This window comes from Alnus glutinosa, chromosome 7 (assembly GCF_958979055.1).
Source record: "Alnus glutinosa chromosome 7, dhAlnGlut1.1, whole genome shotgun sequence".
Lineage (NCBI taxonomy): Eukaryota > Viridiplantae > Streptophyta > Magnoliopsida > Fagales > Betulaceae > Alnus > Alnus glutinosa.
The window spans coordinates 12,359,316-12,431,404 of NC_084892.1; the positions used below are offsets into that span (position 1 = coordinate 12,359,316).

A 72,089-nucleotide genomic window follows, 5' to 3' on the forward strand; every position below is an offset into this window, starting at 1 on the left:
AGATGGAATGCCATGTCAGCCGGACGGATGCAAGGGATTCATACTTCTCTGTCTAGAAATTCGCACAGAATCTTCTTGAAGCACATAACTAAAATGTAGACTCTGAATATAAACAGCATCCCTACTAAATCATCAACATTACATAAAAGTGATTTTGTCCAACAGAATGTAGCCAATCACAAACTAACAACCTTGTATAAAATTTTGAACAATGAAAATGCATAATAAACCCATAAGTGTACTAAGCTTTCATACTTCTTTTTATGTTTGTCTTTTGTAATTTAAACACAATTTTCAAGTAACCAACCTTCAATTTACTTAGCTGGAAGCATATATTTCCACGTTCTTCACTTTGCACGTTATTTGTTAAACTGTATTTCACACTTATAGTATCCTTTGCTTTCAGGTTCAATTGAAGGCTTCTTAAAGCATTGTACAAGCCCAAACTTGTTACATAATGCAGTCTTTGTCGTCTCTTACTTCAAATAATATATATATATTTTTTTTTTTGCAAAATAATATAAATCATGGATGCTTTACTACATGATTTCATATTGTTGTACATACATTTAAATTTCAACTTATGTTGGTTGGACCATTTCTAATCCAAAAATATGTCATTTGAGGGTGATTTGTTGATTTTATTTTATGTTTTGAATATTTTATTTATTGTTCGTACAGGAACAATAACTCGCTCAACAGACCATTTCGTCATCAACAAAGAACCCAAGTTCTCACTTGATTCAGTCATTACCACAGAAAATCAACCTAAGTAACTACTCGACCAAAATCCCACATTAGCATTCACCCAAGCTGTAACACCCATTTTTGGTAGTTAATCAAAATAGTGCTTAACAACCCATAAAGCACCAACAATTTGAACCTAGACAACCTCCACCCAAAACAAACACCCATTGGACCATCATAAATGTAACAGTAGTTAGGAAATTTATCCTATTTCCCAAGACCAGTGAGATGCGAAAAATAAAAAGATAGCAAAATTAAATCAATCACACACAATACCAATATTTAAGTTGTTCCCTCAATGTGACGTACATCCATTGTCGAAGACGATCGGGAGAAAAATCTCTATCAAAGATGGTTACATGAAGAAATTCACTCAAAGCCCAAAGCCTCAATACACTCTGAAGTCACTCTCACACAGTAAAAGAAAATAAACAAAAGAAACTCTCTTTTCTAAATTACGTACCGCACACCAAGTTTAGAAACCCTTATTTCTTTTGCTATGTGAGACCACAAACGTGTGCTTGCTTTTTTTCAAAGGCTAGAGCAAAGTCCTTTATATAATAGTCGAGAGTCAGCTAATCCTTGATCCAAAAATAATTTGGAAAAGGAATACAAGCTGGCACTGCAGAGGACTTCCAATTCCTTAAGAATTCGTTTCTACAAATCCTACTTATGAAATAAAAGGCTATAACATGGGCCCCACATGTAAGACTTGATTAGTACAAGTCATACCACAAGAATCTCCCACTTGACTTGAATCCCATCAAGTCACAACAATACAAATATTCTCATGACGTCTCCTTCACATGTCATCAAGCTAGAAGACCAACTAAAGCTAGGCACAACTTCAGTTTCTCAATGTTACACATTTTGTTAACATGTCTGCTGGATTCTCAGCTCTACTAATCTTCTCGAGGGTCAACTGTTCACTTTCTAGAAGAGGGTGAATGAAGTGATACCTTAACTGAATGTGCTCCGTTCTTGAATGATACACCGAGTTCTTCACAAGGAAGATTGTACTCTGACTATCACTATGTAGAATGCCCTTCTTATCCTTACCCAACCCATCCAGTTGATTCAACTTTCAGATCTTATCTTTGATGACTGAATATGACTATGAATGTGGACTTACAAAACTATTCTCAATTATAGAGAATAGCTACAAGCAAATATGAAGAGAAAAATAAATACTCTCTCTTGAATATTTCTCACAACTCTCTCAATTGTGTTTTTCACTTATGCAAGCTTAAGTTTTTTTTTTTTTTTTTTTTTTTTTTTTTTTTTTTTTTTTTTAATGCTTCTCTATTGACCTCTATTGATAGATTTAGGTTTACTTGGAAAGGTAGGAAAAGAGCATTCTATAATCCTACTAGAATTAGGACTCCAACTCCTAGTAAACTAGGAGTCATGGTCACAAGGGGATTGCTCCCTTTGTGACCGCTGGCCATCTCCCCATGTGCCACCTAGAGCTAGGTTTAACCCTATCCCCTATCCAAGAAGCCCAAGGCTTGAGCTTGGGTTTTATCTCATTGGCACAATGCTCTTTTAACTCTACTTAAGCTTGCATGATTAAATCATTTGAGCCCAAACCTCTTTTAATTGCATAAGCCTTTAGGAATTAAATTCTTAAGCCCAATCAACTCCAAAAAATAAGACACATAGGAATTAAATTCTTTGGCCCATGTTTTATAAATCAAAGGGTAAATATAAAATAAATCTTTGGGTTTTCGCACATATTTTAAAAAACCCCTCACTTTTTTTTTTTTTTCCCAACAATGAACCCTTTAGTTTTTTGCGAATTTGAAACAAGTCCTTCCGTGCATATTCCGTCCATTTTTCTAACTTCCGTTATGCTGACTCACCATTTGTCCACCTAGGATTTGACAGCTTATGATAAAAACGACACTATTTAAACTTTGGCCCTGCCACGTCAGTCCCTAACACGTGCAACATTTCCTTAAGAAAGAATGGCTTTAAGATCATCCATGCTGAGGGGAAGGATGATTCAAAAAATAAAAAAAAAATAAAAAATTGGAAGAAGGAGAAGAAGCTCATCGAATGGAAGACATCTGCAATCAAACCCTTGCAAATAAGGTTGAGTATTAGTAAGTTAGTGATAAGTTAGCTACACCATAGTTTCAGTTAGGGTTTTTCCTGAAAGTTCCCCAATCTTCATGTTTAGGGTTTACAATCGCCGTCTTTATCATCCTCTTCGAAGTCTTTTGTGAAAGGTGGTGTGGATGTGGATGCACCAACATGCAAATGCGGTCTTCGATCCCCACTAAGAACTTCTTGGACGACAGCAAAATCTTGGGAGGCACTTTTTTGGGTGTGCCATGTATGATTTACAAAGAGTAAGTGAACGGCACCCCAACTATTTGATGATATGCCCAAATGAGTAAAATCTATGTGAATGTCATTTTTTCTGTTAGGGATCTCAGGTATGTATGATGCTTATTGTGTGTTTTTTTTTTTTGTTTTTTTTGTTAGAAAGCTGGGTAATGTCATTTTTTCTATTGGTTTGACGAAGAGACATGTCCCTGTGGAAAGTAATTACTGCCTCCATTATGTAATGAATTGAAGATGTTGAAGGAAGAGGTGATTCAATTTAGACAACGAAAGAGGCAGCTTACTCAAATGTTGGTATTTTTGTCAATTGCATTTGTTGGTTTGGCGGGAGTGTAGTTGATGGGGTGTAAGGCCATACACTGTCAGTGTATGCAATTGTAGTGTATGTTTTGGTAGTGTGTTTGCAATGGTAGTTTGTTTGTAATGGTATCATCGGACTTGGTTTTTTGGATGGTTGATGGAGTGAATCTAGCACTCCCATTTTGGGATCATTGTATAATTTGGTACTCCCATTTTCCAGACATTAATGTATTTTAATGAATGACTTTTTTTGTGCATTTGGTTTAGTATCCAACTCATAGTAATTCTATTGATTCCGGGTAATGCAACATATTTGTTCATGTCAAATAAGTTAGTCTTAATGGAACATATAAAAACTTTTGATAAGTTGTTTACATTTGTAAACAATATGCTTCTCATCACGTAAAACAAATACTCAATAAACCATATAGTTGTCATCAACATAACACCTGGCCAATACACTGCTTGTCATGAACATAAATACATCACATAATTGTCATCAACCTAGCTCAGAGACCAATAAACTGTATGTACCCTAAACCAACATAACACATCTATTGTCTGTCCAAAATAACAACATCCACCTTAGTAGACCATGTCCAAAATAATAACATCAACCTATTGTCTGTCCAAAATAACAACATCCACCTTCCAGAATAACAACATTCACAAAAAACACCACGACCAAATAATAACATTCGCAAAATATCATTACAATTCCACAATAATATTCTCATCCTTCTCATTGAGTACCCATTGTCTGTCCACTCCTTTTTGTAGCACGAGTCTGCACATGTTGGGATGATGTAACAGATTGGGATGACGCAGGAGGTTAGGATGACACGACTTCATTTAGGGATACCTAGAATATAGCAAGGAGTAACAACATTGTTAACATTAAATTTGGCAATAGAAGAGTAGAAACATATTACACTTAACTTTGAAGTCTTCCTCTTCTTTGGGTTCCATCTCTTTCAATTAGGGTTTAGAGGTAGATGGCAATCCTTGTAATTGTAAACGTGTCCCCCACAGTTCCCACATGTAACCACATACTCACTGCTACTTATCTTGTATGGGTTAGTGGGCTCATCGGGTGGTGCCCTTCTCCTAGCTTTTTTTGGTTGTCCAGGCTGAACTCTCACACTTGGAGATAATACTTCATCACAACCATCAACATCTGGCCACTCTTCAGGCCCTGGCATGGCATGTACTTGTGGTTGGTATGCCTGCATGTACTTCTCCATCATGTAATAACCATCTAAATATTGTTCAGGCTTTTGTTTGTGCTTGTAAATGGTAGCACAGGGGATACCATTGAGCTACCACCTCCCACATGAGCATGTACCTTCAGCCAAATTAACTATTCGACATGCATTGAACATGTGATCAACCTCGAACTCCAACTCATTTTGCCATCTACATATATAGTTCCTTGCTTCATCTTTTGATCTTTCCAGCTTCTTCTGAATTTTGGAACATACTTTGTGAATAGCGGCACGAATTTCTTCTAGAATAGTCATGAGCAGCTTGTCCCTAGAATCTTTGATCCATGCATTGAATGTCTCAACGAGATTATTCAAAAGCATATCACTCTTAGAATGTGTAGAGAAGGCATGTCTAGACTAGGATGCAGGGTTGAAATCATTAAGATACCGATAAGGACCAGCATCCATGCCTTGTATCACTTTCATGTGATACTGAAAAACTGTTGCATTTGTTGCTCTTGCAGCTCCCTACAACTCATCCTCAAAAGCTTTGCCCTTGTATCCTTTTGACTTGAAGTTGGAATGTAGGTGACACACACGAAATCGATGCTCAGCATGTGGCAATAAATGATCTACTGCGGGACCAAGTCCTTATACATATGCAAATAATTCTACCAATAAAGTTCTAAAAACCAATAAAACAAAAAAAAACAAAAAAACAAAAAAACAAAAAAATAGTAAACATTACCTTCTATTGGTCAGTCATAATAGTCCAACCACGGCCTTCGCCACCAACAAGAAGTCCTATAAACCACTCCCAAGATTCCTTGGTCTCAACCTCTACAACTGCATACACAATGGGGAACATATCATCATTACCATCTTTCCCCAATGGCACGCAGTAACTACCCCTTATTTCCCCTTTAAGGTGGAAAGCATCCAAACTGATTACTGGTCTACAACCATACTTGAAACCTATCTTGCATGCTTCCTAGCAAATATACAACATCATGAAGAAGGATTCCTTGACTTACAAGTATGGACTACCGTTGGGATTTGACCTCAATATGGCCTCACAATATTTCCTTGAATGTTGGTATTGCTCCGAATGTGCACCAAAGATTGCCTTTAGTGCCATCTTTTTTGCTCTCCAGCACCGGCTAAAGGAACATCAATGTTGTGATCCCTCTTCACCCTATGTTACATTGATGGTCTAATTTGAAGGTTTTTATCTGTATTGATTCTTTTTTTGCATTCATAGATGCATGAATCCTTCAATTACAACCTTCACCTTGCTCTTTGCAAACTGCAATCACCCTCACCTTATCATTGTGTTTGTATTTGAAATCAAACCCATGTTGCATAGCATACCATTTTAGTGCCTTTTTAAAGACACTAAAATCAGCAAACAACATGCCATTCTCCAACTCAATTGGCACTCCCATGTCATGTCTCTCATTAAACTCCTGATACCTCCTCATCCTTTGGCTTGTCCCCTCATCACCGGACCCATCCAAACTTAATAATTCTGCACTATCATAGTACTCTTCACCCTCATCAATAATGTCTTCATGATGCCCAACACCTACAAACTTTCTCCACCAATTTTCCATATAGTCATTTGTAACTGGGACATTAGTTGTGTACAAATCCTTATCATCATCGTCAATTACTTCGAAGTCACTCAACTGTAAGTCTTCTTCACCTACTAAGTTTGGCACACCACGACCTTTACCACCACCTATCCTAGTAGATACTCGGCCACCCCTTCTAGCAATGGCAAGCCCCTTCATATCAGCCTTTTTTTTCATCGTACCCTTCGATTTTGTTAGTTTTTTACTTGAAACAGCCTTCTTCTTTGCCTTCTTTGAAGGCTTTGTACCATCATTCCTCTCGGCATGACCAACATCACCCTTGAAAATTGAAATTGACTTCTAAAAGAAAGTGTGTGCAACAAGTGTCAACAAAAATCAAGCACAGCGGAAAATAAAAGACACATAGTTTTTGTTGACGAAGTGGAAACTCAATTAAGAGAAAAACCACGCCGGGGCAGCCAAACCCAGGAATTCCACTATTCAGAAGACGAAGATAGATACAAGATAGTAACACTCACATTAACCCAATGCAATGGCCGTACCTTGCTCTCTGACGTGTAACCCAACACGAACGCTTCCCAACCAGGTCTCTTACCTGAAGGGGTCTTCAATGGAATTCCTTACCTTAGAGCCAACCTCTAAGATAGACTTCAGTTGTAGCTCAGCACACTTGAAACGGCTTCAGAGGGATCTTGAACTTCTCTGAGCTCTTGTGGAATTCAATACCGAATTCTTGCAGTTCTCAATGCCCAGGGGCCTCTATTTATAGGCTGAGGTACATAATGGGCAACTGCAGTAATATGTACAAACACCGTCCGGACGGTGAACCTGGGATGTCCGGACGGACAACTGTGCGACAGGATTTTCCAAAAATTTCACTGAAAATCTTTCCTGTTTAAGACCTACGTCCGGACAGTTGCACGTCCGCTGCAAGTAATTTCCATATAAGGCTTAGTGCGTCAAGACCAAGGGGGATGAACGTCTGGATGTCAATTCTTCAACACGCAATTTCCATATCTGCTATGCGTGCGTCCGGACCAAGAGAAGCAGAAGTCCGGACGGTTGAAGTTGAATCGGCAATTTCCTTAACAAATGAGCACGCGTCCGGACCAAGGCTGACTGACGTCTGGACGGTGATATTTGAATTGCGATTCTTACCTCAAGGAGACGCACGTTCGGACGGGATACCACATCGTCCGGACGGTTGATCAATCTTCCCTTTATTGGAACTTGGAAAGAATCTAAGACTGTTCGAGTACTGATATGCGTCCGGACGGGCTGCTGAGATGTCCTGACGGATGCAAGCTGGAACAGAAGCTTCTCGATACAGTGAGGGTCCAGACAGAAAGATACGTCGTTCGAACGGATGATACTGGTCTGTCTGGCGACCGGTCAGGATGAACACGTCGTCTGGACGGGATGACACGTCGTCCGGACGGCTGTTAGGGAAACTGAAATCTTCTATCTTTTTCACAGTACAGAGTCTTCTGAAAATGCTCTGACAAGTGGAATCCATGTTTACAGCATCTTTACATATAAGTGATTTTGTCCAAACACAGAATGAGGCCAAAATACTAACAAACTCCCCCTTTGGCCATTCTAAGACAAAAATCACTTGACCGGTTGGAAATACATTCCCGGTCCAAAAATTAAAATTACTCCCCATTTTTGTCACAAAGGGACAAAGGGTAAAATAGAGAAATAAAAACCAACTGTCATAAAAATTACTCCCCCTAACGGTCTCAGAAGGACCCGGGAAACAGAGTAATATAAGTCAACCAGTTTTACAACCAAAACGGAAGAAAAAAACATCAAGCTGAATGGAAAGAAGAAAAAGCAGCATGGATAGGTCCTTCACAAGTATAAGAGCACGCGCATGTATCCCTGTCTTGAGAAATTAGACACAAAGCATGTCAAAATTATTCAAACATCCAGATGATAGACAAAAATAAGATAGGCACAGATTCCCTTGCAACTCGAGGACGGAAAGTAGCACTATTTGCTCATGCAATGTGTGGGTGTGTGAAGACCTTTACCCATAAGGTATGACTTTCAATATTTTGACCAATAGCAACCAGATTTTCTTAGACAGGAGAGAAAATAAATGGAAGATAAGCCAAAAGTAAAACCTTACTAGGGTCTAGCCACCCTCCTCTGATACACTCCCCCTGCGATGCAGCACCTAAGTGATTTACTTGTACCATGAAGGACAACGTAAATGTCTTACTTGCACGTAAAGGGCAAGGCATAAAGCAAATGTAGCACATAAGTAGAGAATATATACTGTAAAGCATAGATTTCATACGATTAACTGCTTGTTTCTTATGGTGCTGCAAACTATAAGGAGTGACAGAGTTTATAGGCTCTAGGTTCAACTAGCATGAGGTCAATTTGGTCATCGTATTAAAAACTTCTTCTCCTATCCATAATTTCTAGAAACAAAAAGGTCAGAGAAGGAAAGATGTACCTTATAGGAGAGTCGTAGATAGTGTACATTTTTCATTGCATGAGGAAAAGAAGCTATCAATCAAAGCAAGTGAGTAGGAAACCTTTGCATATGTCAGATTTGTGTTCTCAACCATATGTAAGAAAAATTCATCCATGCATAGTGAACTAATAAACCAAGTAAACTGCATGAGAGAGCTGACATAACTTAGAAGGGACCAACCTGCAATTTTTTATTTTTTTATAACAACATCATGCGGGCAAGAATCTTATCCCAGCATGGAACATCATGTCTAGGACATGGCACACACACCAATGGCTTTTCGAAGGGACTTAAACCTGCTACCATCTAGAGGTTTGGTAAGAATATCAGCCAATTGGTTTTCAGTGGGGATGAATGAGAGTGAGGCTACCTCGGATTCCACAAGATCACATAAGAAGTGATGTCTGATGTCGATGTGCTTGGTCCGGGAATGCTAATAGGGTTCTTGGAAATATTGATGGCACTAATATTATCACAATTGATAATCATAGTATCTTGAGAGAATCTGTAGTCCCCTAGCAATGTCGTCTTCCATAGTAATTGGGTACAGCAGGTACCCGCAGCAATATACTCACCCTCAGCAGTGGAGAGAGATATAGAGGCTTGTTTCTTGCTCATCCATGCAACAAGATTGTTCCCCACATAGAAACATCCTCCTGAGGTGCTCTTTCGATCATCAGCATTTCTAGCCCAATCTGCAGCAAAGTATCCTGCAACAACAAGGTTTGTTTCTCTAGAATACCAAATGCCATAAGAAAGGGTATCATTTACATACCTGATGATACGCTTTACTGCAGTGAGCTGAGATTCCTTAGGATTTGCCTGAAAACGAGCACATACTCCCACACTGAAAGCAATGTCCAGTCTGCTGGCTGTAAGATACAGAAGACTTATCATGCTCCTGTAAAGGGATGGATCAATAGATTTTCCTGCAAGATCATTACTAATCTTGACACTGGTGCTCATGGGAGTGCGAGCACGACTCTTTCCATCCAAACCAAATCGTTTGACCAGATCCTTAGCATACTTAGACTGAGAGATGAAGATGCCTTCAACAGTTTGCTTAACTTGAAGGCCATGGAAGTAGTTCAGCTCACCAATCATGCTCATCTCAAATTCCTGCTTCATTTACTCATAGAACTCATGGGCAAGAGAGTCTAAAGTGGCTCCAAAAATGATGTCATCAATATAAATTTGAGCAATGAGTTTGTGAGTACCTTGTTGCCTGATAAATAAGGTTTGATTAGCTTGTCCCATTGTGAACCCCTTAGCTAGGAGATAAGTGGTGAGATGCTCATACCATGCTCGAGGGGCCTGCTTAAGCCCATATAATGCCTTCTTCAGTTTGTACACATGATGGGGATGATGAGGGTTTTGAAAGCCCTTTGGTTGTTATACATAAACTTCTTCTTGAAGAATACCGTTCAGAAAAGCACTCTTTACGTCCATCTGGTATAGCTTGAACCCAAGATGACAAGCAATGGAGAGAAGAATTCTGATGGATTCTAACCTGGCAACTGGAGCAAAGGTTTCATTGAAGTCTATTCCTTTTATCTGAGTGTATCCCTGAGCAACAAGGCGAGCTTTATTCCTGACCACAGTGCCATGCTCATCTGTTTTATTCTTGAAGATCCACTTAGTGCCAATGATGTTATGTCCAGCAGGACGGGGAACCAAGGTCCAAACATCATTTCTGGTGAATTGATGGAGTTCATCATGCATGGCAGATACCCATCCTTCATCATGTAGAGCTTCATCAACTTTCTTGGGTTCTGACTGAGCAAGGTAGCAGTTGTAGGAAACTTGATTGGCTACTTCACTGTTGAGCTGAATGACCTTGCTTCTTAGCGTACGCCCTTCATTTATGGTTCCGAGGAGCTGCTGAGGAGGATGACTATGCTTTACCCATGCTTGCTTAGGCTGATTAGCATAAATATCCTGAAAGTACAAGAGGTGGTGTCCGAAGCTGTGGGAGAGGGAGATTTCTCTGGAGACATGTTCAGAGAAGATTTAGTGCAATCTGCTTGAGTTGGCTCTACTGTATTGAGCTGACCTTCTTCACAGCTGCTTGGTCTCTCATCTTCTTCATCATCAATAACCACGTTTATGGATTCCATCACAGTCTCTGTCCTTTTATTGAAGACCCTGTAGGCACGACTGTTTATGGAGTATCCCAGGAATATACCTTCATCACTCTTGGAATCAAACTTCCCAAGATTCTCTCTGTCACGAAGGATATAGCATTTACTTCCAAAAGTTTTGAAATACTTTATAGTGGGTTTCTTACCTCGCCAAATTTCATAGGGAGTTTTGTTTGTTTCAGGCCTCAGGTATACTCTGTTGATAATGTGGCATGCAGTATTAACTGCTTCTCCCCAGAAATGTTGAGCAAGATTCCTTGAGTGGATCATCACACGAGCCATCTCCTGAATAACCCTGTTCTTTCTTTCAACAACTCAATTTTGCTGAGGAGTGATAGGAGAGGAAAATTCCTGCTTGATTCCGTATGGGAGACAGAATTCTTCGAATTTGAAATTTTCAAATTCTCTTCCATGATCACTGTTGATTCTCATAATCTGGCAGTTTTACTCAACCTGAATCTTCTTGAATAAATGCTGAGCTGCATCAAAAGCATCAGATTTTTCCCGAAGGGGGATAGCCCAAGAGTATCGAGAGAAATCATCCACAATAACCAGAATATATCTTTTCCCACCCAGACTAGCAGTTCTAGTGGGACCCATGAGATCCATGTGCAGCAATTCTAAATTTTTTGAAGTATGAATACCTAAGGTCTTTTTGTGGGCTGCTCGAATCTGTTTCCCCGGTTGACAAGCACCACAGATTCCTTTCCCAGTCTTCTCCATTTCGGGTAGATCTTGAACAATTTTTCTGCCAGCAATTTTTAACATATCTGAGAAATTTAAATGTCCTAACCTCCGATGCCACATCTCACTGTCATCTATGGTTGCTTTAATGCAGAAGATCTGAGGATCTGTAGTGAGACCAGGAATACCATAACAGTTGTCAGCAGTTCTTTCTCCCCCCATAAGCCATCTACCACTGCTGTCAAATATATTGTATTCCTTTTTGGAGAATTGCACCACCAAGTCATTGTCACAAAATTGGTTGATGCTGAGAAGATTTGCCTTGAGCCTTTCTATGTAAAAAGCTTCATAGGATGCCCCGAGACCTGGAATATCAATGATTCCTTTTCCAATAACTTTGGATTGACTCCCATCTCCATAGGTGATCCGTCCACCTTTGCCCATCTGAACTTCTTTCAGTAACGTCTTGTCACCTGTCATGTGCTTAGAACAACCACTATCCAAATACCACAAACAAGTATCAAGAATTTTCAGTGCAGTATGAGAAACTAAACACAGATTATCTTCCTTTTTGACCCACACTTGTTTGGAAGTATTCTTATGTTTATTTACCAGGACAGATCTTTGCTCATTAGGGGTGAGGCATGCTAACTTCTCATCAATGAGATTAACTTGATCACTTAACATTTTGACTTGTTTTGTAAAACCTGGTTCATCTTTTCTAGGGGCAAGAGTGTTGTTCCTAGGTTTTTGGGACCTAATCTGGAAACAATTAGGGTGTATATGACCAGTAACACCACAGTGATGACATGTAGGTGTAGACTAACTTACCCCTTTTCTCCCACAAATAGATTGAGTATGAGACATAATAGGCTTAACAAACATGGTTCTACAAACAGACATATCATGAGAAACAGAAGCAACTTTATGCATACTTAACTTAGACATTATAGAAGTCAAAGAAATAACACTCAAGAAATTTAATCTTCTCAGAGTGTACCAAGCTCTGAACCAATTGAAAATTGAAATTGACTTATAAAAGAAAGTGTGTTTAACAAGTGTCAACAAAAATCAAGCACAGCGGAAAATAAAAGACACATAGTTTTTGTTGACGAAGTGGAAACTCAATTAAGAGAAAAACTACTCCGGGGCAGCCAAACCCAGGAATTTTACTATTCAAAAGACGAAGCTAGATACAAGATAGTAACACTCACATTAACCCGATGCAGTGGTCGTACCTTGCTCTCTGACGTGTAACCCAACACGAACGCTTCCCAACCAGGTCTCCTACCTGAAGGGGTCTTCAATGGAATTCCTTACCTTAGAGCCGACCTCTAAGATAGACTTCAGTTGTAGCACAGCACACTTGAAAAGGTTTCAGAGGGATCTTGAACTTCTCTGAGCTCTTATGGAATTCAATACCGAATTCTTACAGTTCTCAATGCCCAGGGCCTCTATTTATAGGCTGAGGTGAAGAATGGGCGACTGCTGTAATATGTACGGACGCCGTCCGGACGGTGAACCTGGGACGTCCGGACGGACAACTGTGTGACAAGATTTTCCAAAAATTTCGCTGAAAATCTTTCCTGTTTAAGACCTGCATACGAAAGGTGAGACACTGACGTCCAGACGATTGCACGTCCGCTGTAAGTAATTTCCATATAAGGCTTATCGCGTCCGGACCAAGGGAGATGAACGTCCGGATGGCAATTCTTCAGCACGCAATTTCTATTTCTGCTATGCGTGCGTTCGGACCAAGAGAGGCAGACGTCCGAACGGTTGAAGTTGAATTGGCAATTTCCTTAACAGATGAGCACGCGTCCGAACCAAGGCTGACTGACGTCCAAACGGTGATATTTGAATTGCGATTCTTTCCTCAAGGAGACGTGCATCCAGACGGGATACCACATCGTCTAGACGGTTGATCGATCTTCCCTTTATTGGAACTTGGAAAGAATCTGAGACTGTTCGAGTACTGATATGCGTCCGGACGGGCTGCTGAGATGTCCGGACGGATGCAAGCTGGAACAGAAGCTTCTCGATACAGTGTAGGGTCCGGACGGAAAGATACGTCGTCTGGACGGATGATGCTGGTCTATCTGGCGTCCGGTCGGGATGAACACGTTGTCCGGACGGCTGTTAGGGAAATTGAAATCTTCTATCTTTTTCGCAGTGCAGAGTCTTCTAAAAATGCTTTGACAAGTGGAACCCCTGTTTACAACATCTTTACACATAAGTGATTTTGTCCAAACACAGAATGAGGCCAAAATACTAACAACCCTCAACATGGTCAACATCCCCCTCAGCATTGCCTTTAACACCCCCCTCAACATTTCCCTCGACACCCCCTTTAACATGGTCATTCTCATGGCCATTGTCATCATCATCCTCTGGCGGTGGCAACAGGGGTACTTCCGCAACTATTTCTGGTACATCAACCCTATGTTCGACATATATGTGAACACTACTACATTCGTAAATCTCTATAGTGTTCAGAAAATCCAAGACCTATTCATCATTTGTCAATGGCTTCCCTAATTCATCAATATCATTGCCATCCAACTTATACCAATAACGTAAGTCATTCACATACTCGAGATCCCTAACAACGTCGTCGATTTCCCACATCGAAAGGAAATCAATATCGAAATCTTTGATTTCATCCATCAACCCACCAATATATGTAAGTCCTGGATTGTGTTGTACTGTTCCACCATGGTGAATGATTACATCGACCGTCAAATTTGCAATTCATATACGTGAATAAATGTGAGAATTAAAGAAAAAAATATGCTATTGACAAATATGCAGGATTTACATGAGAAGTTTGCATGCAAGGTTTAATATACGTTGCATATGTTCAAATGTTTGGCAAGTAAGCCCTAACCCTAACACGAAAAACTCAGGGGCCACATTTTAACTGTTGTTAACTGCATAAAGTGGTAAGGAATGGTTTGGATACGAAAAACTCAGGGACTAATGTTAACTGCACATCATGTGGCAAGAAGTGTCATGATATACGAAAAACTTAGGGACCACAATGTCAAGCACATATTCTGAACACATGCTCAGGTACCACAATAGCCCCACTGCCCCACATGCTAACTACTTAATTTATTCTCAACTACCCGTAACGACAGACGAATAATCTTACTTTAATGTCCCCACCATCCGTTTTCCAAGCGATCTCAACATCAACTGACCCACATGTCCTAAAAATTGCAACATTAAGACAGATATCAACATCGGTGATAACAACCCTAAATAACAAATTCCAAACTCAAAAATATATAAAATCATATCCAAATCAGTAATAACAATGACATTTCCTAATTTCTAGGCAAAATAACCTAAAACCCTAAATTGGGGAAACCCTAAATATTAAAATTGTGAATCTCGGAGATATTACCTTCAACACAGTGAGGACAGAGACAATGGGATTCTCCACAGCTAAACCCTACTTGTAACTGGAACAAAATAATGACGATGGTGACGACGGTGCCCTTCTCCAGCGACTAAGAAGACGAATGGACAGTCTTTGTTTTTGGATGAGGATGAAAATGATAGGTGGGGTTCACAGTGGTGGAGGAACTGGATCGGAAAAAACAGGGATTCTAGTTGTAAGATATCTAATGAAACCATCGCTGGAATTGAGATCTCATTCAAAGAGAAAGATATCAAATATCTGGAGTTTCTTTTTGTATATTATATTGATGATCTGATCCGCATGGACCATGATTGGGAATTGTTTGATCGTGTTATGTTTTCTTTTTTCTTCTACCCTTCGTCCTCGATTTTCTGGAAAAAAAAAAAAATCAACATCCCGCCCATCTGAAATGTTGCACATGTTAGGGACTCACGTGTCATGGCCAGATTTTAAACGGTGTCATTTTTATTGGGAGTTGTCAAATCCTACGTGGACAAATAGTGAGTCAGCATAACGGAAGTTAGAAAAATAGACGAAAAACTCACGGAATAACCTGTTTCAAATTCGCAAAATACTAAAGGATTCAATGTTGGAAAAAAAAAATGAGGGGTTTTTAAAAATATGCCCGAAAACCGAGGGATTTATTTTATATTTACCCTAGATTGAAACAACCAAAATAAATAAATACATAACTGATTCTCAAAACAAATAGTCAATTTACATTAGGTCAAAGAGGGACCTAAAGGGAAAAATACAATTAACTCCAATAGGCCTTTGAGACTTGTCACATGACACTATTAATCACAATTGATTCCACAAAACAAATCTGACTGCACTCTAATATGTATTTACGATTAATCAATTAATCAATATGACGTACTTATTTATTATATATTAGCCCTTCATGGAATCATTTTGTAGTCGAACTAAGTCCATACACTATTACTTTGTTCACTACCTCTTTTTCTTGATAACTTGATTTAATTACTTGATTATCGTTTTGTACCCTGTGAGTCCATATCAGCTTGTACATTTAGGTTTCAGTAAATCTCACTAACACACTGAGGCCCGAGCTTTAGAATATATGATCATTCTCATCAAGTCTACATCATGGGGAATATTCCTAATCACTTTGTTCCTAACAAAGGATTTGGATTCCTTCTTGAAGAGGGTCCACAATACTGCATGCGATCACCCAATTCATGGATATGTTGACCATGGAAAGATCTCACTCATAAATACATCAAAATGATTTACACTTTACATCTAAGTTCACAATCATCTCGAGATTCAGAGTGAATATCATAAGCTTTCATGCACGTACATCATTATTTGTGACAGTATTAAATGAATAAAGACTTAGGTGGTCCGTTCGATATATGGCACTACCTTGCTCTTACTCCAACACATCAACCTAAAGCTCACTTGCTTCTTCTAATAAAGATGGATCGTTGAGGTTGACATATTATAGTCTAAATGGTTTTTCAATTCCATTTATAACTACGAACAATCTTTTATAAGTTATAAGAGCCAATGAATGTGTGATAATTCCTTTACTTATTCCATAGTCAAATAGAAGACTAAAAGAAGTGTTAGGTGATGAATGTCAAATATTGTATATTTGGACCCCTTAATTCACATTTGTTAAACCTTCAGCTTTGTTATTTTCTGATTTCTTGGTTAGTTTTAGTGTGTCAGTGTTTTGTAGGACTTTCAGATAAAATTGCAGTCTTTTGTGGGTTTTGTAAAGAAGCATTTGAGGGGTAGAGGTACCATTTTGAAAATATGGCCCTAAATCCTAACATTATTTTCTTATATTAGGGTTTTGAGGGGTAGATGTGCCACTTTGAAAATATGGCCCTAAACCCTAGCATTCTTCTCTCCTATTAGGGTTTTAAGGGGTAGATGTGCCATTTTGAAAATATGGGGTTTAACCTAATGTTTTGCTATAAAAATCCCATGATAGGCACCACTTAGGACATATAGATTATTGTATATACACATTTTCTTTTCAGAGCATTATTTTTAGCTCTTTTCTCTTTTTTAATTTAGATTAATTCTTTATCTCTGTCTTCTCTATTCTACCTTTCTTTTATTTTTATGTTTGCATTACAAGTTCTTTTCTTTCTTTTGTACTTTAGTTTAATTTCTATCTTTTTATCTTTCCCATCTCTTTGGTTTCTTTTATTTTATGTTTAATTTAGTTTAATTTCTGTCATTCTACCTTCTCCATTTCTTTATTTTTTGTCTTAGTTTTATTTCATGTTTTAATTACAAGTTTATTCGGTGTTTTTAGTCATGAGAGGCTAAAATCATCAACTAAGGTTGATGATGAAACCTCATCAATGATAACATCAACATTCTTGTCATGATATTCATTGTGATTTATCTTAGAGTTAGATTCATCAAATGTTTTACGATTTATTAAAGAACTTGAATAGCCAACTCATTTCAATAGGATTTATAATTAGCATGCAAAAATGTGGTGTTTTATTTGGTTTGGTGGATTCCAAAACCTTAGTGCTTTTCTTTCTGTTTAGTTAATCATCTTTTCTTTTGTATTTTGATTCTAAAAAAATCCAAAAATTAGGAACTAGATTAAAATTAGAATTAGTTTAAATAAAGATTAATTTTTGCAACACAATTCCATGTGGATTTGGCTTTGCACTTGCACACACATTATATTGCAAACGATTCGTGCGTTTGCGAGTACATTTAAAACTCACAACAAGTTTTTGGCGATGTTGCCGAGGAATTGTTTTGTTTGTGAAAATTGATTTTTGTTTAAATTGATATTATTTTTCTACTAGTTTAGGTAGATTTGTGTTTTATTTTGTTTTCTCTTGCGATTTTTGTTTCTTTTTGTTTTTATTTGTTTTTGCTTTATTGTCCAAAATAAAAATATTTGCAATTTTTTTTTTTGTTTGTTTTTGATAGTAGCTTGATTTTTTTTTCTATGCATTATCTTTTGTTTGTTTTTGTTCTCTTCTTCTTCTTTTTCTTTTTTCTTTTTTTTTTTTAAAAAAATGAGTTTCTGTCATCGTTTTACAGCTTTTGTGAGATAATCCACGGAATTGTGCTCGAGCACACCATCGCAAAGGGCACCACCTACAGCAAATTAGTAACTGAAACTTTGCCAAAAATTTATTTTTGGTCCATTTTGTGAGTTTTTAATTTTTGGTGTATTTGTTTATGCTTCTATATTAATTTTCATTTTTTTTATTTTATATTATTTATTTTTGGTTATTTTAACTTGTAAAAAAATAATAATAAATAAATTGCTAGTGTGGGCTTACGGCACTATCCAAGAATGCATTGTCTGGGAATGTTCTAGTTAGGAGAGTCTTGGGATTTAAGAGTGTCCTTGTGACCCCCCTCACTTTCCTGGGAACTAACCTGGTCATACCTTGGATAATTCTGTTTACTCTACATGCATTTTCTTTTTAAGTTAAATTTTAGTCAAAAAAAAAAAGGGTCCAATTTGTGGGATATTTGCATGTTAAAGAGTGTGAGTGAAGCATGGAATTTCAGTTTGATGATTTTGATAATTTTTCTACACAACATGTTTCGCCTAGTGGTAGGACACCCGCTCCTACCAACTACACTCGTAATTTCTACCCACATGGACCATGTTCATATTGGTTTAATCCTTATCATAGTTCTAGTAATTGTCCATCTTGGGGACAATTCTCCAATTTTTCACATGAGCAAATGAACATCAATTTCTCCGACCCAAGGTTCGAATCAAATTCAAATTTTTACAACCCGGACTAGAGTAACCATCTTGATTTCTCGTGGCAAGCTCAAGGCACGAGAAATTATGCTCCCCAATGCCATGAATTGTACTATCCTGAATATTCGCAGTTCGATAGCCAATCTTCCCATCATTCATCCTACAATCAACCGGTACCACAGTCCACTCTTGAAGATACTCTCAAGACCTTCATGCAGATCACAGGCCAGACGATTGCCAAGGTGGAAGGACAGTTCAATTATCTGGTTGCTGAGTTAAACAGAATGGAGGAAGAAGAGCTTCAGAGTCAGCTGATGGCTAGAGTGCGTTACATGATTGATGAGGATGAGTCCAACAATCCTCATCATGAGCATGTTCAAGCCACCACCACACTGGAGAGTAAAGACGTTGTTGAGAAGATTGCTAATGAGCCAAGTCTAGAAGATCCTTTAGAAGAGAGTTGTGCTACATTCGAATTTGATCTGGATCTTGACATGCTATGTGAGCAAGCTGAGGCCTTATTAGATTCCACTCTTGAGATACGACCTGAGAATGGGGAAACCACAAAGATATCATTCCCTTCTTCATCAACAGCTGAGCAGGAAGAGAAAGAGGAGCACTTGGAGTCTATTGAGCACCTGGAGCAAATTGAGCCCCACCAACTTCAAATTTGTCCAATGACAAGGAAATGAGTACTGAAGCTCGTTCTTTCATCTTCATCCCTTTTGAGACACTTCATGAGCTCCAAGTTTCAGTTCTTCAATGTTTCAAAGAGCCATCTTATGATAAATTTGTCAAGGATCTATGCACACAAGGTTACAAATCTAGGAATCATCTTCCTAAGAAGATCTTTCAAAGCAAGCAAGTAGGCTACCTGAGATAGCAAAACATTATGCCAGATGGCTATCAAATTCTAAAGAAGAAAGGGTGGAAGGGATTAGTTGGACATCCCAACGATCGGCGAAAGTGCGGTAACTTTTTTTTTTTCCATTTTCTTTTAGTCGTTTTTCATTTCATTTGTGTCTTTTTCTTTTGTTTCTAACAGCAATTGACCTTGTAATGTCTATTTCTATGAGTAATATTGTTGTTAGTTTGTGACAGGTGTACTCGTGTTAAGTTTGGGGGACGCCCTAACCTTTTTCACACTTTGATGTTTCCTTACTCCTGATAATGTATTTATATACTGCACATTGTGGACAATGTGTGATTCAAGTTTGGGGGTATGGAAAAACACTTTGTCTATTTGTTAATTTGTCCTTTTGTTCTAGAAAATTTTCAAAAAAAAAAAATCAAAAGATCAAAAAAAATAAATAAATAAAATTGATATATTATTGATTGAGCGTGATTACATCTTATTGTGATTTGCATATCATTGGTTTGTTTAACATCTTGAACACTGTATGTCATTAGAAATCTAAATCTTTTGACTCATCTGTTGAATTAGAGAGACTTCACTTGTTTGAATTGTCTATCACAAGCACATTAGCATAGGGCCTGTGAGGTCTGAGATTTGAATTGAGGAATGTGTATCTTGAGATTTGTAGGATGATTTGTTGATGAAACCTTGGCTTAAATTCAAAAAAAAAAAATTCAAAAAAAATTGTGAAAAAAAATATAATCAGTTTGAGTTCTTATTGAGTAACCGGACCTCTTGCCCCACTAAGCATTGAGCTTTCGCGTAAAAAGATGAGAAATTCAATTTGGTTGATTGTATGGCTAGTTTGACTTCGTAGCCTTTTTGACTTGAGTAATTAAGCCCTTCGGGATGTCACATCTAGTGCCCTAAAACCATCTGGTTTGGGAGTCATTGGCCGAACACTCGTTACATAGGTCAATTAGAAAGCTTAAGGGAGTCACGCATTGCACAGCCTACACACAAAAATTAATAATAATAATAATTTAAGCCTTGGTTGTTTTCATCTGGCAAGAATTCTTATGAATTTTCGGGTACACAAACTTTGAGAAAAAAAATTGAAACCTCATGAGTGTATATTAATCTCACTTTACACTTATTTGAGCATGTGTTGTCTCAATTTTCTAGTTTTGATTTTTGATGTCCTGATGATGATATGATGTTCACCTTGTTAAATTTGCTCATGATGTCTAAACCATGTTTTTGTGTTGAAGTCTTTGTTTGACAAAAGCATAGTTCTTTAAAATGTTTATGGGTATCATTTCTGGCAAACCCGCATGAGACTTCACTCGTCTTGTAGGGAGTCCTAGAGGTTTAAAATGCTTGTTGCATATGCTAAATGCAATCGTCTCTCCCACAACAGCGGATTTATGTTTCATGTTTTGATTTTGTTTTTCATTTTGTTTTGCTAAGGAACTAGCAAAATGTAAGTTTAGAGGTATTTGATGAATGTCAAATACTGTATATTTGGACCCCTTAATTCACATTTGTTAAACCTTTAGCTTTGTTATTTTATGATTTCTTGGTTAGTTTTGGTGTTTCAGTGTTTTGCAGGACTTTGAGATAAAATTGCAATATTTTTGTGGGTTTTGCAAAGAAGCATTTGAGGGGTAGAGGCGCCATTTTGAAAATATGGCCCTAAACCCTAACATTCTTTTCTCCTATTCGGGTTTTGAGGGGTAGAGATGACATTTTGAAAATTTGGCCCTAAACCCTAACATTCTTTTCTCCTATTAGGGTTTTGAGGGGTAGATGTGTCATTTTGAAAATATGAGGTTTAACCTAATGTTTTGCTATAAAAACCCTATGATAGACACCACTTAGGACAAATAGATCATTGTATATACACATTTTCTTTTCAGAGCATTGTTTTTAGCTCTTTTCTCTTTCTTAATTTAGATTAATTCTTTATTTCTGTCTTCCCTATTCTAACTTTCTTTTATTTTTATGTTTGCATTACAAGTTCTTTTCTTTCTTTTGTACTTTAGTTTAATTTCTATCTTTTTATCTTTTCCATCTCTTTAGTTTCTTTTATTTTATGTTTAGTTTAATTTTTGTCATTCTACCTTCTCCATTTCTTTTATTTTCAGCCTTAGTTTTATTTCATGTTTTCATTACAAGTTTGTTCGGTGTTTTTAGTTATGAGGCTAAAATCCTCAATTAAGGTTGAGGATAAAACCTCATCAATGATAACATTAACATTCATGTCATGAAATTTATGAATTCGATATTTTATAAAATTCAAGTTCTAATTCAGTTTATTGACTCATGTCTTTAAATTAAATATTTTATTTTCTAGTGGATATTTGATGTGTTTCAACCGATGGATACATCGATTGATTTCGTTGAGAATTGATATCCATTGTGATTTGTCTGACAAACGGATACAATAGATGATTTGATCTCAAAGGGATAATCGTTGTGATTTATCTTAGAGTTGAATTCATCAAATGATTTACGATTTCTTAAAGAACTTGAATAGCCAACTCATTTCAATTGGATTTATAATTAGCATGCAAGAATGTGGTGTTTGATTTGGTTTGGTGGATTCCAAAACCTTAGTACTTTTCTTTTTGTTTAGTTAATCATCTTTTCTTTTGTGTTTTGATTCTAAAAAAAATTCAAAAATTCGGAACTAGGTTAAAATAGGATTAGTTTAAATAGAGATTAATTTTCGCAACACAATTCCCTATGGATTCGACCTCACTCTTGTACGCACATTATATTGTAAACGATTCGTGTGCTTGCGAGTACATTTAAAACTCACAACACTAGGCCATTCGGCCAATGAGAAGAAAAGCAAGGAGAAAAAGCAAGACAAGGAAACTTAGTCATGAAGTCTTTGCAGAAGTCTTTTGTCTTTAAACCATAAAAGTATGTCTTTTTCACTTTACAAAGTCTTTGTCTCTTTTTTTCTTTTCTTTTTTCTTCTTCTTCTTTTTTTTTTTTTTTTTTTTTTTTTTTTTTTTTTGTCTTGGAAGTTCTTTTCTTTTAAAAATTAATTCAAGACACATGGCTATGTTTGGCAAACCACTCTATTTTATTTTATTTTATTTTTATGAAAAAATTCACTCTAAAACATTCTACTTTTTATATCACATCAATCATTTTTTAACAATGTTCTTCACTTTTTATACCACATCAATTACTTTTAACAACTTTTTTCAAAATTTCTCTCTACTTTATATTACATCAATCACTTTTTATTACTATTTAAAAAAAATAAAAAAATACAACCCAAATTTTTACCAAACACACCCAATGGTGCTTGTGAGTCCAAGTGGCCGGCCATACGGGGGAGTTTTTGTCAACTTTTTACTTTTTGAAAATAGTTGAATCATCCAAAATATCCACTTTAGGTAAATATCTAAAATCCTCCCAATTGGATTATGATTTTGTCTAACAAAAACGATTGTCATTTATTTTGCTAGCTCCATATAAGACAAAAATACTTTTGTTATCTCCAAATTTAGAATTGACAATCATAGTTGTCACATGACGGATAAATAGTAACTCATGAGACCAAAACTAAATTTTCGCCAAAAATAGATTTCTTTGAAATTCTACCATTAGGTAGAGGGTTTGAGACAAGCATTATGAGCTTTCATTTGGCTCATTTTGATTTTAACTCAGTTTTCATCCATTCGAAGTTTTAAAGTCAAAAGTCATTTTAAATCTTAATGAACCTTAAAACTTGATCTCAAAGTTTCCTTCTTCTTCTTTTTTTTTTTTTTTTTTTTTTTTTTTTTTTTTTTTTCTTTTTGTGATATGACTAAAATACTTATAGAAGTTTAATGATAATGTTTTTCACTCATTATCATCAAGTTTTGTAATTAATTTAAGAAACTTGCAATTCCCAGTTGTTATGAAGATTTTCTTGTGTGATAATCTCATCACTCACACCATAACCCATATTCAATACAATTTATGGACCATTTATATGAAAATGGTAAATAATCAATAAAGATAAGAACACAAATAGATTAAATGTTATATGCTTTAAATAAATCAGTGAATAAAAACTTTATTCAATATAAACTAAAATGTCTTACCATAAACTTAAATTTTAAGGCACTATTCCCAACATGTCATGGATGTTTTTTTTTTTAATTATTATTACTATTTGTTATCTTTCACATGCATGCCTGTTTTCGAGGTTTTAAATTGGTAGTTATAATAGAGGTTTAAGGTTCAACTTTAAAGGTTTAAAAGTTGGTTATTGTGGCTAAAGATTAAGCTTGGGATCTTCATGCTTAGATTTTGAAATAAAGTGACATGTACTTTTTATGATGTTGATAATTGTATGTATATGCTCTTCACTATAAACTAAGTTTTATGCTTCCCAATATAGTTTGAAGCTTCTTAAAATTATGTCAAATACATAACATAAATGATAGTTGAATGAACACGTGACTCATATTCTCTTGGACATAGAGAGTAATACGAGAATACCTGTAAAGTGGGCCATATCTGTCCGTACTTTAGGGTTTTGTTATAAATATGTAATGATGTAACCCTAACGCATATTATTGAATATAGCCGCACTCTTGTGGACGTAGACAAATTGCCGAACCATGTTAAATTTGTGTCTTACTTCTCTCTTGATCTCTATTTTTATTCCATCATTGTTGTGTATAGTAATAACACAATCCCACAACACACAAGCACAATGAAACAATAATATATATAAATAAATTATTGGAATAAACAAAATATAAGCGCACCAGAAATTATAAATACCCAACAATCAACACAATGATTTTGTTTACGAAGTGGAAACCCTTTGACCACCTTAAAGGTAAAACCACTCTTGGGTAGCCTAACCTAGAAAGTCAATCACTATAAAAGATTCAAGTACAGAAAAAGTAAACTTGCAACCTCTTTTTATAATGCCCAGACTCCATACACAGATAAACTCATCGCTTACCTCCCTGCTTCCTCGACAGACTCTAGCTTTTCACTGGCCAAACTTCTATATATGACTTCCTTACCGACCCCCCAGTATACTTCAAGCAGTTAAAGGTTTAAGGAATGTGTGTGATTTGAATAACAAAGCTCTAAGAGAAGGAGATCATTAAAGCCTCTCAAGAATGGCTTTCTTGGCTTCACAAAGCTAAAGCTAGGTAACCTTTCAAAAAGTTCTAAGGCTTAGGCTTTGCAAATGATATAATGAACATCCTATTGTATTTATAATATGAGAGAAACCCCAGCTGCGAAGTGTGAAGGGAAGCATTTTTAATGCAGAATTTCTCACAGCATCAGGACATGTCCAAAGTGTTAGGACAACCACTAAGGTGTCATCTCTAACTTTAGCAACAGCTCAGCAGCATCAAGACAATCTTGCTAACAGTTCACAAAAATTTCAAATTTAAAGCCTAATGGGATGTTTGGGAATAAAAAAGAAAAATCTTGATTCTATTTGCTACAGTGTCGGGTTTTTTTGTGAAAATTCAGGTGCTTGAATAAAATCTTGTTTTACCCGAATTCACCCGCCATTTTTATCGAACAAAATCCAAATTCTAACGCTGGCGCAGATGCGTAATGTGTGTAATAGTCCTGTACAATTCAATAAATGACAGTTTGCTTTTGCTTTTGCTCATGCCACGTGACAGGCAACTTCCAGCAACTAATGACAGCTTGCTTTTGCCCAATTCAATAAAAAATCGAAAAAGAAAAAAATCGGAAAAAAAAAATGGAAATGCGTGAAAAGTCAGAAAATAATCAAACAAAAAAATATATTAATTGGAAGGTTGGTGGTAGATTTTGGGTAGCATGCTGCACACATATTATAATATTATATAATAAATATTATAATATACTACCAAACAAGTAATGGTTAAACTAACCAAAAAAAAAAAAAAGTGCAAAAATCATAACAAATCTATATTTATCTTAGATTAAAAATACAAAGTAATTTATATTAAACATTAAATTAAATATGAATAAATTAATCATATTTATAATTGTTGGTATAGTTTCCGATATGGTGACGTGTCGCCTGGTGATTCGCTGCTGGGTTCTACTACTTCAATCCTGCAAAAAGAACAAACAACTCGTCGGGGGTGCCGACTACGCCCACTCTGATGCCTAAGTCAGCTCAAATCAATTTTCTGAAGAGTATTTTCAATCTCAATCTCAAGAGCTCAGAGAATTCGTAATTTCATACCTGGTGTGACGGTCTTATTTATAGGCCAGACTTGCGGTCTCACCAGACTTCTTGACGCTTAGTTGGATTAGGAGTTTGAGTCCTAGCTTGGTTGAACTTTAACCATATCTTCAGGGAATTCGAATGGAATTGTAGAGTCCGAAGTTGATTGCGTTTGTACCTCTTTAAACTTGATTCCGTATCAATAACTATATTATCCCATTAATTATGGAATTGTGGTTTATCCCTGATCTTCTGGGATTCTATCCTTATCGCATTCTAAGACAGCTGCGGCACACTTCAGCCAACCTCCGAGGTGATGATACCCGAGATATGTTCGCTCCGACTTGGAGATCTCGGGGTATCGCCGCACCATAACAGGTTGTGTAAGGCCGAGATGTTGTTACTCCGACTTGATATTACACCGAGGCGTTATTACCCCTGAGGCGGGATTACCCCGAGGCGCTATTACCCCTGAGGCGTGATTACCCCGAGACGTTTATTACTCCGAGACTCAAATATCCGAGATATGTTCGCTCCGATCAGACTAGGAGATCTCGAAATATTTTATATACCGTAACCTGGAGTGTTAAGACCGAGACGTCGTTATACCACCGAGATGTCTTTATACCTAGATGATCTTTTCTTTGATGGTCGGGACAAATGTCCGAGAGGTAACTCCGAGATGTTTCTGAATCCACGTCTCTCTAGGGTTGATTTTATCCCTAACAGTTACCCCCTAATTCTCTGATTTTAGAAATAAATGGAAATAAGAGAATTACTTTCCGTCTGCCAACCTGTACCTGCTACTGTGAAGGGCACATCTTTTCAACAGTTCAAACATTTAAACCTTACCGCTTCTTTCTCCAATGACAACGTCAGCTCTGTACCGCCGCCCTTTGTCATCATGAAACGATACTGTCGAGGTAGCGCATTTAATTCTGGAATACGGAACGCGCGCCTTTTGAACTTTGGAGATTTTGAAGTGATGGCGCCTTTTGATATTTTGGACACGTAGGGGAGGGGGTATTTAAAGTTTTGAACACTTTCACTATTCATTCCTCATCATTTACCTATTCTCTCTCTCGATCCTCCATTGTTGCCTTCTTCTTAAACTCCTTTCTTTCTTTGTATCCTCTGTTTCTACCTTTCTTCTTTCTTCCATGGCTTCTAAGAAAGCTGCTTCGGCTATTCCAGCTACGTCTCGGGCTCGAACGAAAAGGTCCGACGGCTTCGTGGATCTCTCTCCCCTGGAGAGTAGGGTGAAAACCGCCCTTTTTACGAAGCATGAGGGTGTTCTTCGTCTGAACTACGAAATTCCTCCAACAATGAGGATGTTCTATCAAGTGCCTGGAGCTCGGATTATCAACGGCGGCGATATTACCCTATATGAGAGGATGTTTCTTGCTGGGCTACGGTTACCATTTCCGGAGATTGCTCGAGATTTCGTCCTTTTTCTGATGGTTGCACCCAGTCAGATTATGCCTAATGCTTGGAGGTAGTTGTTTGCTTCGTACATCCATTAGAGGCTCGTGTTGAAGAAGGAGATGAAGATCCTGCAATTTTTCAACATCTATAGACCGAGGCAAACTTTAGAGGGGATGATTGAACTCTGTGTTCGTCACCCGTCTGTCTTCATCAAGCTCAAGAGTGGGCTAACAAACAACAAATTCTGGGAAATGCAATTTTTTAGAGTTTCTGGGGAGTGGGAATGCCCTGAAGGTACTCTTCTGCCCGAAAACCGTAAGATGCCTCGGACCTGGCAATTGCTACGACCTGACCGAAGCGACCCCCTTCACTCAGTGTATCCGACCAGGAGGATGTCAAGAAGATAAGTGGGTGATCCGCCGCTAGGGTCAAGGCTGACAAGTTTGAAGAAGTTGATTTTGACAGCCTTGTCACCGAGGAGAACTTAAGGCAATTTCTCGGATATGACATCCCGATAGACAGACAGCTAATTACCAAGAGAGGGGCTATTAAGAAGAGGAATGATGCCCCTCCATCTCCGAGGCCTGTTACTAAGAAGAGGCCATTCAAAAGTTCCGAAGAAGTTCCCAAAGATGTCCCTTTGCGGAAGAAACAGAACATTCCTCTAGCTGCCTTGGGTGCAAGGAGAACTCCCCCTTCTGTTCCATCATCTGGAGTGAACGTTGAAGAGGGATCTGCAAGTTTTCGGGGTTTCATTCCAGAAGTTTCTCCTACACCAGAAGCTAGTGCTGCTCCTTCCTTTGTTTTAAGGGATGAGTCTGGCTCCGAGGCATCGTATCAGGGTGAACAGGGTGCAGAAACTTCTTTTGAGGAACCTCCTCTCTGAACTTCGACAGTGATTGCCCCGGAACCAGAGAGATCTGGAGAAGGAGATGAAACTGTTCCTGAGGCCCGAGACATACAAGTCACGCGCAGGGTGAAACATCCGGCCAGAAAGCGGAAGTTCACAGCCCAGGACCGAATTGCTGAAAAGATCTTGGAGGCCGAGCGGATGTGGGGCAAGGCGGTTATAAGACCTTCTGATGCCGAGGAGGTGCGTCAAGAGTCCACTGCTTCAGGTGGTGAATCTCTTGAAGAGAGGGATGAGGAAGCTGGCACCCCCCGAGATGAGCCTTTTGTTGAGGAGTTTGAAGCCGAAGGTACTCCCCGAACTCCTTCCTCGGAACGTCCAGACACTCCACCACCTCCCGAGGAAAACCGTGAAACGGGGCATGCCACCCCCCAAGCTCCATGTTCTGCACCTTTACAACTTGAAACTCATACTGGAGGACCTGAGGTTGAAAATATCGAAGAGCCTAGAACTTCTCGGGAAGCGGTTGATTAGGATATGCCGGGCGCCACTTCTGAAGTACAGGATGCAAGTCAACCCAAAGTAACTCCCCATCTCGGAGTGCCTGAAGAGTCTAGGATCGACTCCGAGGACATCGTTCCTGAAGCAGGTGTGCTTCCCGAGTCTTCTACTAGGAGCGGGTCTCGTGTTGAGGCCAGCCCTTCCAGACTAAGATCTGATGGGTCCGAAGCGGCTCCAAGTACAGGGGCTGTACCTCCTGTGGGTCCTAGCTCCTCATCTCGGGTCTCAGCTGGTTTTGAAGTTTTGGGCAGAGGCCTTCTGGGTCATCCAATGGAGGCTATAAAGAACCTAATTCCCGAGGGGTATCTGGGAAATGCAGGGGTGTCTTCTCTCGAGAAGATTGCTCAAGGCATTCTTATCTCTCATTATCAGGTAAGTTTCTGAAACCAGGCCATTTTATTTTATCCGCTTCTTGATTCTGACTTTGCTTACTTTTCTCTTTATAGCTTCTTGTGAAGATGACCGCCCTCTGGCAGAAGTACGAAAATCGTTCGGTACCCCAACCTGCTCTTGCTCCTGAAGTGCAAGCTCGCATCTCGGGCTTGGAGAACGAAGTTGCGGCATTGAAGGCCCTCCTTCAATCTAAGGACGAGGAACTCGCATCTCGGGACTCAACTATATCCGAGATGCGTTCTACCAATGCTTGTTTGAAGAAAGAAGTATTGGAGGCCAATGAGCGGTACACACGTTCTGTTGCAAGCCTTTCTACCGAGTTGGATCGTGCAGATCAGTTGTCCCTTCGTTTGTCGACCATGCAAAACGAATGCTCCGAAGCGTGCAAAAATGCTATGAATGCCGAAGCCGAAAAGGACAAACTGAAAGATGAGGTTGAAAGACTTGAGGCCGAGAGAAATAAAGCTGTTAAGGCGCAGGATCACTCGGAGAGTCTCTTAATTAGGCTCAGGGCTAGGTATGACGCGGATCGGGCAAAGCTCAAGCGTTATCTGAAGCAGTTGAGCTATGTACCATACCTTCAGGATCAGAGTTGGGCTTGGGGGTGCAATTGGGGTTTCAAAAATTTTCGAACCTTGGTAACGAATCCCCAATATAAATTCAACCCCAAGACGATTGGGTCGATGCTTGTTGGTTTTCCTGAAGAAGCCATCTTAGAGATGGAAGAGTTCGTTAAGGACTTTATGCCTGATGTTTCGAGTTGGGGTGATGACACGCCAGATCCTCGAGAAGATCCACTTGATGATGCCGCAATCTAAAAGATTCTCAGGCAGATGCCTGAATTTTTCTTTTTCTTTCTTTTTTCTCTTTTTTATCAACCTGTAAAGAACTTCAAATATGAAATGAAATCTTTTGGATGAAACTTTTACCTTTCAATTCTCTCTTCTCTGATCATAGCGTTTGGAGGAGCCTGTGATATTCTTTTCTGCAGTCTCTTCAAGTCATCTGAAGAATAGACTATCTTGAATGCTCTTTTCCTTTAAATCTTCTAACTTTGTCGTGGTATCCTTTCCATAACCCTTTCGGGTCGTCTGAGGAAAGGATTTGAACCAATTCATCATCTTATCCTTCGGAAACCTCCAACCGGGAGGTTTCAACCCTTTGTATCCTTTCCCTAGCCTTTTCGGGCTGTTCAAGGAAAGGATTCGGGCGGATTCTAATCGGGATATCCATCATCTTATCCTTCGGAAACCTCCAACCGGGAGGTTTCAACCCTTTGTATCCTTTCCCTGGCATTTTCGGGCTGTTCGAGGAAAGGATTCGAGCGGATTCTTCTTTGGATATCCTTAGCCTTATCCTTCGAAAACCCCCAATCGAGGGGTTTCAACCCTTTGTATCCTTTCCCTAGCCCTTTCGGGCTGTTCTAGGAAAGGATTCGGGCGGATTCTAGTCCTCATCCTTCGGAAACCTCCAACCGGGAGGTTTCAACCCTTTGTATCCTTTCCCTGACCCTTTTGGGTTGTTCGAGGAAAGGATTCGGGCGGATTTCTTTCCCGAACATCCCCACCATAACTCTTTCGAGTCGTTCGAGGTGGGGAGTCAGATGGACGCTGATATAGCTTGATCATCTTTGGGGAGTTTTGGTGAAGAAGTGCTTACATGCTATCCCAGGCTGTTGCTCATAGATTGATCGAATCTAAGAGACTTTCTGTTCTTTCTTGTTCTCGGTGTTGGACTAACCGAGAAGCTTCGGATATTCTCAGTCTTCCCGTAACCCCTAATCGAGGGATTTCTTTCTATTGCATCCTTTCCATGACCCTCTCAGGTTGTTCGAGGAAAGGATGCAAGTGAATTCTTTTCTAAGTATAACTCAGATTGATTCTCGGGTTTCTGCAATTGTCAATATGTACTGGAAATAGACATTCTTTATTGAATATGAAATTGTTTGGAAAAAGCTGGAAAAAGCAATAAATTACATAAAATATTTCTTTAGGTGCTCGGAATTCCATTATCTCGGGAGTATCTTCCCTGTCTCGGTCATTAAGCGATAAGCTCCCTTCTGATGGCATCCTACTACCTTATAGGGACCTTCCCATCCGGGTCCCATTTTGCCTTCCGCTGGATCTTTCGTCATTAAGCTCACCTTCCTGAGTACCCAATCTCCGAGCTAGAACTTTCTGGGCACCACTTGTTTGTTAAAGTACCGAGCCGTTCGATTCTGATATGCTGCCCATGTGACGTGAGCATCGTCTCTTTTCTCCTGCAAAAGATCCAGGTGTACCTTAGTATTTTCGTCGTTGAGTCTTGGATTGTAGTGAGCTACACGGAAGCTTGGAAATCCTACTTCGACTTGTATCACCGCCTCGGTTCCATACGTAAGTGAGAATGGTGTCTCGCCCGTTGGAGTTCTTCTGGTGGTTCGGTACGACCACAGCACCTCTGGAACATATTCAACCCATGCTCCTTTCTTCTTATCAAGCTTTTTCTTCAGAGTCTTTACCAGGGTCTTATTCGTCGCCTCTACCTGACCGTTTGCCTTTGGGTATAGTACCGAAGCATAATGGTTTCAGATACGGAGCTCCGAACACCACTTCCGAAATGGTTCACAGTCAAACTGCTTCCCATTATCCGTGACGAAAGCATAAGGGATCCCAAACCGGCACACCACCGACTTCCAGAGGAAAGTTATAATATTCGCTGTGGTTATAGCTGCTAATGCTTCTGCTTCCTCCCATTTAGTAAAATAGTCTACAGCTACAACCAAGAACTTCCGTCCACCTTTCCCTACCGGCATTGGGCCAACTATATCCACCCCCCATTTCGCAAATGGCCATGGAGAAGTGAGGGGGGTGAGCTTCTCGAGACTTGCTTCCATGATTCTTGAGAACCTCTGGCACTTGTCACAGGTTTTGACGAGAAGAGCCGAGTCTTTCTTGATCGTAGGCCAATAGTAGCCTGCTCGGATGGTTTTTTGTGCCAGCATCCTTCCTTCTGAGTGGTCTCCGCACACACCTTCATGGATTTCCCTGAGAACATAATTCGACTCGGCCTTGGAGAGGCATTTGAGAAGGGGTTCGGAATATCCTCTTTTGTACAGTATCTCCCCGAGAAGGCAGAACCATGCTGCTTGTATCTTCACTCTCCGAGCCGCGACCTTGTCTTCGGGCAGCAACCCATTTCTGAGGAACTGGATAATGTCCCTTGCCCATTCTGGCTCATTTGGTGCTTAGTCTGCTTCCATAACCTTGGTCCTCGGGGCTATCGAAGGCTCAGTTAGAACAATAATTTGCCTTCTTGATGCTTCAATCTTTTCTTCTGTTCCCGATGCAATCTTCGAGAATTCGTCGGCTCGGATGTTTTCCTCCCGAGGTATCTTTGTGATGACGAACCTTTCGAAATAGGATTGGAATCGCCGTACCTCTTCCAAATACCTGGCCATTCTATCTTCTTGTGCTTCGAATTGCCCTTGGACTTGGCCTACAACCACCTGAGAGTCACTCCGGATTTTGACATTAGTTGCCCCCATCTCTCGGGATAATGCCAAACCCGCTATCACCGCTTCGTACTCAGCTTCATTGTTCGTCGTAACGAAGTCCAGTTTTACAGCAAAACTGAACTCTTGTCCTTCGGGATTCCTGAGGAGGACTCCTACTCCGCTTCTGCCCCGTGTGGAAGAGCCATCTACAAAAACAACCCAGGTTGACTCCTTAGGAAGTTCTTCTGCTTCAGGAATGTTGCAGAATTCTACCAAGAAATCTGCCATAACCTGTCCTTTGATAGCCGTCCGAGGATGAAACTCGATATCAAATTGCCCGAGTTCCACTGCCCAGTTGACTAATCTTCCCGAGAGGTTAGGTTTTTGCAACACCTTCTTCATCGGATACTCGGTTAGAACTCTGATAGCGTGAGCCTGAAAGTATGGCCTCAATCTTCTGGCTGAAATAATCAAAGCGAACGCCAACTTCTCGATCCGAGGATACCTTTCTTCCGCGCCATGCAGTGCTTTACTTGTAAAGTAAACTGGTTTCTGAACTCCTGAATCTTCTCGGACTAGCACCGAGCTTACTGCTGAGAGAGATACTGCCAGATAGAGATAAAGAATCTCCCATTCGGTTGGGCGGCTCAACAGTGGTGGGTTGGCTAGGTATTCCTTCAACTTCCAGAAAGCCTCCTCACACTCCTCACTCCACATAAATGCTTTTCATAAAATTTTAAAGAAGGGAAGGCACTTATCTGTCGACCGTGATATGAAACGGTTTAGGGCCGCAATCCTTCCTGTCAGTCGTTGGAGTTGTTTCGTTGTTCTCAGGGCCTCCATCTCGAGGACAGCTCTGACCTTCTCTGGATTAGCTTCAATGCCCCTCTGCGACACCATAAACCCGAGAAACTTGCCTGAAGAAACTCCGAAGGCATACTTCGCGGGGTTGAGCTTCATGTTGTATTTTCTTAGAGTCTGAAAAGTCTCTCGGAGGTCTTCTATGTGTCTGTTTGCCCGAACACTTTTAACCAGCAGGTCATCTACGTATACTTCAACGTTTCAGCCAATTTGACTTTGAAACATCCGGTTCACAAGTCGCTGATACGTGGCTCCCGCATTCTTCAGTCCGAAGGGCATCATCTTATAGCAGTAAAGTCCTCGGTCTGTGATGAAAGCAGTTTTTTCCTGGTCTGCTTCTTCCATGTAGATCTGATTGTATCCCGAGAAGGCATCCATGAAGCTTAAGAGCTCGTGTCCGGCCGTCGAATCAACCAATAAATTTATCCGAGGCAGAGGAAAGCTATCCTTCGGACATGCTTTATTCAGGTCGGTGAAATCTACGCACATCCTCCACTTGCCGTTAGACTTCTTTACCAGCACCACATTGGCCAGCCACTCGGGATAATCCACCTCTCGGATGAATCCAGCTTTCAGCAACTTCCCTACTTCTTCCGCAACAGCCATGTTTCGTTCGGCGGCAAAGGCCCTCCTTCTCTGTTTCACCAGGCGATAATTTGGGTCCACATTTAGCTTATGGGACAATAACCGAGGGATCAATCCCCGGCATATCTTCATGGCTCCAAGCAAATACATCTTTGTTGCGCCTCAAGAACGCCACCAGATCTTCCTTCATAGGTTGAGGGAGTTGTGAGCCTATATGAACTTTCTTTCTTGAGTCACCTATCTCGAACTCCTCCAAGGCTTCCACAGGCTCCCCCAACGGTGATTGCTATTTTCCATCTTCCTTAGTTTTCTCCCCCCGACTGTGCTGCCTCGGGGTGTCTTTTAAGGACAGATTGTAGCATCGCCTAGCTTCCCTCTGGTCTCCCTTCACCTCTCCAACTCCTTCTTCTGTTGGAAACTTCATGCTGAGATGCGGTGTTGAAGTCACAGCTTTGAAGTCGTTGAGAGCTGTCCGTCCTATAATGGCATTGTAGGCCGAGACTTTGGCAACTATTAGGAACTTCACCATAATGACTTTCTGCCTCGGATAAGTCCCTGCCGTCACAGGTAGATCAATAGAACCGAGAGGCAACACCTTTTCTCCAGCAAAACCCTGTAACTGGCATGAGACCGGGACCAGCTTTTCTCGTGGAACACCCATGTAATTGAAAGCTAATTTAAACAGGATATCAGCCGAGCTCCCTGTGTCAACGAGGATCCGCCGAGTCTGATAATTTGCTATGTTCAAGGTGACCACAAGGGCATCTGTGTGTGGAAGTGAGACCCTAGCATAATCATCATCAGAGAACCCTATAACTAGAGGGTTATATTTCCGAGACTTTGGGGGCTTCTGGACCGAGTATACTTCAAAATCGTCCAGCTACCTGGCATACACCTTCCGAGCCGAGTTGGACTCACCTCCTCCTCCAAATCCACCCGAGATAGTGTGGATGATACGGAGATTACCTTGCTGCGCCACCCGAGGTCTGCTCCTACTTCTCTCCCTTCCTTCATCCCTCCGAGGTCGAGGTGCTGGCTCTCGGCTTCTTCCTCTTCTGTCTTCTTGTCTCAGTTGATAATTCCTCCTTTCATTCCGATCCTCTTCCCTCTTGGGCCGCGGATAATGGTCTCGCTCCTGATGATTCCTCTCATTGACGAGAAATCGGACTAGTTTCCCATTCTCGATGAATTTCTCAATCAACTGCCTCAATGATACACACTGCTCGGTCAGATGACCGTATGAATCATGGAAGGCACAGTATTTGTGAGCCAAACACGGGGGCGGATCTCCTGGAATGGATCTCGGTCTCTGGTAATTCGGATCTCTTTTGAGTTCCATGAGCACCTCGGTGAGGGAGGCGTTCAATGGTGTCCACTTGTAATCTCCGAAATTCTTTTTTACCTTCTTGTATTCTCCGGGACCGGTGTCCTGTACAGGCTCAGGATTCTTCTTCTTCTTGGGCTTCTCGGTGGATGGCTGTTGTTGTTGCTGGGAGTTATTGAGAAGGGCTCGGAGCGTTTCTTCCTGATTGATGTACCTGTCCATCTTTACCATAAAGGTATGAAGATCTTTCGGTGATTTCAACGCCAGTTCTGCCATCAGAGGTCCATCCTTCTTCAAGCCTTGGAAGATTGCTCCATAGATGAAATCATCTGGCACACTCTCTGTGTCCAGCTTCTCCTGGTTGAATCTCCATAGATAGTCTTTTAGAGACTCGTTTGGCCCCTGCTGTACAGAGAGTAGGTATCCTCGGGGTTTTCTTCTAGCTCTCCCGGATACGAACTGGGCCACGAATTTCCTTCCAAAGGCGTCGAAACAATCAATCGACCTTGGTGTGAGATTCCTGAGCCAGTCTCGGGCCTTTCCTGACAAGGTGAGAGGAAAAGCTCGGCATGCCACAGCATCTGGTGTCTTGTGCAGGGAGACATGGGATCGGAAATTGTCCAAGTGCTCCACCGGATCTTCACTGCCTGAAAAAACAGGGATATCAGGTACCTTGAATCTTCTGGGTAGATCGAAGTTGGATACTTCTTCGGTGAATATCGACTCCTTGTGATGAAAGAGGTTGTCCACGAGAGACTCCTTCCCATCACACTTCTAATCAATTGTTTTTGACAGCGCATCATATTTTGCGCCCAGGTCCTGGACCATCTTCTGCAACCTCCTTTCTAATTCTGTTGGTGGAACTGGATTGATGGGCTCTCCATGATCTTCGTTCCGCGGCCCTGCTTTCTCTCCTGACCCTTCGGGGTGGGACAACTCAGGTTCAAATGTGTGCAAAGTGAGATTAACATAGACTCATGAGGTTTCAATTTTTCTCAAAGTTTGTGTACCCCAAAATTCATAGGAATCTTGTCAGATGAAATAACCAAGGCTTAAATCTTTTTTTTTTTTTTTTTTTTTTTTGTTTTTGTGTAGGCTGTGCAATGTCTGACTCCCTTAAGCTTTCTAGTTGACCCATGTAACGAGTGTTGGGCCAGTGACTCCCAAACCAGATGGTTTTAAGGCACTAGATGTAGAAACATCACTAAGGGCTTAATTACTCAAATCAAAAAGGCTACGAAGTCAAACTAGTTATATGATCAACCAAATTGAATCTCTCATCTTTTGACGCGAACACTCAATGCTTAGTGAGGCAAGAGGCCCGGTTATTCAATAAGAACCCAAACTGATGATATTATTGTTTTTTTTTTTTTTTTTTTTTGAATTTAAGCCAAGGTTTCATCAACAAATCATCCTACAAATCTCAAGATACACATACCTCAATTCAAATCTCATACCTCATAGAACCAATGTTAATGTGCTTGTGATAAATAATTCAAACAAGTGAAGTCTCTATAATCCAGCGGACAAGTCAAAAGATTCAGATTTCTAAATATGTGCAGTGTTCAACATGTTAAACGAACCAATGATATGCAAACCATAGTTGCGATGTAATCATGCTCAATCAACAACATAACACAATTTTATTTTATTTTTTTTTGAAAAGATTTTAGAACAAAAAGACAAATAAACATTGTTTTTTTTTTTTTTTAGTTCAAAAAGACAAATAAACAAACAAACAAATAAACAAAGTGTTTTTCCATACCCCCAAACTTGAATTACACATTGCCCTCAATGTGTAGTTTAGAAATACATTACCAGAAGTAAGGAAACATCAAGGTGTGAACAAGGCCAGGGCGTTCCCCAAACTTAAACACCAAAACACCTATCTACAAAACTACCAGCAATATTTTCTCATAGAAACAAACATCAAAAGGTTAATTGCTGTCAGTTCAAAAAATAAAATGACAAGAAATAAAATGAAAAAGGAAAAAGAACTCAAAAATTAAATGCAGAAAATAAAATAACAAAAAGAATTACCATACCTGCCCCAATCATGTGGATGTCTAACCAATCCTTTCCACCCTTTCTTCTTTAAAATTTGATAGCACTCTGGGAGGATATTTCCCCATCGTAGGTAGCCAACTTGCTTGCTTAGAAATATTTTCTTGGGACGATGATTCCTAGATTTATGCCATTGTCTGCATAAATCCTTGAGAATCTTGGCATACGATAGCTCTTTGAGACATTGAAGAATTGAAGCTTTGGATTCATGATGTGTCGCAAGAGGGATAATGATGAAGGAATGAGCTTCAGTACTCACTTCCTTGTCATTGGATGGACTTGTATCTGCTGGGGGCTCAATTTTTTCTTCATGTTCAACTTGCTCCTTTTGTTCAATTTGGTCTCTGTGTTCAATTTGCTCATCTTTCTCTTCTTGTTCCTCTATGTGCTCAATTTGGTCCATCTGCTCAATTTGCTCCTTTTTGTGCCCAATTTGCTCCTCTTTTCCTTTTTCCTCATTGTGCTCAATTTGCTCCTCTTTTCCTTCCTCCTCATTGTTATCAATTTCATTACTCTCAAGTATGATGGTGTCAGGGACATGCTCATAACAAGAATGGCTAGCATCATCCTCATCAATCATGTAGTGCCCTTCAGCCATCAACTGACTTTGAAGCTCTTCTTCCTCCATTCTGTTGAATTCAGCAACCAGATAATCAATATGTCCTTCTATCTTGGCAAGATTCTGTATATTCTCATTATCGCTTATAGAGGCGGTCTTAAGCTCTTGCATAATCTGGTCGTTGCTCATGGTGACACTCTTAAGCTCTTGCATCATCTGGTTGTTGCTCATGGTTACCTTCTTAAGCTCTTGTATATTTCGGTTGCTTGTCTGAATGAATGCTTGGAGTGTTTCTTCCAATGATAATCTTTGTGCCGGATAATTGTAGGATGAAGGAGGAGAATATTGGTGATTGATCTGCGGATACTCGGGATGGTGCAGATCATGGTATTGGGGAGCACAATTTCCCATGGCTTGAGCTTGCCACGAGAAATTAGGATGGTTCCTCCAGTCCGAATTGTAAACATTGGAATTTGACTCAAATTCCAGATTGGAGAAATTTTGGTTCATTTGATCATATGAAAAATTGGAGCCTCGTCCCCAGGATGGACAACTACTAAAACTGTGATAAGGATTGGAGCAATATGAACATGATTTATGTGGGTAACAATTGTGAGTGTAGTTGATAGGAGCAAGTGTCCTACCACTAGGCGAAGCATTTTGTGTAGAAAAATTGTTATAATTATTATAAGAAAAATCCATGCTTCGTTCTCACTTTTTAACATGCAAATATCCCACATAAAACATCAACAAATTTTTTTTTTTTTTTTTTTTTTTTTTTTTTTTTTTTTTTTTTTTTTTTTTTTTTTTAAGAAATAGGAATAACAAAAACAAATTGCAAATAAAAAATATCCTAATTATAACTAGTAGAAAGATAAAATCAATTTAGAAATAAACAGTTTTCAAAAATTCAAACAATTCCCCGACAACGGCGCCAAAAACTTGATGTGAATTTTAATTGTACTCGCAAGTGCACGAATCGTTTGCAATAAAAGGTTTTGCAAGTGCGAGGTCGATCCCACAGGGAATTGTGTTTTTGAAGAACAATTTTGTTTCTAAACTAATTGAATCTTAACCTAGTTCCAAAAAATTAATAGATTTTGATAAATAAAGAAAACATAAACTAAATAAAGTAAAATAAAACAAAGAAAAGGTACTAAGGTTTTGGAATCCACACCCACCAAATCATAGCAACATATTCTCATGTTTATCAATACACATCCGAAGTTCTCACCATACAACTCTTATGTATGTTCTACTATGCTTAAAAAAATCATTAAATCATTCAATGAATCCGTTCTTTGCACAAATCACAAAAGATATCCGGTTTTAACCAAATCATCAAATGTATCCGTAGAACGAAACACAATGAATATCCAATGTTTTGATAAATAAAAACCCAAGCAATCAATTATGTGAAATTATCTCAAATCATCAAATGTATCCTTGAATCACAAAAGATATCCAAGAATCATTCCACACATTGAAAAGAAGTAAAACATAGGAAAAATTAAACCAAATAAAATCGGATAGTATAAACTTACATGAAAATATTGTTGCTCTTCAATAGTGAGGCTTCATCCTCAACCTTAGTTGAAAAACTAGCTACACATGACTATTGAAAATAAAACCTAAACTAAAGAAAAGCTAAACTAAAAAGAAAAGAATATTTTGGTCTCTAGCTTCTCTCCTTTTTTCTTGAGCCTTAGAGGTCTATTTATAGGGAGAAAACAAATCCTAGAAGCTCTAGAATTCTTAGAAAAATTGGAGGTTAATCTCCTAGTTTGAGTAGGAGACTCAAAACACAATCCAAGAAGGAAAAGGACTCCAAATCCGTCCAAATTTGCTGTATTTTATTGCGAGGCACTTTTGGCATAGAAAACGTCCGAATTAAGAAAATCCTATTTCATAAGGATTTGTATAAAATTGAGTTAGCTTTCCAACGCCACTTGATTCACCTTAATCGGATACTTGAGCTGAAAGTTATGATCAAAATACTATAACCTGTGCAGAATCTAAATTCTAATCCGATTTTGACTCCAATTAGAGAAATTCCGATTTAGTCCTCTCCTTGATTTGGTTGAACATAAACACATTATCTAGGTCTTCTCAAAGTGTGCTTTCTTTCACCTTAAAGCTATTGTTTTCTCTCAATAACCTGCAAAATACTAAAATACCAAAACTAACCAAAAACATTAGAAAATAACAAAACTAAAGGTTTAGTAAATGCAAATTAAGGGGTCTACATATGCAATATTTGGTACTCATCAGTTGCCACCAAGGTTTGTCCCTTCTGCTACATCATGATTGAATGGCGGCAGCGTCTGAGCAGCTTGGAGCAGAGCATTTTGAGCCAGCAAATCCTCCACATTCTTCTGTGCCTGGGCCAACTGTTGACTCAGTTGGATTATTCTGGCCTCTGGTCCAGCAGATTCTGCTTCTCCACGAACATCGTCTCGGATGGTAGGCGGTGCATCGTTTTGAATCGACTTGGAACGTCTCGTAGTCACCATCGCGGATTTGTTTTTCGTAAGAACAACTTATCGTTCCCACAGACGGCGCCAAACTGTTGGTACAGTTTCCGGTATGGTGACGTGTCGCCTGGTGATTCGCTGCTGGGTTCTACTACTTCAATCCTGCAAAAAGAACAAACAACTCGTCGGGGGTGCCGACTACGCCCACTCCGATGCCTAAGTCAGCTCAAATCAATTCTCTGAAGAGTATTTTCAATCTCAATCTCAAGAGCTCAGAGAATTCGTAATTTCATACCTGGTGTGACGGTCTTATTTATAGGCCAGACTTGCGGTCTCACCAGACTTCTTGACGCCTAGTTGGATTAAGAGTTTGAGTCGTAACTTGGTTGAACTTTAACCATATCTTCAGGGATTCGAATGGAATTGTAGAGTCCGAAGTTGATTGCGTTTGTACCTCTTTAAACTTGATTTCGTATCAATAACTATCTTATCCCATTAATTATGGAATTGTGGTTTATCCCTGATCTTCTGGGATTCTATCCTTATCGCATTCTAAGACAGCTGCGGCACACTTCAGCCAACCTCCGAGGTGATGATACCCGAGATATGTTCGCTCCGACTTGGAGATCTCGGGGTATCGCCGCACCATAACAGGGTTGTGTAAGGCCGAGATGTTGTTACTCCGACTTGATATTACACCGAGGCGTTATTACCCCTGAGGCGTGATTACCCCAAGGCGTTTATTACTCCGAGACTCAAATATCCGAGATATGTTCGCTCCGATCAGACTAGGAGATCTCGAAATATTTTATATACCGTAACTTGGAGTGTTAAGACCGAGACGTCGTTATACCACCGAGATGTCTTTATACCTAGACGATCTTTTCTTTGCTGGTCGGGACAAATGTTCGAGACGTAACTCCGAGATGTTTCTGAATCCACGTGTCTCTAGAATTGATTTTATCCCTAACAATAATTATTAAACAATAATTATTCAATCAATATTCCACACGAATTTTCATAACTCCGATCATTCTACAAAACGTTTCAGACTCCCCAATCATTTTCTACCATGGTTTTCTGTAAAACGTACAATAATCTCATACAACTCTCACATAAACATGATTTCAAATACAATTTAAATTCTACCAATCATCCAAATATCTTTTATTTGCTTAAAAATTCATGTATCAAATAATAATTGAATTTAGATTTTAAAAATCAAACACTAAAACGTATCACTTTTTACACCAAAATACTTATGTTTTAAAAAGTTTACAACCACAGTTTGGATAACTGAATTTAGCCAATTTTCAAGACCTAACCATAGTCAAATGATTGTTTAAAGATGAAAGAATAGAAAGTTAGAAACATAGCAAGCAAGAAGATCAATAATGTTACAACCCAAACCCGAAACGGGGATGGTGCATTTTTAACTTATAATAACTAAAATTATTTCTGAAAATATTCCATGTAAAATCTATAATCCTGGAAAATAAACCATAAAGTATTACCAATTATCAGTAGAATTTTATATATAAATTTTAATCTACATAAATATTCAAAAACATACATGCATATGGAGCAAATACTAGTGTTATTCTCGGCTACAATTTAGATTAAACCTGCTTTTTCACATCTATTTATTATTTTAGTTGGTATGATGTGGTGTGTATTAATTGATTTTTTTTTTTTTTAAGTGACTGACGTAAGAATCTGCGACGGGCAGCGTAAAATAAGTGGAAATAGTAGCGTAATTATTAAAGTCTAGGCGTTGCTAACCATATACCATACCAAATCCATTGCTCTCAAATTAACTATTCTCTAACGATCAGTAACTACAAGCCTTAACTCCAAGGAAAAATTATTTACTTGTTTGAACTGGAATTGCCAGTAGATGATCGAGTTCACAGAATCACAATATGCAAAAGCCACATAATGACTCGGTTAACTCGGGATCCAGCCCGTCCCGGGTGAGCCTCCGAGTCTACTCTCCGAGTTATTCACCGCTCATCCTCACAAAAAATATCTAAACTGAAAGCTTCAAAAGGAGGGAAACCAACAACGGCTTATCTTTTGCTTCAAACTATCTCTCTGTCTCTCTCTCAGACACACACACACACACACACACACACACACAAATTTCAATGGAACACTATTCTTCCAATTCCTGTTTGGAAACCGGCATTGAAATCGAAAATCATGGATTGCCAGAGACGGTAATCGGAACCCAAGGCCTGAGAAAGCAGATTCTCAGGAAAGGAAATTCATGGCAGACTCCATTTCCTGGGGATGAAGTGGAAGGTAACGAAAGCTAGCATTCGTCATCTAAAACATTTTTCAAACTCCATTGATGATGTTGTCAATAGCTGAGAAAACTAACTGAAAGAAAAGGACCCAAAAGGCTTTAAGAATTTATCTGTCACTGTGTGAATAAATTTGCACACAAGTTACTAAATTTTGTGGTTAATGTCCCATATGAAGCCTTATGGTGTTTCATATTTCAGTTCATTTCAGCGGATGCATCGAGGGTGGGGCATGTCTCTTTACGAGTCGCGATAAAGGAACTTCTTTTAGGTTCAAACTATGCCAAAGTAAGTAGTATGAAATTTACTTGGGTAAGAAATTTTAGTGAAGCTCATGAGTACGACGACTGTGGATTTTTGTTGGAAAGGCAATTATATTTACTGATATTACTTTGGTTTTTAATGGCATTCAGAGTGCTAGCATGCAATAAACTAAATATTAAGTTAAAGATTTCAACTTTAGAAATGGGATATTTTTCTATCAAGCAGATGAGAATACAAACTGCTCAGAAAAATTTTAGGATTTGCATCTTCATAAAATTTTCCTAATATAAATTCTTGTTTCTTAAATCATATTGCAGTATATCAAGTGAAAACTAAAAGATATGTAATTTCTTTTATTTTTGGAGAGACAATTGGTTGGTTAAATCTTATTTTCATTTGACTTGGTGTTGCTAGTTTGTTTCTTGTTTACCTGATTTTGTTCTTCCTTTCTTTTTCTTTTTCTTTTTTTCTTTTTTTTGGTGGTTCTGCAAAATTTGGATTTCAGATGAAGTTATAAAAGGATGGGATGAAGGAGTGGCCACCATGAAGAAGGGTGAGAGAGCAAGCTTTATAATACCACCAAACATAGCCTATGGGGAACTCGGCTCTCCACCCCTGATACCTCCCAATTCAACTCTCATTTTTGACATTGAAATGGTGTCTTGGACAACTATCAGAGACATAACTGGTGATGGAGGAATACTGAAGAAGATAACAAAGGAGGGTGAGGGATGGGCTACTCCCAGAGAAGATGATGAAGTGTTAGGTATTATTGACAGTGCTGGAGAGTTGTTTTAAATGATTATAACAAACAGAAAAAACATGGAATTATCTGATCCGATGCATCATTGAAAGTATTATTGTATAAACCAACTAAACTAATGCTATGTTTGGCTATTAACTTTGTTAACAAACCACTAGTTGCTGTTTTAGCTAAAGGAGTTTGATGCCCTGAAACTTTTTGTGGCACCAAAAACGAAAAATACAAAAGAATGTTTTAATAATTGTATACAAGTCCAACCTGCAATTGAGTTCACATAAACATTCTCATCTGCCAAGCTGACAAACAATATAGGAAATTAGACACAAAAAAAAAAAAAAAAAAAAAATTATCTCATCCTTTTTGGCCCATGATGGTAATTGTTGCAGAAAGAAAACTATACATGTGAACAAAAAAAGTAATACAATTTTGAGTCCTTGGAAGGGCATTCACTGTCACAAAATGAAAAGTCTGAAGGAACTAAAAAGAGAACTCTCACAATGAATTGGATTGTTAAACTTCTACAGACAAGTTTAGCTTGAAATTAATGTACTTACACATGTGACCATGCCTTTTATGTTTCATTTTGAATATCGTTCAGCTGAAGGAATAATAATCAAAATAATAGTACAGGACTGCATGTATAAAGCAAGCCACATCAGTTAAATTTCTGAATGCACATATCTTCAAGCTAAAATTCTGAGAGTGCATGATTAGACTAACATTTTTCTGTCTTTACAGTAAAGTATGAGGCGCGACTTGAGAATGGAACGCTTGTCTCCAAATCTGATGAAGGTTTGGAGTTTAATGTAGGTGATGGTAAGTTGAACTTCATCTGTAATATATTACAGGATTACACAACTTTTCACCAAGAATATTGTTAAATGTTCTTCTATTCTTGGAAGGTATAGTTTTGTTCTTTTTCTTTTCCGGAACAGGTTGTTTTTGCCCTGCATTTAGCAAAACAGTGAAGACAATGAGAAGGGGTGAAAAAGCCGAGCTAGTTGTGAAGTTCTCTTGTAAGTTAATGTACTTCTCTGCTTTCCATTGTTCTCTACCATTTACAGAGATGAGAGAACATATATTAAACTTAAATCTCTCCTTTCCAGATGGCTTCAGACAAAATGAAATCAATGATGGTGTTCCTTTTGACTCTAATTTAACTATCAAACTTGAGCTGGTGTCCTGGAAAAGTATTACTGATGTCACCAGAGATAAGAAGGTCCTTAAAAAGATCATGAAAGTCGGGGAAGGATTTGACCGTCCTAATGAAGGATCCTTGGTGAAAGGTAATCTTAAATATAGAACAACACATTATCTTTTGAAGCTTCTAATGTAGATAAAATAAAAATCCTGAATTTTGTTGTACTTCTTTTTTCTCAGTGATATACTTTGGTAAACTTAAAGATGGAACAGTTTTTGAGAGGAAGGGATCAAATGAAGAACCTTTTGAGTTCACAACACTGGAAGGTGCTTTGTGTTACTCGAGTGCACTACTTTTTGGAATGAGCATTTAGTTTTGCATCTTTTAACCTTGTCACTTGTCCTGCAAGTTTCCAGGACAGATAAATGAAGGCCTGGATAGAGCAATCATGACTATGAAAAGGGGAGAACAAGCGCTAGTGACTGTCAGCATGGAAGATTTGCATAGCAACGACGTTTCAGGAACTGCAAATGGAGAGCTCTTTTATGAAGTTTGGTTGATTGACTTCATTAAGGTTCTCTGTTCTTGTAGCTCATCTTTTACTTTCACTGGGAAAACAAAGTAGCAATCAGTTTGGGAATCTTGGCCATGAATTCCTTTAATTAATTCAAGCACAAATTTTCTCTGGTTAATATTCTAGCAAGGTGTTTGGACAGCTTGTCGCATGCATGTTTTTGGCATGCAGTAGATTGCAGGACGACCTCTAATGTGTATTCTAACTATGACATATCTTTTTGTTCTGATGCATTTATTATCCTGTGCACAGGAGAAACCATTCTGGAAGATGGATACTAAAGAGAAAATAGAAGCATGTGAGAGGAACAAAAATGATGGAAATGAGCTTTTTAAGGCTGGGATGATTTGGCGTGCCTCCAGGAAATATGACAAGGAAAGTTCGTGTGATAGGAAAATGCATTTAGTTTAGGGGATGAACCATAATGTTTTTTTGTAGGGGAAAAAACCATAAACTGAAGTATCTGCTTAACTGCAGGCTGCAAAGTACGTGGAGTATGATCACTCTTTCACTGATGCTGAGAAGTCCGTTGCAAATGCCCTATGGTTGTCATGTAATTTGAACAGTGCAGCTTGTAAACTTAAACTGGGGGAGTATTTTGAAGCTTCAAGACTATGTTCAAAGGTACATACTTGCTCCTTTTTCTGTCTCCCTCCACGCATAAACACACTAGATTAAAGACTGCTTGATGTAGTGGTGGTGGGATTGAGATCTCCAGCAATTAACTGCTCAAAGTACATTCTGAAAGAGGCTATATGGGTTCGGTCACCTACTCGGATAGATTATGCCCATGTAAACTCTCTGACGATAGCTGCCCAAATTTCTAATTGTTGTAGATCTTGATCCCGTGGTGGTGTGCTAATCCAGGCACAGAAACACCGGGGTACATAATGCTTTGAATGACATCAAGTCAGGTGAAAAATGATTAATGGAAGGGTCTTCTTTCTTTGGATGTGTTACGGTCTTAATTTCTCTAAGCACGTAACGGATAAATTACAGGCTTAATCTCTTAATCCGAAGTAACAGAGTCTTGCTATTGCAAGACTTCTTCTGCCGTATGCCTGCCTATAGACCGTAACAGGATGCTTCCCAAATCAGTACCTGCACTCTTAATGGCATTGACAGTCTTGCCTTTGGCTTAATAATCAGCAATTGAGAATGCTTCAGTTTGATTATATGTATACCTTCTTTGAATCTTTTTGCTTTGTACCAGGTCATAGAACATGATCCATTCAACGTGAAAGCTCTATACAGAAGATCCCAAGCATACCTTAAAATATCTGAGCTAGAGAAAGCAGAGGCTGATATTAAGACAGCTCTGACCATTGATCCAAATAATAGGTTTGAGCCTTGTGACACCCATCTCCTTCTGATCTGCTAAGCCCCTTGCTTGCATATATTCTTTACACAAAAATTTCATTCATATATCATTCCTTAATTAATAAATTTTGAATTAACAGAGATATGAATGTCGTGTACAAGGAGCTAAAAAATAAACAGAGAGAATATGGTAGATATCAAGCTGAGATTTTCGGCGCCATGCTTTCAAGAATGGGATAGTGCTGCAGCTGGAATCAGATTGGATTCATTTCTTTCAGTTACTTCTCAAAGTGGTGGCGTTTTGTACGGCATCTGCCCTTGTATTGTTTTATTCATGATATGAATTACACGCTATCAACTGCGGATAACTTTGGGCTTAATTTCAGCGCCACGTTGAGCAAGACAAAATACCCATATTTTGACTAGTTTTGAAGTAAAAAAATACCCAAAAAAAGGCTTAGCCAAGGATTTAACTCCTTGTTAAGGTGGTCAGTAAATTTGCTGAACACTATAAATTAACAATGCATTAAAAAACTAACAGAATATTCAATATGATTCTCCCTCCCATTTGGTAATAGTTAAAATAGATAAAAGAAATAATATTTTAAATGAAACACTTAAAGTTTATAAGTAAAATGTTGAGCTCAATGTAGGTACTTTGAAAAAGCGTGTAGCTAAAATAGAAAAAATGTGTTCTTCTTCTATATTTTAGTTAAATATTTGATGAACCGGATGTGAATGCTAAAATAAAATAAGGTTATTCTTTAGTTAAATTTTTGCTATATATTTATTTGTGGAGTTTAGATGTAAATGCAAGAGATTAAATTTGATGAGGGTGATCCATTCACCGCAGCTTCTCTTTGATTTTCCTTAAATTTAAGAAACAAAACTACTTTTTGCTTTCGTATCGAAATATATTTCATAATAGCTTCCATTATCTTTATATATATTAATTAAATATTATTTCTTTACAAATATAAGTTTCTACCTACTCTCACCTTTTTTCACAAAATTCTAACATAATCCCAAATAAAAGGCAAAGAGATGAGAGAGGAAAAAGAAATATTTTGTATTAAAATAATAGATAAGGAAGCTCTTTCAATTCCCTACACAATACACATTAGGTAAAAATGTAGCATTCCTAATGCTTCGGAAACTAACAAGGTATCTGTTGTAAGTGGTTTTTTGGTAATTTTTTTTTAACCTTTTCTATATTTAGTGAAGGGAATGGGATGTAGTAAAGGAAAGAGATTATAGGAAAGCTGTTGGAAATACTCTAATTAGACTCATTAATTGTGTTGGGCCAACACCGACCATGGAAGAGACAAGTTTAGAAGAGTCACGCCGGGGCTTGAGAGATATCTTTGAAGGCCGGGCTTCTGGTAAATCACATTTTGGTCCAAACCCGGCCCATTCCAATTCATGGTCAAATCTACTAGCCCTTGTAGGCTGAAGGCGGAGCTTGACAGCTTCAAGTCCTCAGCCCTTGAAGCTCAAGGAAAAGAAAAGGGAACTTCAACCCCTCAATGTATATTGACTTACAACTATCAAAGGTTGTGACTTGGGTATTCTATTTTTTTTTAGCCTCTTTTAATTTCAACCTTACCATTTCCTTACCATTAAGGTTTTGTGATAGCTGAAACGATTAATACGTGAAATATCTTTTATATCCCAATAAAATATATAAAAATACAAATTTATCACTAATTAAAAAATAATAATTAAAAAAAAATTAAAAATTAAAAAAAAAAAAAAAAAACTAGACCCACGGCCTGGTCATGCTTTACCAAACCCAGAGCTTAGCTGTGGGTTAATTCAGACCTATGGTCACAGCGCAGATCAGCAAATGTTCACCTTTTCTAAAAATTTTAAAAATAAGGGTATTTTAGTCATTCTTGCATTCTCGGTTAGGATTTAACAGAAAATTATAATAAAGGGGTGAAATTAAATGAGGTTAAAAATGAATACTAACGCTTTGACTTTTGATAATTCGTCAACATTACAAAACCATAAAACAACCAGAATTAAAGGGAAGTTTTCTCCAAAGAAAAGTATTTGGTACACTATCACTCGATCCCAAGATGATGTACGTGCGACACTTGTTTAGTGGTTTCACAGCATTTTACCAAAACATCAACCTTTTATTCAATAAAAAGACTCATCATAACGATGTTTCAAAACATAAATATGTAAATAATGCAAGCCATGTGTTATAAGTTTAGTGGTATGAGGTGGCACACGGTCTATTAATTAGACAATAGATTAATGAAAAAACTTATTTAAAATTGAATTACATTCTATGAATTTAGTTGTCAAAATAAAAAGCCAAGGGACTAAATCGAGTAAAATATGTTATTTGTACACATTTTGTACACATAATACCTTTTGATTGTGTTTCATTTTTTTTTTTTTTTTTTAAAAAAAAAATTGCCAATAACTTATCAATTTGCTTGGAAACCTGAAAACTATATTTGAATTTTTACTAAAAGGGAGAACTTCATTTTTGAGTACCAAACTATCGGCCTATTTGACTTAAGGGTACTGAACAATTTATAAAAATTTCAAAGATTCAGGCATGATATTTTTGTAAATTCCGTTAAATTCTGACCAACACCTAAATCCTAACAATTTTTTTTTTCTTTTTTTTTCCTAAAAAAATGAGTGGTATTTTGAAAATTTTAACATAATTTTTTTAAAAAAATTCCTAAAGGAAGACGTGCCACTAAGATGTTTGAAAAATTAAATACCCTCATTTAAAATATTTTGAAATTTATTACTCTTAAACCAAATTGGCCGATAATTCGATTAATGCCCCTTATCTTACTAAAATAAAATAGGGAGAGTTGCTCAGATAAACTTATTCATGTTCCTTTCATTGTTTACGTATATATATGAGTGGTGCTTTATTTTACAATACAATAGTTGCGTTTGATTTGGTCAGCCTTTCGTCATTATAAAATGAGGGGTAATGTTAGGTGAACCAAAGTGCTTGTTATCATTTATTTCTCTTTTTCAAAATATTTTGATTTTGTGAATATCCCAAATTCATGATTTGCTCCACGTCCCAAGAACAACTTTCTCAATCTCACCAACCCACCAACTATCAGTGGACCCCGATTCCTCCTACTTTCACTCACCTCCCCCTCCACCTCCAACCACTTTCTCTCCTCAAACAAATTCACTCAATCTAGAAAATAGCATGGCCGTGTGGAAAGGCCAAGCAAACGAACAAACCTCCCCATTGTCTGGTAGCGTAAGGGTTGGTTTAACTTTTGTGATCATTTTCCCAACTGTTTAAATGGCTTGGAGAAACATCTACCTCCAGCTTTTTCATTCAAAGTTCTTGGCCCACCGTCGGAAAAAGACTATGCAAGAGACGAGTATTCATAAATTCCTAATTTCCTAGGAAAAAAAATACAAATTCCATGAATGCATGGAGATAAAGATTAACGGATGCTCGGTGTTAGACACGTATGTAATAGTTTGACAGCGCTAATGTTTATAAGAAAATAGAGATAAATGAAGATAAAAATAAATATAGTTGAGATTACCAATATCAAATTAAATATGATTACAATGAACCTGAGAAGATAATTATTTTATAATAAATACATACCTATTATTAAAACTATATCATATATATATTCTAACAATCGTAAAATTGATTAAGAGAGAAAATAGAATGCAAGTTGAGGACTCTGTACTTTTGGCAGAGGAAGAATTTGGCTGACCATCTCCATTCAGATACAATCATGAAAGATATAAGTATGTTGTCAACAGTGGGTCATTCGACGGCAATAATTTGAGATGAATGGGTGTTATTTACCCATGGCATATGCCAAAAAGCCTAGTATTTTGCTTAACAAATTTTTTATGTGAGTGGACAGGTTCGGTCCACTTTATTTCATGCCCAGAAATTCCACTTTATTTCATGCCCAGAAATTCTGTCAAATATATATATATATATTCTTACTTTGTCAGTCAGACTAAAAAAAAAAAAAAAAAAAAGAGTAGATTACTCTAATAAAATAATATCACAAATGCAACTAAGAATTTTTCCATCCAAATTACATTAATGACTTCTCTAACTATGGCCTTGAGTAAACCATGTGCCATAGAGTTTGTCTCACGGTATGTGTAGACAGTCTGTCAACTAAATAGAGAATTAATGCTACAAAAATTTAGCAATTTTTAGTCATTTTTTTGGAGTCATTTTTAACATATAGCGTATTAACTCTAGGTTAAAGTCGTTTTACTGTTAAAATGACTCCAATTAATGTCGTTTTTACCAAAACGACTCAAAACGTTTGGAGTTGTTTTAAATGGCATTGCACAGCTTGATAAAAAATAAAAAATAAAAAAAAAAATTTGAATAATATCATCATGCCTTTGTTATTTCATCTAATAGAGATCCCAGTGAATTTTTAGGTATTGGATTATATACATTGAAATTAATTTGAAGCCTCATAAATTGTATGTTAGTTCACTTTACACCAATTTCGACTTGTGAATTGTGATACCTCAATCAACCAATGGAAAATATTTTAGACTTTGGAATTCCTAAAAGTTTTGAAGATGGCGTAATGAAAATCATAATTTTGATGACACTTGAACTCTTTTGGATAATATGAATTTTTGCATATTTGTGGTTATCATTCCTATTAAACCTTTAAGAGCTAGACTTCACTTGTCCTACTATGGATGCATAGGGGTTTAAAAGACTTATTCCATACACTAAATGCAATTGTGTTTCCCGCAATAGAGGAGGCAGAGTACTTGTTAATTTATGTTTTTTTTTTTTTTCAATTTTGTGTTACTAAGAGGCTAGCAATATGTAAGTTTAAGAATGTGATAAGTGCTAAATGTTACACATTTAAACCTCTTAATTCACATATGTTAATCTATTAGTTTTGTTATAATTTCATATTTTGTGTCGTTTTTGTGTTTTCTTGCATTTTGCAGGTTTTGGAAGAAGAACTCTCAAAATATATTAAGATCCAAATTCCAAATCAATTCTGAATTTGTTTGCTGCAAAAGTTAATGTCGGCAAAAATCTGTTATTTTTTTTTTAAAGATTCTAGAGTGAGCATGTCTCCATATTTTAACCATAACTTTTGGCTCAAGTATCAGATTGCAATGAAAGTAGCGGCGTTGGACCGCTAATACAAAAAGCAACAAATATATCTAAAACAAGTTTTATCCTAATTTGAAAGTTTACTATGCCAAAATCACCCCGCAATATAGAACAAAAAATCTAGACCAATTTGGAAAGATTCTAATCATTTTCCTTCTTAGATTGGGTTTTCAGTCTCCTACTTGGACTAAGAGACTGACTTCAAGTTTTCTTAGGATTTCTAGGGCTTTTGGAGTTCTCATAATCCTTATAAATAGACCTCTAATTCATTCTTTAAGGGTATGTCACAATAGAGAATATAAATCAATAGAATTTGTGGCTAGTTTTAAGGAGAAAAGTACTTCAAAGTTCCAGCAGTTTCTTGGGATAGATTTCTCTTTGACAAAGACGTTTTCCAGCAACTCTTTGAGTGGCTAATTCATTCGTAGGGTATTGATGTAATTATTTCTAAATAATTATGGTATAATTGTATTTTTCTTTGGGAATTCTATAAATATTAATGATGATTGTTTAATCTTGAGATTATGCTTTAATGTTTATATTTAATTTTGATAAACCTCTTATTTTGTCTTAGAAAGTTGATTATTTCTATTAAACTCAACCTTCATATTTTTTGTGAATGTATGAAGGATGGTTTTACAACGGTTTTAATGGACATAAAAGCAAGAGAGTTTGATAGGCCATGTCTAGAAAAGATGAATTACTCTACACCCTAGTTAATTTAATTAGGTAGAACGACAATTCATGCTTTGCTGAAAGATAGTTATGATTATCCATTGCTTACGTATAAGCTAATTAAAAGATTTGATAGTTCATATCTAAGAATCTTAGTGGTTAGATGGACGATTCGTGCCAACCGAAGATGTGCTATTCTTATTTCTTAATAAAAGAAATTTCTTGACGACATCGTTGGGTACTTGACAAACATACACGAGTCATATCATTCTTGTAAGTGAAATTATCATGTTAAATGCAATTTACCATTATTATGAGGTTAGTGGTGAAATCAATTCTTTATATCTTCTCCATATTATGTTATATTTTCTTTTTATATTTTTATTTAGTTTAAATTAAAAAACAAAATCAAATATCTTTTTTAAATTAGATTAGAAATTAATTTCAATAACTTTACAACAACCAGCAGTCCTTGAGGTTCGACAATAATCTCACATAGATCCTATCCTACAAAGATTCATTCTATTGGAAGTAGTAATTTATTATTGATATATTTTTGCTTTAAAACAACCCACATCAAGGATGCATATAACGTGCTAAAGCTAATTATGCAATATGTATGTGTCTCACAATTCAATTGGGTATGATGTGCTTCTCCAAGAAAAAAAATTAACCGAAGTGGGACAGAATAAGTGATTTGATGATGGATTAAGCCCTAAGAAGCGATTTGATCGATTTTGATCTACAAGAAAGTGATTTGATAAAGGGTAAAATCTCACGAACTAAAAAAGTATATTTCTAATAAAAAAAAGAAAAAAAAGAAGCCTTATTTCACTACATGTCTACATCCTCCCATGGGATCTCAAAATCCTATATATTAATTTTCTCTTTGTACTTTATTCAAAATTCGGATCGGATCCGCGGGCAAACAAAGGTAGAAAGGTCTATTACCTTACCAACCTTTGATTCCTCCACATCACATACTTTCTTTACGTCTCTCACCAATTCTCACCTTACCAACCACCAAGGAACTAATCCTCACCTTCTTTCCCCACGCGTCACCTCTCACGCGTTCCACAACCAATGCGACAACATGATTATTGGTCCACATTTGGTAACCGAGCCACTGTCAGCAACAAAACGCACAAACACACATCTCACAATGGCAAACCCATATCATTATCCTTAGAGAAATGATCCTTACACTTATTTTTCACAACAGTTCCACAACAAGCTGATGTGGCTGGTAATATTTTATTATTTTTTTACAAAAAGAAATGAAAACAAAACAAAAAAATAATAAAATATTACCAGCCACGTCAGCTTGTTGTGAGGCTATTGTAAGAAATGAGTGTAGGGATCATTTCTCTTATCCTTAATTAAGAGTAAACGATCGATGTACTGCAATTCATTTGTGATTCCACGTAGATTAATGTTAATCTCGATCTGCTTTACGTCTATTTATCACACTCGTATTATATTATTTTAAATATTTTTTTTTTAATTAATTGCCATTCTAATTAAATTATTTAAAACAAATTATATTAGTTGATGTGATAAATAGGTATGGAGAATGCATTTGTCAAAAGCCCATGTGCTAACATTTTACATACTCTTTTGTTTTAATTAAATCATTATAAGAGTATTGTTATATATTACATTCACATTACACTCTTATTTTACTGGACTGATGAATGTTATAGTGCCTATTAGTTTTTAAATCAATCCTTATTAAAAAATTAGGAAAAACTTCACTTACCACCCTTGATCTTTCATCACATTTGCAATTATATCTTTAAACTTTAAAAAGTGTCAATTTAGTGTATTTATCTTTTAATTTTTTTTTTTCAATTTCAACCCTTCTATTATAATTTTTCATTAAATCCTAATGGAGGGTGTCAAAATTCTTAAAAATACCCCTCAATTTTTTCTAGGCAAAAAAAAAAAGAAGCAAAGTTCCAATAATTTAGGCATTGGTCGGAATTTAATGAAATTTGAAAAAATACCCATGCTTTAATATTTGACAGGATTTTAGAAATATAGGTATTTTAGAAATTTTGAAAGGATTTAACAGAAGAATTGAAACATGAGGCTAAATTAACACTTTTTTAAAATTTAAAGGTTTAATTGTAAAAATGATAAAAGATTAAAGATAATATATAAATGAAATTTTACCTAAAAAATAATATCCAAGATTTAATAGACACTACCATATATGCACATTAATTAACTTGTAAAGGAGGAGTGAGATGAAAAGTGAAATAATAAATATATACCATTACTGAATTATTAATTACATGCTTCAGCAGGTTTACTAGTACTGGTAGAGATTATCATGTCATGAATGTTCTGTATAGTAAGTATAGCGTGGACAACTCCATTCACCAACTCCCTATCTCTTATATATCAACCTCTCTCCAACCATTTTCTTCCCTCGAGCCTATAAGGAATAAACTCCATGCCTTTCTCTCTATCTTCTCCTCCAATGTCTCTCCCTTTAATACCCATCTCACTTATCGTACTCCTCCTTGCATACAAGCTCTACCAGTGGCTGAGATTCAAGCTCCCACCGGGGCCTCGCCCGTGGCCAATCGTCGGCAATCTGTACGATATAAAGCCGGTGAGGTTCCGGTGCTTTGCCGAGTGGGCACAGGCGTACGGTCCCATCATATCGGTGTGGTTCGGGTCCACGTTGAACGTGATCGTGTCGAACTCGGAGTTGGCTAAGGAAGTACTCAAGGAACATGACATGCAACTGGCTGACAGGCATAGAAGTAGGTCGGCTGCTAAGTTTAGCAGGGATGGGAAGGACCTTATATGGGCGGATTATGGACCTCACTATGTTAAGGTCAGGAAGGTTTGTACCCTTGAGCTTTTCTCCCCAAAACGGCTCGAGGCTCTTAGACCCATCAGGGAAGATGAGGTTACAGCCATGGTTGAATCCATTTTCAAGGACTGCACCAATCCTGGTACGTCTTTTTTGTTTTTTCCCATTTTTTAAAAGTCACAATGTTTTATATATTTATATATATATACACACTTGATTATTTCATTTTTTTTTTTATTTTCCTTTGTGGTTTTTATAAATCTCTTATTATTGTTATTATCATTATTATTAAAAAAAAAAAAAAAAAAAAAAAAAAGTATAGTGACAATTTGTCTATAAAGTCAACCTTTTTGATCCCACGCAACGGTGACACCGCTTGCAACATTAATTGCCAGGCGAGAGGCCGGCCCGTTGCTTGTGAATGCGGGAACGTCCGTGGCATTGATGTTGTGTATATATATGAATGGTTGACATTGGCAAGTTTCCAGCAAAATTCAATTTTAAGGGAGTTGGACGGTATAAAATGAAATTTCAGGGGCATATATATAATTCTTTTTAGGAAAGCTTCACTTATAATTTATGATATTTCATTACTTTTATAACAAGGTACTTAAGCTTTAAAAAATGTTAATTTATAACATTAATCTTTCAAATATTTTCAATTTCAACCCGTTAATATTTTCTGTTAAATTCTATCAAAAATTTTAAAATACTCATATGTTTATTTTTATTTTTTTAAAAAAAAAAAAATTATGAAAATTTTCAAATATTCGGGCATGGATATTTTTACAAATTCTGTTAAATTCTAACCAACACATCAATCCTAGCATTTTTTTTTCCTAAAAAAAAGAGTGTATTTTGAAAATTTTGAGAGAATTTAACAGAAAATTCTAACAGATGGTTAAAATTGAAAAAAATTAAAAGATAGATCTCTAGTGAAAAGATATACACTTTTTAAAGTTTTAGTACTTTTATCTTTTAGTAAAAATGACGAAAGATAAGAGTTATAAATGAAATTCTTTCGACTTTTCTTAATAAATTCTAAAAAAAATTATTTTTAATAAATTTCTTTTAGAGATGGAGCCGGCCGACCCCTTAATTCGGAGTCTAAGATCTACAGATCTAAATCATCCCGTAGATCGGGTTTGATTTGGTCGATCACACGCGTTCCTTCCATTTGAAATTCTTAGTAAGTAATTTTATTGTGAAGCTACAAGGATTACGAAAAATAATATTTATTTATTACTTCGCGGTGTTGGCATTGATTGGCCCAACCTCAGTGGGGACATGGACATGGACATGGACCTCACTATAGTATAGCATCACATCCAGGCACGTCATCCATGTGAGTAAAATTAATTAAACGACATTAATTTAAAAATGTCTCAAGTGGGTCGATCGACCAGATCAAGTTTTTCCCTTCCTTTTTTTTCTCTGTAAAGCTTTAGCTCTAAATACTTAGATAAACTTTGCCTATAAAATTCAATTAATTTACGACTTTACTGAGACCTTCTGTTAATTGTCCTTTTTTTTTTTTATCGGATTGTAAAATGGTATATAAATTCACTTCTAATTTATAAATTCCATCTTTTATCACTTTTGTAAAATAGTATATAAATTTTAAAAAGTATCAATTTAAGTTATTTATTTTTCAATTTCAACATTCCTTTCTAATTTTTCGTTAAATTCTGTCGAAATTTCCAAAATACCTTTAATTTTTTTAGGAAAAAGAAAAAGAAAAAAGAAATGCTAGGATTTAATTAGATGTATATATGAATTTAACGGCATTTACAAAAATACTCATGCTTGAATCTTTGAAAATTTTTATAATTTTTTTTTTGAAAAAATAAATACTCCGGGTATTTTGAAAATTTTGATAGAATTTAATAGAAAATTCTAACGATGAGTGAAATTGAAAAAACTCGAAAGATAGATACTATAAATTGACATTTATTTTTTTTAAAAAAAAAAAAAAAAAATTGGGTATTTTTTGCAAAAGTAATGAAAGATCAAGAGTTATAAGTGAAGTTCTTTATTTTCTATATTATTTTTAATTCTCACAATAAATTGAATGGCAAAAATGAAATAAACGAAAAGAGTTGTCTGCAGAAAATAATGGCAAAAGTTTGTTGGTGAAGAAATATTTGGGAGCAGTGGCATTCAACAACATTACAAGACTGGCATTTGGGAAGCGATTTGTGAACTCAGAGGGCGTAATGGACGAGCAAGGGTTAGAATTCAAGGCAATCGTGGCCAATGGGCTGAAGCTCGGCGCATCCCTTGCCATGGCGGAGCACATTCCATGGCTTCGTTGGATGTTTCCGCTAGAAGAAGAGGCATTTGCCAAGCATGGGGCAAGGAGGGACCGACTTACTAGACTTATCATGGAAGAGCACACCCAGGCACGTGAGAAGAGCGGTGGTGCCAAGCAGCATTTTGTTGATGCCTTGCTTACTTTGAAGGACGAATATGACCTTAGCGAGGACACCATCATTGGACTCCTTTGGGTGCGTAAACAACTTCATTTTCTTCTGCTTTAGGACTCGGAATTACAAACAAATATACTATGATTTTTGCAGGACATGATCACCGCGGGAATGGACACCACCGCAATCTCGGTAGAATGGGCTATGGCCGAGCTGATCAAGAACCCAAGGGTGCAACAAAAGGCTCAAGAGGAGCTAGATCGTGTTATCGGATTGGAACACGTGATAACAGAAGCCGATTTTACTAATCTCCCATACCTACAATGTGTGGCCAAAGAGTCGCTACGGTTGCACCCTCCAACCCCATTGATGCTCCCCCATCGAGCCAACGCCAATGTCAAGATTGGTGGCTATGACATCCCTAAGGGTTCAAATGTTCACGTTAATGTTTGGGCTGTGGCACGCGATCCAACGGTGTGGAAGAACTCGATGCAGTTCCGCCCTGAGCGGTTCCTTGAGGTGGATGTTGACATGAAGGGCCATGACTTCCGGCTACTTCCATTTGGTGCGGGGCGGCGGGTGTGCCCTGGTGCACAACTTGGTATCAATTTGGTCACGTCCATGATTGGTCACCTATTGCACCATTTTGTTTGGACACCACCTGAAGGGGTCAAACCAGAGGAGATTGACATGTCAGAAAATCCTGGATTGGTTACTTACATGCGGACCCCGTTACAAGCGGTGGCCAATCCGAGGTTGCCATCGCACTTGTACAAACGTGTGGCAGTGGACATGTAATTTTTCTTTTGTTTGTGTCTTTATTTCTCTTTGCGTTTTGATATATTACGAAGTTGTGATAAAATTGTAATTCTGGTGAGATTATAAAAAGAAAATTATTATTTTCTTGTGTATATATACACATTTTATCTGCGTGGTTGGATTTAAATTAAGGTTCTTAGAGATCACAACTAACTAGATATAATATTATTAAAGATACGAACGAAAGTATGCACAAGAAATGTACATAAAAAAATAAAATAAAATGTGTCAAACAATATTATTCATTGTAAAATGCTTAAATGGTCTTTTTTTTTTTTTTTTTTTTTTTTTTTTTTTTTAAAAAAAAAAAAAGGCAAATAAAAAATTCATACATGTTTGTTGTGGGCATGGAGCATGGTGATCTTTTAAAAAACAAAGGCAAATAAAAATTCCTAGATGTTTGTTGTGGGCCTGGAGCATGGTGATGGTGTGTGTGTGTATATATATATATATATTTTACTTTAAGAGTGAAGATATATATATATATATATATATATTTTACTTTAAGAGTGAAGAGAGATTTTCGTGTGAAATATTTGAGCGACATTTATCATATATAGTTGTTGGACGTATGATGGTATTTAGTGAATGTTACATATGAGAGAGTAAAAGCTGGGCGGGTAGAGTTGCAATGGGTGATAGCCACGTCACTAAATCTTAATTCAAAATAATTTTTTTTTGAGAAATGATCCCTACACTCATTTCTCACAACAGCCCCACAACAAATGATCTAGCTGGTAATATTTTATTATTTTTTTGTTTTCTTTTCTTTTCTTTTTGTAAAAACATAATAAAATATTACCAGCCACATCAACTTGTTGTGAGGCTGTTGTGAGAAATGAGTGTAGAGATCATTTCTCTTTTTTTTTTTAAAAAAAAAAAAATTAAATTATTAATGGCGTGGCAAATTGACACGTCACAAATTTAGTGACGTGTCAATTTGTCATGTTATTAATTAGTGATGTGGCCGATTGACACATCGTTATTTAGTGACGTGCCAGATTGACATGTCACTAAATTATTTTTATCCTAATTATGATTTGATTATTTTATCATCAAAGACTAAAGGTGAAATTTTTTGTTGATCACCACTCTCACCCGAAGAAGAGAATACCAACTCACAATCATTAGTAAGTGTTAAATATAGTATATATATATAGGGTTAGGGTTTATATATATATATATATATATATAGTGCTAAATATATAGTATAATGGGAACGTAAGGTTTAAATTTACAAACTATATATATACATATAAATTAATACTATATATAGTATATATGTATACATAAACCCTAACCCTATGTTAGATATATATAGAGTATATAGGGTCAGGATTTAAATTTACAAACTATATATATGTATACATTAATTCTATACATAATATATATGTACATATAATTCCCAACCCTATATTAATTAGTGCTATATCTATATATATAGGGTTAGGGTTTAAATTTATAAACTATATATTTGCATAAATTAATACTATATACAGTATATATGTATGTATAAATTAATACTATATATAGCATACTATATATGTATGTATAAATTAAATGCTAACCCAGTGATGTTCAAAATTTGATACGTTACAAATTATTGACGTGTCATACTAACACGTCACTAAATGTGAATTGAGGGGAATGCCACGTGGGACATTTCTGCGGGGCACAGCCTCCCCCCACTAATAATTTTCGATCTCGAAAATAAATATGACTTTTAATTTAACCATGTGTGTGTGCAATGTGTAACAAAATATCAAAAGTGCAGAATTAAAGGTCCGTTTGGGTTTGCGATTTCAAAAAGTGCGATTTAAAATAACGATTTTAAAATGTGCGATTTGAAAAAAGTGATTTTTAAAAACGCAGTTAAGCGTTTGGCAAAATCACAGTTTAGCCTTTAAAATCACGAATTTACCTTTTAAAATTCTGCGTTTTCAAAAAAGCACCATCTTATCTGCGATTTGAAAAAGCAGATTTTCTGCGTTTTCAAATCGCAATTTTTAAAAACGCAGTTCCCAAACGATCTATGTTCTGCGATTTGGTTTAAAATCGCACTTATTGTCTACGAAATCGCAATCCCAAACGCACCCTAAATGAGATATACATTTTGTTAACAAAGTGGAAACTCAATTAAGAGAAAAACCACTCCAGGGTAACCAAACCCAGGAAATCCACTATCAAAAGATAAAGCTAGTACATAGACAGTAACACTCACATATCCGATGCAGCGATCATATCTAGCACTCTGACACATAACTCAACGTGAACGTCTCCCAACCAAGTCTCCTACTTAAAGGGGTCTTTTATGGATTCCTTTACCTTAGGACTTCTCCCAAAGATAGACTTCAATTATGAGCATAACAACAGCACACTGACAACCCTTGGAGAGCTAGCAGATCTTCACAATGTCTACCAAAACACCTTCTCTAAGTACGGAAGACTTCTATTAGTATTTTGGCCTCATTCTGTGTTTGGACAAAATCACTTGTGTGTGTAAAGATGTTGTAAACAGAGATTTAACTATTCAGAGCACTCTCAAAAGACTTTGCACTGCGAAGATTTCGTTTCCCTATCAGCCGTTCGGATGATCGAGCCATCCCGTCCGGACGCCCATCTGACCATTGTTCCATCCGTTCGGACGACGTGCCATACCGTCCGGATGCCAGTCAGACCAAGCATCATCCGTCCGGACGACGTGCATTTCCGTCCGGACCCTCCACTATGTCGAGAAGGTTCTATCCAGCTTGCATCCGTCCGGAAGTCTCAGTAGCCCGTCCGGACGCCTCTCGATACTCGACCAGACTCAGATTCTTTCCAAGGACGCGCGTCTCCTTAAGGCAAGAATCGCAATTTTCACTGTCTGGACATGCGTGCAACTAATATGGAAATTGCCAATTCGAGTTCAACCGTTCAGACGACTGCCTATCATGGTCCGGACGCGCGCACATCAGATATGGAAATTGCGTGTTGAAGATCAGCCGTCCGGACCCACGAAGCCTTATAAGGAAATTACTTGCAGCGGACGTGCGACCGTCCGGACGATGTGCCATCTCTTCCGGACGCGGCTCTTAAACAGGAAAGATTTCTCAGCGAACTTTTTGGAAAATCCTGTCGCACAGTTGTCCGTCCGGACGTCCCATGTCCACCATCCGGATGGCGCCCAACTATATTTTGCCTGACGCTCATTTAAGCTCCCAGCCTATAAATAGAGGCCCCTGGGCATTAGAATTGCAAGAATTGCAAGAATTCGGTATTGAATTCCACAACTGCTCAGAGACGTAATTTTTCCTTTGAAGCCATTTCAAGTGAAATGTTGCTGTGCTACATCTGAAGTCTATCTTCGGGGTTGGCCCTAAGGTAAAAGATTTCATTGAAGACCCCTTCACGTAGGAGACCTGGTTGGGAAGCGTTCATGTTGGGTTACACGTCAGAGAGCAAGGTACGACCACTGCATCGGGTATATGTGAGTGTTACTATCTTGTATCTAGCTTTGTCTTCTGAATAGTGGAATTCCTGGGTTTGGCTGCCCCGGAGTGGTTTTTCTCTTGATTGAGTTTCCACTTCGTCAACAAAAATCTCTGTGTCTTTTACTTTCCGCTGTGCTTATTTTTGTTGACACTTTGCGCACACACTTGTGTTTTATTTAGAAGTCAATTTCAATTTTCAATTGGTATCAGAGCTTGGTACACTCTGTGTAGATTTAATTCTTGAGTGTTCTTTTTTTTTACTTCTATATTATGTCTCAAACTCTTAATTCTGTTCCTGCCTTTGATGGTACGAACTATGGCTATTGGAAGGCACGTATGCGTTTCTTTTTTAAATCTATTGACTGTTGGGGTATTGTTGAAACTAGTTGGACTAAACCAGAGGATGCAACACCTGAACTAGCCTCTCAAAAGAACGCACGTCTTTCAAATGATAAAGCCCTCCATGCTCTATGCCAAGCACTTTCTCCATCTGAATTCGCAAAAATTTCAAATTGTAAATCAGCCAAAGAAGCATGGCAAATCTTGGAAACAACATATGAAGGTACGAAACTTGTTAAATCTACCAAACTTCAAATGTTGATTTCGAGATTTGAAGAATTTAAGATGTTGGAAGATGAGACGTTCGGAAAGTTTTACTCCAAGATGAGTGACCTGAGAAACTCCATGGTGAGTCTTGGGAAACCTATCACGGATGTAAAACTCATCCAAAAATTTCTCAAATCTTTGCCCGAGCGTTTCAGGATCAAGGTAACAACAATTGAGGAAAGCAAGGATCTTGAGGAGATGGAGATTGAAGAGCTGGTGGGATCTCTTCAAACATATGAGCTGTCTCTGCCCCCGGTCAAGAAGTTGAAGACCATTACCTTAAAAGCTTCCAAGAAGAAGGTAGAAGCCTTATCTGAAGATGACTCTGAGGATGAAGAAAAAGCTGTGGCTATGTTAGCCAAGAATTTCAGAAGACTTATGAAAGATGATTGGTTCAAAAAGAAGTTTTTTGAAAGAGTAAAGAAATCTCCCAGAGAAGCTGAACCTGAGGAAAAAGAGAAGAAAGATCCCAGAGGTCCCCAATGTTTTGAATGCTCAAGTTTTGGGCATATCCGGGCCGATTGCGGGAATCTTAAAAAGGGCAAGGGGAAAGCATACAATGTGACTCTCAGTGATGAGTCAAAAGAAGAAGCTCCAGAGTCTGAAAAATGTCTGGCCTTCGTAGCCCCACATGTTGAAGAAGAAGACTCGTATTACTCGGAGCATAGTGATAATGGGGAAGAGCTCAAGGAAGCCTACAAGACACTCTACCTAGAGTATGAGAAGCTGAGGGAAGGCCGTAAGCAGCACCTCTCTGATCTGAATAGCCTACAAACTGAAAAGAGTTCCTTGCGGCTTAGAATACAAGAGCTTGAGGAAAAACTACTAGAGACACAGCTCTAGCTAGAGAGAGTCACTGATGAGAAGCTGACTCATATGTTGTCTATCCAGAAGAGCCCAACTGACAAGACTGGTCTCGGGTATGTAGCTTCCTCTTCTGATGCTCCTTTTTCCTCAAAGACTGTGTTTGTGAAGCCTACAGTCTCAGAGACTCTTCCCACTATTGAAGATAAAGGGAAGGACAAGGTCAACGATGATGTTCCAGGCACTCAGGAGCCTCATTCCATCAGAAGACCTCCCATTTACCATCACTGCTGTCTAAGTGAGCATGTTCGTCCTCAGTGCTCCCTCCTGAAAGCACAAAAGGCCAAAGCCAAGAAAGAAGTGCCTAGACAAGCTCATTATGGCACTAGACCTGTGGCTCACCATCAGACTCCATGGCATCAGGCACCTTATTAAGCACTATGGAGACAAGCACCAAGGCATCAAGCTCATCAAGCACCTTGGTCTCATGTTCCTTGGATCCAAGCATCTCAGCATTAGCGGCCTCAGCAGCGGTTCGCACTGGCCAAGCACCTTAGAAGGCCACAGAAGGTGGAAGCAGATCAACACCACAATGAGCCACCTATCTGGATACAGAATATGATGGAGTCGATGATGACGTCATACCAGCAACCACCCACAAGAAGGCAGACTTGGATCAAGAAGGACCGTCACCCCATGAGGGGGAACAGACGCACCTAGTAGGTTCAGGTGTTCATGCCTAGGATTTGGTTCCTAATCCTATGGCATCAGGTTTTATTGCTTATTTTGCTGTTATATTTGCAATCTAGGAACCAATGGTATTTTGCTTTTACCCCCTATTTTTGTTTGGAGATCTTTGCAGGTGTTTATTGGGGAAGACTTAAAAAGTAGGTCGAGCGACTGTTTTTCTGTACTGGCATCATCAAGTTTGATATTGCCTTGCATATAATGTTTTTCCATATTGCATTTTTTTTAATAATAATAAAAAAAAAATTGGGGAGAATTTACAGGATAATTTTGTCCTTGGCTTATCAGATAATTGCATGTATTTTCTCCTGATATCTCAATTCTTTGGGTATTAATTTACTTTGTGAAAAATAAAAGGACTTCTAATTTTAACAAGTGTGTGTGAACAGTGTGCAACAAAATATTAAATGCGAAAATTAAAGGAGACAAATATTTTGTTGACGAAGTGGAAACTCAATTAAGAGAAAAACCACTAGGGGGCAGCCAAATTCAAGATATCCACTATTCAGAAGACAAAGCTAAATACAAAGCAGTAACACTCACATACCCCTGATGCAGTGGTCGTACCTTGCTCTCTAACGTGTAACCCAACACGAACGCCTCCCAACCAGGTCTCCTACCTGAAGGGGTCTTCAATGGAATCATTTACCTTAGGGCAAACCCCTAAGATAGACTTCAGATGTAGCGCAGCAACAACACACTTGAAATGGCTTCGGAGGAAATATCACGTCTCTGAGCAGTTGTGGAATTCAATACCGAATTCTTGCAGTTCTCAATGCCCATGGGCCTCTATTAATAGGCTGGGGGCTCAAATGAGCGTTAGGAAAAATATAGCTGGGCGCCTTCCGGACGGTGGACATGGGCCGTCCGGACGGACAACTGTACGACATTATTTTTCAAAAATTTCGCTAAGAAATCTTTCCTTTTTAAGAGCCGCGTCCGAACGGGATGTCACATCGTCCGGACTGTCTCACGTCCGCTGCAAGTAAGTTCCTTATAAGTCTTCGTTCGTCCGGACCATGGGGGATGAGCGTCCGGATGGCTGAACTTCAACACGCAATTTCCACATCTGCTATGTGAGCTTCCGGACCATGAGAGGCGTCCGGACGGTTGAATTCGAATCAGCAATTTCCTTCTTTGATAAACGCGCGTCAGGACCAAGGCTGTCTGATGTTCGGACGGTGAAATTTGAATTGCGATTTTTGCCTTAAGGAGACGCGCGTCCGGACGGGATACCACATCGTCCGGACGATTGATTAATCTTCCCTATATCGGAACTTGGAAAGAATCTGAGACTGGTCGAGTACCGAGAGGAGTCCGGACGTGCTTCTGAAACGTCCGAACGGATGCAAGCTGGATAGAACCTTCTCGACACAGTGGAGGGTCCGGACGGTAATGTACGTCATCCAGACAGATGATGCTTGGTCTGACTGGCGTCCGGACGGTATGGCACGTCGTCTGGTTGGATGGAACAGTGGTTAGATGGGCGTCCGAACGGGATGGCTCAATCGTCCGGACGGCTAACAGGGAACCGAAATCTTCGCAGTGCAAAGTCTTCTAAGAGTGCTCTGAATAGTAGAATCCCTGTTAAGCATTATTACAAAGAAGTGATTTTGTCCAACAGAATGTGTCCAACTACAAACTAACACTTTGTTTAGATATAATTGAGAGTTTTTGACTATAATTTGCCAAGTGTTTTCCTGTATATGCAAAAATTGGATAGCTTCTTTTCTCATGCGATGAAAAATGTGCACTATCCACAGCTCCTCTATAAGGTACATCTTTCCTTCTCTGACTTTTTGTTTCTAGAAATTCTGGATAAGAGAAGAAGTTTTTTTAAGATGACCAAATTGACCACATGCTAGTTGAACCTAGCACCTATAAACTCTGGCATTCCCTCTAGTTTGCAGTACCGTAAGAAACAAGCAGTTAATCATATGATTTCTGTGTTTTTGAGTATATATTCACTTCTTATGTGCTACATTTGCTTTATGCCTTGCCCTCTACGTGAAAGTAAAACATTTACGTTGTCCTTCATGGTACAAGTAAATCATTTAGGTGCTGCATCTTAGGGGGAGTGTATCAGATGATTTCTGTGTTTTTGAGTATATATTCACTACTTATGTGCTACATTTGCTTTATGCCTTGCCCTTTACGTGCAAGTAAAACATTTACGTTGTCCTTCATGGTACAAGTAAATCATTTAGGTGCTGCATCTTAGGGGTAGTGTATCAGATGATTTCTGTGTTTTTGAGTATATATTCACTGCTTATGTGCTACATTTGCTTTATGCCTTGCCCTCTACGTGCAAGTAAAACATTTACGTTGTCCTTCATGGTACAAGTAAATCATTTAGGTGCTACATCTTAGAGGGAATGTATCAGATGAAGGTGGTTAGGCCCTAGTAAGTTATAAGGTTTGACTTTTGGCTTATCTTCCATTTATTTTCTCTCCTGTCTAGAAAATCTGGTTACTCTCTGTTATGACATCGAAAGTCTTACCTTGATGGTTTCTGTCTTCACACACACACGCATTGCATGAGTTGAGTTGGCTAGTTGAATTTTGCATGTGTAAGAACTTATTTGTGCTGATTGATTTCTCAACTCTCTTTTATATCTCTGCTTAGTATTGAGATGCTCTCTGATTGTGTTATCAGTGGTTTATAAATGCGTGTTCTGAAACTGACTTAGAAAAATTTGATTTCTATGAATTTTCCTCAGTTTTCTGATGTTTCAGTGTGGAGCGTCCGTACGGTCTCTCTTGGCGTCCGGACGGAGTAGTGGTCTGGACAGTACTCTCTTGGAGTCAGGACGGGAATGGAGCCCAATCGTTCGGACGGGACCTGATTGCGTCTGGACGCGCGCGGCAACCACCGGGAGGACGATTAGTAAAACCTTCCAAACGCACGCGACTTGTCCACATGTTCCCAATGCAGCGCGCGTACGAACGAAGTTATTGCACCGTTCGGACGGGGACCCCACAGACGCTATATAAAGCCCAGGCTACCGCATTCTCTCCATACCCCACTAAATCTCCTTTTTGGCATTTTGTAAGTGATTGTTTTTAGTGTTTCTGGAGTAATTTCATCCCTACTTGTTTTTTTTTTTTTTTCTTTTGTGCATTCTCACTCCATTCCAGGTATTTTTCTAGTCTCTTTCTTTTTCAGTTTTTTTTTAACTGTTAGGGATTTAATTTTGGAATGAGTTTGAAATTATGTGATGCATATCTACTATATTGGGAGTACTTGTGATGATGCTTTTAGGACTAAAATTGTGATACACTCTGCCTATATTTTTGCAAAAGTCCTTTTACTGCTGTTATTCTGCCCAATATTTTTCAAGACCTAACAAGACTATCATTTTGGATTTTTGCTACAAATCTTGTTGGTTTCTTGTGCAGAATCATGTCCACAGGCAGTCCACCACGCAGGGTCCGTCAGAGGACTGTAGAAGATAGGGCTGCAATCCAGGCCAAGACTATGGACCGCATTGTCATTGCTGAGCGGAACATCATTCGGTTTGATATCATGGTGCCACCGCTGGACAACATTCTTGCCATTATTCAAACGTACAATTGGGGATATCTCCATAGCTGTGCATGTGTGGTGTACACCAGACTGGTAAAGCTCTTCTATGCCAACCTAGAAGTGGTGCAGAATGATGATCGTGGAGTGGTGCTTCAGTCCTCCGTAGCAGGCCATATCATCATTGTTGATCCTCATGTCATCAGTCACATCATCCGAGTCCCGGTACTCGGGATTCCTGCCAGCCCATACAATGAGGTGGTGCTCCCTCCTTCCTTGGATGATCTCAGGGAATTCTTTCATGCTATTCCCCAAGGTGAGGAGCGGCCTACGACCATCACGATTGGTGCCTTGTCTCCCTCCCACCGCATGCTGGCCAAGATCATTCAGCAAAACATCTGGCTTGTTGCTCGGCGCAGTGATCTGATCCTAAAACGGGCCCAGTTTGTCTATGCAGTCCACCTTCGCTTGCCTTTCTGCCTATGCAAGCATATTCTGGGTGTTATGATGGAGGCCCGTGATGAGGGAAATGCCGGTCTCCCGTTTGGCTGCCTGCTCACTCAGATTATTCTTCAATCGGGAGTCAATGTCACTGGCAAACCAAAGATGAAGATCCAGCAGCCTATCGGCAGCCCATTCGGTCTGATATCATGGTGCCACCGCTGGACAACATTCTTGCCATTATTCAGACGTACAATTGGGGATATCTCCATAGTTGTGCATGTGTGGTGTACACCAGACTGGTAAAACTCTTCTACGCCAACCTGGAAGTGGTGCAGAACGATGATCGTGGAGTGGTTCTTCAGTCCTCCGTAGCAGGCCATATCATCACTGTTGATCCTTATGTCATCAGTCACATCATCCGAGTCCCGGTACTCGAGATTCCTGCCAACCCATACAATGAGGTGGAGCTCCCTCCTTCCTTGGATGATCTCAGGGAATTCTTTCATGCTATTCCCCAAGGCGAGGAGCGGCCTACGACCATCAGGATTGGTGCCTTGTCTCCCTCCCACCGCATGCTGGCCAAGATCATTCAACAAAACATCTGGCTTGTTGCTCGGCGCAGTGATCTGATCCTGAAACGGGCCCAGTTTGTCTATGCAGTCCACCTTCGCTTGCCTTTCTGCCTGTGCAAGCATATTATGGGTGTTATGATGGAGGCCCATGATGAGGGAAATGCCGGTCCCCCGTTTGGCTGCCTGCTCACTCAGATTATTCTTCAATCGGGAGTCAATGTCACTGGCAAACCAAAGATGAAGATCCAGCAGCCTATCGACAGCCCATTCGATCTGATATCATGGTGCCACCGCTGGACAACATTCTTGCCATTATTCAGACGTACAATTGGGGATATCTCCATAGCTGTACATGTGTGGTGTACACCAGACTGGTAAAACTCTTCTACGCCAACCTGGAAGTGTTTCAGAACGATGATCGTGGAGTGGTGCTTCAGTCCTCCGTAGCAGGCCATATCATCACTGTTGATCCTTATGTCATTAGTCACATCATCCGAGTCCCGGTACTCGAGATTCCTGCCAGCCTATACAATGAGGTGGTGCTCCCTCCTTCCTTGGATGATCTCAGGGAATTCTTTCATGCTATTCCCCAAGGCGAAGAGCGGCCTACGACCATCAGGATTGGTGCCTTGTCTCCCTCCCACCGCATGCTGGCCAAGATCATTCAGCAAAACATTTGGCTTGTTGCTCGGCGCAGTGATCTGATCCTGAAACGAGCCCAGTTTGTCAATGCAGTCCACCTTCGCTTGCCTTTCTGCCTGTGCAAGCATATTCTGGGTGTTATGATGGAGGCCCGTGATGAGGGAAATGCCGGTCTCCCGTTTGGCTGCCTGCTCACTCAGATTATTCTTCAATCGGGAGTCAATGTCATTAGCAAACCGAAGATGAAGATCCAGCATCCCATCAGCAAGCAGACGTTGATGAAGTCCAATGCGCAGTTGCGGAGGGATGACTCCGATGATGAGGTGCCCATAGCTGCTACCATGCCTGTTGGATTTCCAGAGATGGCTTCATCCTCCCAGACCGTCCCCCCCTCTAAGCCGAAGGTCAACTATTCCCATATCATGGAGGCCCTTGCTACCATTCAGGGGGGGATGAGGAGTATACAGGTGACTATGTCCTCCATGCAGCGTGTAGAGCAAAACCAGCTGGACCTTCAGGAGTGCCTGAAGTTTCATCATCCTAGCAGCAGTGATGATGAGGATGATGCAGACATGACTATACCCCTGCTTGAGGATGTTTGATTCCCTCTTGTTTTTTGTTTTGTTGTCTTTTTGTTTAAGACTTTTGACTTATGGTAAACTGTTTGACTTATATTACTCTATTTTCCGGGTCCTTCTGAGACCATTAGGGGGAGTAATTTTTATTATTACAGTTGGTTTTTATTACTCTGTTTTACCCTTTGTCCCTTTGTGACAAAAAGGGTGAGTAATTTTTGTGTATGGACCGGGAATGTATTTCCAAACTAGTCAAGTGATTTTTGTCCCAGAATGGCCAAAGGGGGAGTTTGTTAGCATTTTGGCCTCATTCTGTGTTTGGACAAAATCACTTGTGTGTGTAAAGATACTGTAAACAGGGATTTCACTATTCAGAGCACTCTCAAAAGACTTTGCACTGTGAAGATTTCGGTTCCCTGTCAGCCGTCCGGACGATCGAGCCATCCCACCCGGACGCCCATCTGACCACTACTCCATCTGTTCGGACGACGTGCCATACCGTCCGGATGCCAGTCAGACCAAGCATCATCAGTCCGGACGACGTGTATTTTCGTCCGGACCCTTCACTGTGTCAAGAAGGTTCTATCCAGCTTGCATCCGTCCAGACGTCTCAGCAACCCGTCCGGACGCCTCTCGGTACTCAACCAGACTCAGATTCTTTCCAAGTTTCGATAAAGGGAAGATCAATCAACAGTTTGGACGATGTGGTATCCCGTTCGAACGCACGTCTCCTTAAGGTAAAAATCATAATTCAAATTTCACCGTCCGGACGTTAGTCAGCCATGGCCTGGATGCACGTGCAACTAATATGAAAATTGCTGATTCGACTTCAACCTTCCTGATGACTGCCTATCTTGGTGGACGCGCGTACATCAAATATGGAAATTGCGTGTTGAAGATCAGCCGTCCGGACACTCATCCCCCATGGTCCGGCCTCGGGAAGCCTTATAAGGAAATTACTTGCAGGGGACGTGTGACCGTCCGGACGATGTGCCATCCCGTCCGGACGCGGCTCTTAAACAGGATAGATTTCTCAGCGAAATTTTTGGAAAATCCTATCGCACAGTTGTCCATCCGGACGTCCCATGTCCACCGTCCGGACGGCGCCCACCTATATTTTGCCTGACGCTCATTTGAGCCCCAACCTATAAATAGAGGCCCCTTGGCATTGAGAACTGCAAGAATTCGGTATTGAATTCCACAACTGCTCAGAGACGTAATTTTTCCTCTGAAGCCATTTCAAGTGTGCTGTTCCTATGCCACATCTGAAGTCTATCTTAGGGGTTGGGCCTAAGGTAAAGGATTCCATTGAAGACCCCTTCAGGTAGGAGACCTGGTTGTGAAGTGTTCGTGTTGGGTTACACGTCAGAGAGCAAGGTACGACCACTGCATCGGGTATATGTGAGTGTTACTATCTTGTATCTAGCTTTGTCTTCTGAATAGTGGAATTCCTGGGTTTGGCTGCCCCAGAGTGGTTTTTCTCTTGATTGAGTTAACACTTCGTCAACAAAAATCTCTATGTCTTTTACTTTCCGCTGTGCTTATTTTTGTTGACACTTTACGCGCACACTTGTGTTTTATTTAGAAGTCAATTTCAATTTTCAAATTCAACTCTGAATTTGTTATTTTTTACATGCTTAGAGGCCCCTCTATTTATAGGCTTAAGAAAACCTAAGTTGAGTTTAAAACAAACTTTTCTAGGCCGCGTCTGGACGGAAGCTGAGTGCATCCAGACGAGAACTACAACCGCCTTTCCATATCGCGCTTCACGCTTTCCATATAATGGCCATGTGTAGACGGTATTGCCTTAACGTCTGAACGGTTACAACTCTGTTGCACGTAACTTCCATAATAAGGACCGCATCTAGACGATGTTGCCCTGTCGTCCGGATGGTTACAATTCTTCTCCATGTCTTGCCTTATCAAGGACCTCGTCCGGACGGTGTTGTCTTGTCATTCGAACAGATGCAACAGTCTTCTCATATATGTGTCTATGAAGGAAATCCGATTACTTGTGAAACTCTAATGAGTGTTCGGATGTGTTGCCATGATGTTCGGATGGATGCAACCTTGAACTATTCAAATCTTCTAGACACCGATGGGCGTCCGGACGATATTACCACGTCGTTCGGACGGATTTTACTGACTAATGA

The 72,089-nt window shown here is 38.5% G+C and overlaps 3 protein-coding genes across 3 annotated transcripts; 2 read left to right on the plus strand and 1 right to left on the minus strand.

Moving 5' to 3' along the window:
- Window positions 1–34,760: 34,760 nt before the first annotated feature.
- On the minus strand, window positions 34,761–38,238 carry LOC133873251 (uncharacterized). The gene is made up of 4 exons (XM_062310979.1): window positions 37,915–38,238; window positions 37,528–37,809; window positions 35,433–35,561; window positions 34,761–35,099 (listed from the first exon to the last, which is right to left on the minus strand). Exons 1-4 carry the CDS (start codon window positions 38,236–38,238, stop codon window positions 34,761–34,763), a joined length of 1,074 nt encoding a protein of 357 aa, XP_062166963.1.
- Window positions 38,239–42,401: 4,163 nt separating this feature from the next.
- Window positions 42,402–47,071, plus strand: LOC133874090 (70 kDa peptidyl-prolyl isomerase-like). Its single transcript, XM_062311921.1, has 12 exons — window positions 42,402–42,605; window positions 42,809–42,895; window positions 43,377–43,637; window positions 44,373–44,450; window positions 44,570–44,650; window positions 44,741–44,920; window positions 45,015–45,101; window positions 45,192–45,349; window positions 45,602–45,722; window positions 45,825–45,973; window positions 46,563–46,690; window positions 46,810–47,071. The coding sequence occupies exons 1-12, from the start codon at window positions 42,449–42,451 to the stop codon at window positions 46,907–46,909; spliced, it is 1,587 nt and encodes a 528-aa protein (XP_062167905.1). The 5' UTR covers window positions 42,402–42,448; the 3' UTR covers window positions 46,910–47,071.
- A 7,804-nt stretch (window positions 47,072–54,875) lies between these two features.
- Window positions 54,876–58,642, plus strand: LOC133872661 (cytochrome P450 98A2). The gene is made up of 3 exons (XM_062310242.1): window positions 54,876–55,447; window positions 57,415–57,812; window positions 57,885–58,642. The coding sequence occupies exons 1-3, from the start codon at window positions 54,937–54,939 to the stop codon at window positions 58,527–58,529; spliced, it is 1,554 nt and encodes a 517-aa protein (XP_062166226.1). The 5' UTR covers window positions 54,876–54,936; the 3' UTR covers window positions 58,530–58,642.
- The last annotated feature ends 13,447 nt before the right edge of the window (window positions 58,643–72,089 follow it).

Coding starts and splice junctions, on each gene's coding strand:
- LOC133873251 (XM_062310979.1), bottom strand. CDS start 38,238: ATGGGAAATTGTGCTCCCCAATACCATGATCTGCACCATCCCGAGTAT. Junction 37,810..37,914: donor AAGGACATATTGATTATCTG/GTTGCTGAATTC, acceptor TCTTGTTATGAG/CATGTCCCTGACACCATCAT. Junction 35,100..35,432: donor AAGATCTTCATACCTTTATG/GTAAAGATGGAC, acceptor CTGACCGAGCAG/TGTGTATCATTGAGGCAGTT.
- LOC133874090 (XM_062311921.1), top strand. CDS start 42,449: ATGGAACACTATTCTTCCAATTCCTGTTTGGAAACCGGCATTGAAATC. Junction 44,921..45,014: donor TGAAGGATCCTTGGTGAAAG/GTAATCTTAAAT, acceptor CTTTTTTCTCAG/TGATATACTTTGGTAAACTT. Junction 45,723..45,824: donor TGCCTCCAGGAAATATGACA/AGGAAAGTTCGT, acceptor CTGCTTAACTGC/AGGCTGCAAAGTACGTGGAG.
- LOC133872661 (XM_062310242.1), top strand. CDS start 54,937: ATGCCTTTCTCTCTATCTTCTCCTCCAATGTCTCTCCCTTTAATACCC. Junction 55,448..57,414: donor CAAGGACTGCACCAATCCTG/GTACGTCTTTTT, acceptor AGTTGTCTGCAG/AAAATAATGGCAAAAGTTTG. Junction 57,813..57,884: donor CCATCATTGGACTCCTTTGG/GTGCGTAAACAA, acceptor TGATTTTTGCAG/GACATGATCACCGCGGGAAT.